The sequence below is a fragment of the Bufo gargarizans genome, chromosome 2 (genome assembly GCF_014858855.1).
Source record: "Bufo gargarizans isolate SCDJY-AF-19 chromosome 2, ASM1485885v1, whole genome shotgun sequence".
Taxonomy (NCBI): Eukaryota; Metazoa; Chordata; class Amphibia; order Anura; family Bufonidae; genus Bufo; species Bufo gargarizans.
The window spans coordinates 313,277,871-313,349,959 of NC_058081.1; the positions used below are offsets into that span (position 1 = coordinate 313,277,871).

Sequence of the window (72,089 nt, forward strand, 5' to 3'; positions counted from 1 at the left end):
ACTCTTTGAATGAGAAGGTGTGTCCAAACTTTTGGTCTGTACTGTATATTGATGTATAGTTGCTTAAGCATTTTTAGTCATTATTGAATTTTACTGTATAGACTGTGTATAGATTGTGTTTAGATTGTATGTGAGTTCATGCTGAAATTGAAGGTATAAACTTGACCATCCAGAATAGTTTAAAATCAAACATAAATTCTGGAGTAGTCTTGAACCTGGATTAGAAGAAATACCATCCAGAATAGTTTTAAATCAACCATAAATCCAGAAGTAGTCATGAGCCTGGATTAGAAGAAATAGGATGAAAAACATATAAACTGATAAGCATATGGTTTGTCAGTAACTATTTGCGCTAAACACAAACATAATCATCCTTAGATAAACCTTCAAATCCAGCTGATCTCTCTGTATATTTAGCTTAGTAAAATGGGCAATTCTGATGGTAAGAAGGATCCCAAAAATGAACTGAATTTTAAATTTAGAACGGAAAATCAAGTTCTTAAGTCTGCTGCAAATCACTCTATTGTAAAACTGTCTCCTAAAAATGAATTGGGGGAAAGTCCAAAAATGTCTGTGAAGGTTCTGATTTATCCAGGTCATGGTATATATCTGTAAAGAATAAATCAAGGCAACTGGACGTACTGTAGATTTCTTGAAAACGTTTCACTCGTTCTTCCAACGAGCTTTCTCAATTCTGAGTGATTGTACAAAAAATTCTGGGAATAAATATGTAACTGAATCCACATCTGGTAATTAGACCCTGCTGGGTCTAATTACCAGATGTGGATTCAGTTACATATTTATTCCCAGAATTTTTTGTACAATCACTCATAATTGAGAAAGCTTGTTGGAAGAACGAGTAGTATTGAACCTGGATTAGAAGAAATACCATCCATGACCCCTGTGCATAAATCGATGGTAGATGTGCACACGTACCTAAGACTATAACACACTGAAACAAACCCTCAGCTGTAGGGAAGAGGGAAATAGACACATAGCTACTTCAACAACCGATGGCGTCACCCTAGAGGCCTAGTAAAAACAAACACTGAAGGAAAAAGGGAAAAGGACTTATCTAGAGATGTGTTGAAGCAGACGATCCACCAAACTTCCAGAGCTCACACAAGGCAGAACTATAACCCACAAAGGCTATAGGGAGAGGGAGGAATAAATAGCCTCACGAATTACCAAAAGAACAACACCTGGGATGAGGTGGGATTCTGTTCAAACCCACAACAAAACAAACTGTCATATCGAGTCACGTTCAGCAACTCTGACAGATCTCCTCAGAACACCTACAGGACAGGGTGTAGCAAGGGGTTTTTCACCGGCAAAAATGGATTACTGTAAACCATTAATGTAACAGATGAATTTTAGAAATGTAGGTCCCTGTCACCTATGCAGAGCAGGGGTTTGTATACAGCAAAAATGGTAAAATGTCACCCGAGTATGTAACAGTTGATTTTTAGAAATTAAGGTCCCTGTCACCTATGCAGAGCAGGAGTTTATTCACAGCAAAACTGGGATCATGTCACCCACCAATGGAACAGACGATTTTACAAAATTTAGGTCCCTGTCACCTATGCAGAGCAGAAGTTTGTATACGGCAAAACTGGGATCATGTCACCCACCAATGGAACAGACGATTTTACAAAATATAGGTCCATGTCACCAATGCAGAGCAGAAGTTTGTATACGGCAAAAATTGTAAACTGTCACCTGACAATGTAACAGACGATTTTTTTAAATCTAGGTCCATATCTCCTATGCAGAGCAGGGGTTTATACACGACAAAAATTGTAAAATGTCACTCAAGAATGTAACAGACGCTTTTGCACCCTGCTCTCTCTTGCTGTGCTGGTGCCTCTGTGCGACCACCGCCTCTTCCTCCAAACTGCACACATCACTTGCATGACCTTGATTCCATGTGGGGTCTAGTATCTCATCATCCTCCACATCATCTTACACTCACTCATTACCCCTGCCCTCCTTGGCGGTCTGCAGACTGCAGAAAGACGCAGCAGTTGGCACTAGAGTTTAGTGGACACCTGGATATTCAAGTCCAACGGATTCGGCAGAACTTCACAAAAAAGTTTGAGTTCGGGACCCAAACTTGACCCTGAACCCGAACCCCATTGAAGTCAATGGGGACCTGAACTTTGGAGCACTAAAATGGTTCTAAAAAAGTTATAGAAAGGGCTAGAGGGCTGCAAATGGCAGCAAAATGTGGTTAAGAGCACGGTAAGTGCTCTGCAAACAAATGTGGATAGGGAAATCACTTAAAATAACATAAAATACGTAAAAATAAAAAAATAAGAATCTTGATCTAGGAGGAGGAGGTCCATATGGAGTAGGAGGTTGAGGAGGCAGGGGTTGTGGCGGTGTAGGTGGAAGCGGCAGTGGAGGAGGTAGCCAACACAGTTTTTTGTTTTTGTTTTTATTTTATTATTTTTTGTTTAAATTTGGGTAGACCCCAAAACAATGGGAAATATAACCTGTGATAACCCCCTCCTGCCGTGCTAAACAAACGTTGAGGCTATACACTGGCTGCAGGGCAGGCCAGCACCTCCAAGGCGTAAACGGCAAGCTCAGGCGATGTGCCTAATATGGAGACCCAGAAATTGAACGGGGCAGACCCATCAGTCAGTACGTGTAGGCGTGTGCACAAATGTATTATCTTGCCACAAAATGTGTGTGTATTTTAATACCTGAATATAACAGCAGTATCTAACGCTTGTATTTGACTGTCACAAATTCAGCAAAGGACCCAAAAAGTATTATCTTGCAAAAAATGGGTGTTTTTTTAAACCCAGAATATAACTGCAGTATTTAAAGTTTGTATTTGACTGTCACAAATGCAACAAAGGCCGCAAATGTATTATCTTGCCTAAAATAGGTGTTTTTCTTTAAACCGAGACTATAACTGCAGTATTTAAAGCTTGTATTACAGTGTCACAAATGCAGCAAAGGCCTCAGATGTAGTGTCTTGCAAAAAATGGGTATTTTTTTTAAACCCAGAATACAACTGTGATAAAGTTTGTATTTGACTGTCTCAAATTCAGCAAAAGACCCAAAATGTCTTATCTTGCAAAACATGGGTGTTTTTTTTAAACCCAGAATATAATTGCAGAATTTAAAGCTTGTATTTAACTGTTACAAATGCAGCAAAGGCCCCAAATGTATTATCTTTTCCAAGATGGGTGTTTTTTTAAAAACAGAATATAACAGCAGTATCTAACGCTTGTACTGGAGTGTCAGAAATGCAGCAAAGGCTGCAAATGTATTATATTGCCACAATATGCATGTTTATTTTAAATACCAGAATTTAACTGTCACGGCCTATGATGTATGCCATGACACTGTTGCCACGCTTGCTGTTGCTGGTGGCAATGTGTTGCTGTTTTGGCATGTTCTGGCAGTGTCACGGGATTTGCTGTGTGGCCGTGACTTGCTTGCCACGCATGCTGTTTCCTGCAGCAACCTGTTGCCTTTTGCTTTTGTGTACAATTCCCCTTCAGTTGCTACTTCCTTGTGTTTGGTTCACTTGGGGCTAATGTGTGTTCTTGCTGTGGGTGTGGTCGCTTTGGGCTATTTAGCTTCTGCTTGATGCCTGTAGTTCTGTGTTCCTCCAGGCTTGGTGTGTGCTGGTGGTTCACTGCTCCTGGCCTTACCATCTGTCCAGTGAGGGCCACCCTTGTGGTCATACTGTCACAGTGTGGAGTGGGGGAAACTCCCCACCGTATAGTGGGAATTGTTACTAGGCCAGACTACAGTGAAGGGAGCAGGCCACAACCTACAGCCGCCCTAATCCTGACTCTGATCTACTGACCGCATGAGCGAACCCTAAAGGTGGAAGGGCTCATGCACTGGAACCTGGATCCTGCTGACGGTCCCTGGCATAGGGGTCAGGAATAGGAGAAAACCGGTTCCTCAGAAACTCAGATGAACCGGAGTCTCCAGCTGCCTGGTAACAGGTGGAAGGGAAGAAACAATATGCAGCAACTGGATCAGCAGGTAAGAACACCAGAATACTCACTTACCTGCCGCTGCCACCACAACTGGAATCCGTGCATAATAACACCAAACAGGGCACAACACAAACAAAGCATACAGGAAACCAGCATACCAGTAACTGCCTGGACCCCCTTGCAGCAAGGTGCACGGCAGCCCTAGGAGGTGCTGCATACAGGCTTATGGTTCACCCCTTTGGGAAACCAGTCCCCGCACTGAGGTACAACATACAACAGGGGAATATCTAGCAGACATCCTGGAAACAACATAAACAGACCAGACAGTCACAACACACTAGACATAAATACACCCAAGACAAAACCCACACCAATTAACAAAGTGTAGGATGGGAAGAAGAAACTGGAAAGACCTTGATGACCACAAGGGTGGCCCTCACTGGACAGATGGTAAGGCCAGGAGCAGTGAACCACCAGCACACACCAAGCCTAGAGGAGCACAGAGCTACAGGCATCAAGCAGAAGCTAAATAGCCCAAAGTGACCACACCCACACCAAGAAAACACATTAACCCCAAGTGAACCAAACACAAGGAAGTAGCAACTAAAGGGGAATCGCACACACAAGCAAAAGGCAACAGGTTGCCGCAGGCAACAGCCTGCGTGGCAAGCAAGTCACGGCGCACACACCAAAACCTATGACACTGCCACAACATGCCAAAACAGCAACACGTTGCCACCAGCAACAACAAGAGTGGGGCCATGACAATAATGCTTGTATTGGACTGTCAAAAATGCAGCAACAGACCCAAAATGTATTATCTTGCAAAAAAATGGGTGTTTTTTTAAACCCAGAATATAACTGCAGTATTTAAAGTTTGACTGTAAAATATTCAGCAAAGGACCCAAAATGTATTATCTTGCAAAAAAATTGGTGTTTTTTAAACCCAGAATATTATTGCAGTATTTAAAACTTGTATTTCACTGTGACAAATGCAGCAAAGGCCCCAGATGTAGGGTCTTGCAAAAAATTGGTGCTTTTTTAAACCCAGAATATAACTACAGTATTTAAAGTCTGTATTTGACTATCACAAATTCAGCAACGGACCCAAAATGTATTATCTTACAAAAAATGGGTGTTTTTTAAACCTAGAATATAATTGCAGTATTTAAAGCTTGTATTTCACTGTGACAAATGCAGCAAAAGCCCCAGATGTAGGGTCTTGCAAAAAATTTGTTTTTTTAAACCCAGAATATAACTGCAGTATTTAAAGTTTGTATTTGAATGTCAGAAATTTATCAAAGGACCCAAAATTTATTGTCTTACAAAAAATGTGTGTTTTTTTTAAACCCTGAATATAAATGCAGTATTTAAACCTTGTATTTGACTGTCACAAATGCACATATGCTGGGCTGGTGCACTGAACTTGCACAAAATGGCCGCCGATGCCCACCTAAAAGTTATTTTTCTGTGTCACTGGGCTTAGGGCAGGGTAAAAAAAATGGTGCACTGCACCCACAAAACAAAATCACTGTAGATCAAGCACTTCTGATAACAGATTCTTTCCTATTCTCTCCCTCACAGCAGCATCATCCTATCCCTACACTAGTAAGAGCAGAGTGACGTGCAGCGCTACGTGACTCCAGCTTATATAGAGGCTGGGTCACATGCTGCACTGGCAAATCACAGCCATGCCATTAGTAGGCATGGCTGCGATGGCTTCTAAGGGCAAATGAGTTAAACACTTGTTGCTTGGCTGCTCTGCAGCCTTTCAAAAATCGCCATTAACTCGTCGAACACCGAACTCAAACCCAAAATTTTACAGAAAATTTTGGGTTCGGGTCCGTGGTCCAAAATTCTTAAAGTTCGTTACGAACCCGAACTTTACAGTTCGGGTTTGCTCATCCCTAAACTAAACACGTTTCGGCAAACAGACTCTTTTAGTAGACATGTTGCCATCAGTAGAGTCACATATTTATTGGTAAGTGAAGCAGGTACACACAGGTGTCAATAACATTTAAAGTAGGTGGTAACAAATTAACTCATGAATACAAATGCAAAACATATTTGGGTTCTATTAATGAATATAAAGAATACTCTGATGTTCATTTGGGTAATCAGCGCAGGTAAGAAGTCTAAAAGAATTAAAATAAAATGCAAATTAGTCTCTACAGACGTACAATGTCATAGTCTCGATTTAACCCCTTGGGAAGTATCGTGTCCAATGTATGGATCCAATACACCTCTCTGTCACCTCTCGAGTAAAAGTTTCTTGACATCTCCTCCCCTCCTTGGTCTAGTGATTTGCTCTGGAACCTAAAACCTCAATTGTGAAATTTAATGTTTATGTTTGTCAAAATGGTTTGGGAATGGTTGGATTCTCTGGAATTGAGATTTAGGAATTGCTCTTTTAAGGGAGGGGGTGGGTGGGCACTGGTATAGTGCAATATGTTATTCCTGTCTGTAACTTTCCTAAATAGGTCTGTGGAGAGACAACCATCGTCATCTTTTATCACTGTGGTATGTAGAAAATTCACCAACCATTTATCAGAGGGCATTGTAAACTTTAAACCAGTACAAACAGGGTTTAAATGAACCAAGAAGGAGACTAGGGACGTGTGTGGCCCAGCCCTTATGCAATAAATGTTGTATATAAATCTTTTCCACACCAGGATATGTTCCCGGTAGACCTCAGTATGATAAATTAATGTTTCCTCAAAGAAAGACATAAAAGCATTAGCATAGGGTGGGGCTACATTCAAACCCATCACGGTCCCCCGTCACTGTAAATATTAGGGATCCTCAGACATAAAGTAGTTCTCAAATGCAAATGAAACATTTGTAAAAATAATTCCTGTTGGATCTCTGAAAAATCACTGGTGCGTAAAAAGTCAGCTGCAACCTGTATTCCCTTCTCATGATCTATAAACGTATAAACTTACTATGACTATGTGTTGAGGTAGCATCAGCATGAGGAGACTACAAAGTGGTGAGGTGGCAGCAGCATTACGAGACCACACTCTGGCCCAGTGAAATAGTGTTGAGGTGGCAGAAGCATGAGGAGACCACAGAGTGGCCCAGTAACATAGTGGTGAGGTGGCAGCGTCATGAGGAGACCACAGAGTGGTAATGTGATAGCAGCATAAGGAGACAAAAGTGGCCTAGTGACATAGTGATGAGGTAGAAGCAGCATGATGAGACAATAGAGTAGCCCAGTGACGTAGTGTGAGGTGAAAGCAGCATAAGGAGACCACAGAGTGGTGAGGTGGCATCAGCATGAGGAGACCACACAGTGGCCTAGTGACTTAGTGTTAAGGTGGCAGCAGCATGAGGAGACAACAGATTGGCCCATTGAAATAGTGTTAAGATGGCAGCAGCATGAGGAGTTCACAGATTGTCCTGGTGACATAGTGGTGAGGTGGCATCATCATGAGGAGACCACAGAGTGGTGATATGGTAGCAGCATGAGGAGACCACAGTGGCCCAATGACATAGTGTTGAGGAGACAAGAAAGAAGCCCAGTGACATAGTGTTGAGGTGAAAGCAGAATAAGGAGATGACAGAGTGGTGAGGTGGCAGCAGCATGAGGAGACCACACAGTGGCCTAGTGACCTAGTGTTAAGGTGGCAGCAGCATGATGAGACCACAGAGTGGCCCAGTGACATAGTGTTGACCACAGAGTGGTGAGGTGGCAGCAGCTTGAGGAGACCACACTCTGGCCCAGTGACATAGTGGTGAGGTGGCAGCAGCAAGAAGAGACAATAGAGTAGCCCAGTGATGTAGTGTTGAGGTGAAAGCAGCATAAGAAGACGACAGAGTGGTGAGGTGGCAGCAGCATGAGTAGACCACACAGTGGCCTATTGAAATAGTGTTAAGGTGGCAGCAGCATGATAAGACCTCAGAGTGACCCAGTAACATAGTGTTGAACACAGAGTGATGAGGTGGTAATAGCTTGAGGAGACCACACTCTGGCCCAGTGAAATAGTGGTGAGGTGGCAGCAGCAGGAGTAGACCACAGAGTGGTGATGTGTTAGCAGCATGAGGAAACCAAAGTGGCCCAGTGACATAGTGGTGAGGTGGAAGCAGCATGAGGACACAATAGAATAGCCCATTGAAATAGTGTTGAGATGAAAGCAGCATGAGGAGACCACAGAGTGTCCTAGTGACATAGTGGTGGGGTGGCAGCATCATGAGGAGACCACAGAGTGGTGATGTTGTAGCAGCATGAGTAGACCAAAGTGGTCCAGTGGCATAGTGGTGAGGTGACAGCAGCATAAGAAGTCAATAGCGAAGCCCTATGATGTAGTGTTAAGGTGAAAGCAGCATAAGGAGACCGCAGAGTGGTGAGGTGGCAGCAGCATAATAAGACCACAGAGTGGCACAGTGAAATAGTGGTAAGGTGGCAGCAGCATTAGAAAACCACAGAGTGGCCCAGTGACATAGTGTTAAGATGGCAGCAGAATGAGGAGATCACAGAGTGGTGTTGTGGCAGCAGCATAAGGAAACCACACAGTAGCCCAGTGAAAAATTGTTGATGTGGAAGGAGCCTGAGGAGACCACAGAGTGGCCCACTGACATAGTGCTAAGTTGGCAGCGGCAAGAGACCACACTCTGGCCCAGTGAAATAGTGTTGAGATGGCAGCAGCATGAGGAGACCACAGAGTGGCCCACTGAAATAGTGGTGAGATGGCAGCAGCATGAGGAGACCACAGAGTGTCCTGGTGACATATGGTGAGATGGCAGCATCATGAGGAGACCACAAAGTGGTGGTGTGGTAGCAGCATGAGGAGACCACAGTAGGCAGCAGCATTTGGAGACAATAGAAAATCCCAGTGACATAGTGTTGAGGTGAAAGAAGCATAAGGAGACCACAGAGTGGTGAGGTGCAGCAGAAAGAGGAGACCACACAGTGGCTTAGTGACCTAGTGATAAGGTGGCATCAGCGTGATGAGACCACAAAGTGACCCAGTGAAATAGTAATGAGGTGGCAGCAGCATAAGGAAACCACAGAGTGGCCCAGTGACACAGTGTTGAGGTAGCATCATCATGAGAAAACCACTTAGTGGTGAGGTTGGCAGCAGCCTAATGAGACCGCACAGTGGCCCAGTGACATTTTGTTAAGATGGCAGCAGAATGAGGAGACCACAGAGTGGTGTTGTGGCAGCAGCATAAGGAAACCACATAGTGGCACAATGAAAAAGTGTTGATGTGGAGGCAGCCTAAAGAGACCACAGAGTGGCACAGTGACATAGTGCTGAGGTGGCAGCAGCAGGAGGAGACCTCACTCTGGGCCAGTAAAGGAAAGGAGATGACAAACTGAAACCAAAACAAAGAACATCATGCAAGAGGTAGAGAAGGATGTCTGCCAGACCTTCTCACGGAAATGGCGGTGACAGGTGAGGTGGCAGCTGCATAAGGAGGCCAAACAGTGGCCTAGTGACCTACTGTTAAGTTGGCAGCAGCATGAGGAGACCACAGTGTGACCCAGTGAAATAGTGGTGAGATGGCAGCTGCATGAGGAGACCACAGTGTCCCAGTGACATAGTGGTGAGGTGGCAGCAGCATGAGGAGACAATAGAGAAGCCCAGTGACCTAGTGTTGATGTGAAAGCAGCATAAGAGGACCACAGGGTGGTGAGGTGGCAGCAGCATGAGGAGAACACAGTGGCTTAGTGACCTAATGTTAAGGTGGCAGCAGCATGATGAGACCACAGAGTGGCCCAGTGAAGTAGTAATGAGGTGGAAGAAGTATAAGGAAGCCACAGAGTGGCCCAATGACATAGTGTTGAGGTAGCATCAGCATGAGGAGATCACACAGTGGCCCAGTGAAATAGTGTTGATGTGGAAGCAGCACGAGGAGACCACAGAGTGGCTAAGTGATATAGTGCTGAGGTAGGAGCTGCAGGAGGAGACCACAATCTGGCCCAGTGAAATAGTGTTGAGGTGGCAGCAGCACGAGGAGACCACAGAGTGATCCAGTGACATAGTGGTGAGGTGGCAGCATCATGAGGAGACCACAGAGTGGTAATGTGGTAGCAGCATGAGTTGACCAATGTGGCCCAGTGACTTAGTGGTGAGGTGGCAGTAGCATGAGGAGACAATAGACTAGCCCAGTGACGTAGTGTTTTGGTGAAATCAGAATAAGGAGACCACAGAGTGGTGAGGTGGCAGCAGCATGAGGTGACCACACAGTGGCCCACTGACATAATGCTAAGATGGCAGCAGAATGATGAGACCACAGAGGGGTGTTGTGGCAGCAGCATAATGAGACCATACAGTAGCCCAGTGAAATAGTGTTGATGTGGAAGCAGCCTGAGGAGACCACAGAGTGTCCCAGTGACATAGTGCTGAGGTGGCAGCAGCAGGAGGAGACCACACTCTGGACCATTGAAATAGTGGTGAGGTGGCAGCATCATGATGAGACCACAGAGTGGTGATGTAGTAGCAGCATTAGGAGACCAAAGGGGCCCAGTGCAATAGTGTTGATTTTGGAGCAGCATGAGGAGACAATGGAGTAGCCCAGTGACGTAGTGTTGAGGTGAAAGCAGCGTAAGAAGACCACAGAGTGGTGAGGTGGCAGCAGCATGAGGTGACCACACAGTGGCCTTGTGACCTAGTGTTAAGGTGGCAGCAGCATGAGGAGACAACAGAGTGGCACAGTGAAATAGTGGTGAGATGGCAGCAGCATGAGGAGACCACAGAGTGTTCCAGTGACAAAATGGTGAGGTGGCAGCATCATGAGGAGACCACACAGTGGTGATGTGGTAGAAGCAAGAGCAGACCACAGTGGCCCAGTGACATAGTGGTGAGGTGGCAGCATCATGAGGAGACAATAGAGATGCCCAGTGTCGTAGTGTTGAGTTGAAAGCAGCAAAATGAGACCACAGAGTGGTGAGGTTACAGCAGCATGAAGCATACAGTGGCTTAGTTTAGTGTTGATCACGAATATTCGAATTGCGAATTTTAATCGCAAATATAGGTACTTCGAAAATTCTCAAATATTTAGAATATAGTGATATATATTCGTAATTTCGAATATTTGAGATTCTTTTTTTAATCAATACACATGATCCCTCCCTGCTTCTAGCTTGTGGGCCAATGAGAAGGCTGCAGTATCTTTGACTTTAGGAGTAGTGTTGATTGCAGATTTTCGTAATGCAAATTTTCGTAATGCAAATTTTTATCGGGAAATTTTCCATTGCCGAGTCAAAACATGATTCCTCCCTGCTTCTTGTTTGTTGGCCAATTACTCATTGGCCCACAAGCAAGAAGCAGAGAGGAATCATGACTTTAGATGGTAAAAATGATGTATATTCTAAAAAAAACGAATATATAGCACTATATAGAATATATTAGTTTTTTTGAATGTTGTAATATTCTAATATATAGCAATATAGCGAATATTCAAAAAAAACTAATATAGAGCAATTTAGCTAATATAGTGCTATAATCTTCTTTGTCTAATAGTTGTAATTTTTTTCTCATCTGAAGTTCAGATTGGAAAAAAAATTCAACTATTAAAAAAAGATTATAGCACTATATTAGCTAAATTGCTCTATATTCGTTTTTGTATATTCACTATATTGCTATATATTCTTGTTTTAGAATATTAAGAATATTCAAAAAATAATATATTAGTTTTTTTTATATTCTTAATTTTTTAAAACAAGAATATATAGCAATATGGCAATTAAATAAAAAAAGAATATAGAGCAATTTAGCTAATATAGTGCTATAATCTTCTTTGTCTAATAGTTGTAATTTTTTTTCTCATCTGAAAAAATTACAACTATTAATTAAAAAGATTATAGCACTATATTAGCTAAATTGCTCTACATTAGTTTTTTCGAATATTCGCTATATTGCTATATATTCTTGCTTTAGAATATTAAGAATATTCGAAAAAACAAATATATTCGATATAGTGCTATAGTGACTCATGGGCCCACAATCAAGAAGCAGGGAGTAATCATGTTTTTAATCGGCAATTGAAAAATTTGCGATAAAAATTTGCATTATGGAAATTTGCATATTACGCAATCATTACCTTGCCGATTTTTCGAGTAAAAAAAAAAATCTGAGAATATAGCAAATATTTGAATTTCCGAATATTCTACAAATATTCTACAAAATATTTGCGAAATATCGCAAATTCGAATATCACCCCTGCGGCTAATCACTAATTAAGATCATTATGAGTAAAGATTTGTCGTTATTAGGGAATTAATGTAATCTTACTTTCTTTTATAGTAGGAATAAAAGAAGAAGAATCACAAGGATAAAACGTAAGACAAAAATAGCTGGAGATTATAAAATGGTTTTACTGATTTTATTAAGACCATGAGGATTAAGGGTGAGATCCAAAAAACCTCCCTTTTCTGCAAGTTTTCAAAGTGGTTGAAATGGTTGTCAGGTATAAAATTAATTGGGGTGATTTTCAGAGGATGTTTCGCTTTAGGCCTCATGCACATGACCGTTGTGTGCATCCGTGGCCGTTGTGCCGGTTTCCGTTTTTTTTTCGCGGACCCATTGACTTTCAATGGGTCCGTGGAAAGATCGTAAAATGCACCGTTTTGCAGCCGAGGCCGTGATCCGTGTATCCTGTCCGTCAAAAAAATATGACCTGTCCTATTTTTTTGACGGACAACGGTTCACGGACCCATTCAAGTCAATGGGTCCGTGAAAGAACATGGATGCACACAAGATTGGCATCCGTGTCCGTGATCCGTGGCCGTAGGTTGCTTTCATACAGACGGATCCGAAGATCCGTCTGCATAAAAGCTTTTTCAGATCTAAGTTTTCACTTCGTGAAATCTCATATCCGACAGTATATTCTAACACAGAAGCGTTCTCATGGTGATGGGGACGCTTCTAGTTAGAATACACTACAAACTGTGTACAAGACTGCCCCCTGCTGCCTGGCAGCACCCGATCTCTTACAGGGGGCCGTGATCAGCACAATTAACCCCTTCAGGGGCGGCACCTGAAGGGGTTAATTGTACTATCATATCCCCCTGTAAGAGCTCAGGGCTGCCAGGCAGCAGGGGGCAGACCCCCCCCTTCCCCCAGTTTGAATATCATTGGTGGCCAGTGCGGCCCCCCCCCCTCCCTCTATTGTAATAAATCGTTGGTGACACAGTGTGCACCCACCATCGTCCCCCCCCTCCCACCCTCTATTGTAATAAATCGTTGGTGGCACAGTGTGCGCCCCCCATCGCCCCCCCTCCCTCTATAGCAGTAACAACATTGGTGGCCAGTGTACGGCCTCCCATCTCCCCCCCCCCCCGATCATTGGTGGCAGCGGAGTTCCAATCGGAGTCCCAGTTTAATCGCTGGGGCTCCGATCGGTAACCATGGCAACCAGGACGCTACTGCAGTCCTGGTTGCCATGGTTACTTAGCAATAGTACAATAGTAGAAGATTCATAGTTACCTGCTTGCTGCTGCGATGTTCGTGTCCGGCCGGGAGCTCCACCTACTGGTAAGTGACAGGTCTGTGCGGCGCATTGCTAAAGAACTGTCACTTACCAGTAGGAGGAGCTCTCGGCCGGTCACAGACATCGCAGCAGCAAGCAGGTAAGTATGAATCTTCTACTATTGTACTATTGCTAAGTAACCATGGCAACCAGGGCTGCAGTAGCTTCCTGGTTGCCATGGTTACTGATCGGAGCCCCAGCGATTAAACTGGGACTCCGATCGGAACTACGCTGCCACAAATGATCGGGGGGGGGGGGGAGATGGGAGGCCGCACACTGCCACCAATGTTGTTACTGCTATAGAGGGAGGGGGGGCCGATGGTGGGCGCACACTGTGCCACTAACGATTTATTACAATAGAGGGAGGGAGGGGGGGCGATGGTGGGGGCGCACTGTGCCACCAACGATTTATTACAATAGAGGGAGGGAGGGGGGGGCGATGGTGGGCGCACACTGTGCCACCAACGATTTATTACAATAGAGGGAGGGAGGGGGGGCGATGGGGGGCGCACACTGTGCCACCAACGATTTATTACAATAGAGGGAGGGAGGGGGGGGGCGCACTGGCCACCAATGATATTCAAACGGGGGGGGGGGTCTGCCCCCTGCTGCCTGGCAGCCCTGATCTCTTACAGGGGGATATGATAGTACAATTAACCCCTTCAGGTGTGGCACCTGAGGAGTTAATTGTGCTGATCACGGCCCCCTGTAAGAGATCGGGTGCTGACAGGCAGCAGGGGGCAGTCATGTACACGGTTTTTCAGTATATTCTAACCTGAAGCGTCCCCATCACCTTGGGAACGCCTCTGTGTTAGAATATACTGTCGGATCTGAGTTTCACGATGTAGCTCATATCCGACAGTATATTCTAACATAGAGGCGTTCCCATGGTGATGGGGACGCTTCAAGTTATGTTCGGGTGTCCGCCTGGCCGTGCGGAGGCAAGCGGATCCGTCCAGACTTACAATGTAAGTCAATGGGGACGGATCCGTTTGAAGATGACACACTGTGGCTCAATTTTCAAACGGATCCGTCCCCCATTGACTTTCAATGTAAAGTCTGGACGGATCCGTCTGAGGCTACTTTCTCACTTAGAAATGTTTTAACAATATAATGCAGACGGATCCGCTCTGAACAGAGCCACCGTCTGCATTATATGAACGCAAGTGTGAAAGTAAAGGGACTCCTGACTTTACATTGAAAGTCAATGGGGACGGATCCGTTTGCAATTGCACCATATTGTGTCAACGTCAAACGGATCCGTCCCCATTGACTTGCATTGTAATTCAGGACGGATCCGTTTGGCTCCGCACGGCCAGGCGGACACCAAAACGACTTTTTTTATGTCCGTGGATCCTCCAAAAATCAAGGAAGACCCACGGACGAAAAAACGGTCACGGATCACGGACCCCGTTTTGTGCATGAGGCCTTATCCAGTGTGGAGGCACAATGTCTAAATAGACTGTACTTCAAATATTGTTTCTCAATGTTGTGTCTATGTTGGTTAACCACCTACAAATTGCTTAGAAAAAGCTCCCACGCAAAAAACTATTATCATCAATAATTTCTTTATTAGACATCCATTAAGGTATATCATAAAACATATACAGGAAGACAGTAGTTCTGGTAGAACCAAAGTATTACAAACATATATATATATATATATATATATATATATAGAGAGAGAGAGAGAGAGAGCTTCAGACCCACCACAGGGACTAGTATCCCCCCGCCACGTACAACAATAGCAATTCCAGTTGAGTGAGGCCCATATGCAATGCACATAGAGCATATATTTAGCAAAACACAATAGCCAGTACGGCGATGTGAGCCTGTGTGCCACCTCACACAATCAAAATGCAGGGGGGAGAGAAAGAAAGTATTGATGCATATAAAATAGCAAAATCAATTCATTACTGACCCAGGTCCGGAGCAGCCGCCCTACAATCTTTTCGCTTAACGCTTCCTCTTGGGGCAGAGTAAGAGGAAGCGTGAAGCGAAACGATCGTCGGGCGGCTGCTCCAGACCTGGGTCAGTAATGAATTGATTTTTCTATTTTATATGCATCAATACTTTCTTTCTCTCCCCCCTGCATTTTGATTGTGTGAGGTGGCACACAGGCTCACATCGCCGTACTGGCTATTGTGTTTTGCTATATACTGTATATGCTCTGTGTGCATTGCATATGGGCCTCACTCAACTGGAATTGCTATTGTTGTAGGTGGGGGGGATACTAGTCCCTGTGGTGGGTCTGAAGCTCTCTCTGTTTTTATATATATATATATATATATATATATATTTGTAATACTTTGGTTCTACCAGAACTACTGTCTTCCTGTATATGTTTTATGATATACCTTAATGGATGTCTAATAAAGAAATTATTGATGATAATAGTTTTTTGCGTGGGAGCTTTTTCTAAGCAATTTGTAGGTGGTATACGAATAACTCCATGCAAGATATTTATTTTGGTGTTCTATGTTGGTTAACGCGGCAATGTAATTCTTGCGCAGTATGTCCAATGTCCCTCAGCGGTGTGACCCCATTTCTCAGTGGTTAATCCCTCTCTTTCTCATGTATATGATCCTGATGATAATGTCTATATCTCTGTAATGGTTCTGATGCTTTTCTTCAGCTAGATAACTGGTTCTTCAGGGGACAAAGTATGGCGCCTCAGCATCAGGATGTAACATTATTATTTTTAGCTTCCTTTTTTATGTTTTGCCCCCTTTAGAACCGCTTACATGACTTTATTTTTACTGTGGCCCTATAAACTTTTTTTTTGTTTGCTTTCACCTATATTAGTAAGTACTATTAAGGTTAAGTTTTACTTATGGATGTTTTTCTGTGATATTATCCACAACCCAGCAAACATGTCACAAGCTAGTGAACCATCTAGATTGTAATATTACTGGGCTTAGTGCTAAACTGGAATGGTGTTTTAGCAACTCCTTGTCTTCACCCTTTACTCTCATTTTAAATGTATAGACTGATATACCTCCCTGAGCACTTTTCTATATTAGGCAAAGTAAAGAAATAAGAGAACTGAAGTTTTATGTAGCAAACAGGTCAGTGCAGAAATTATTTTCAAATGTAAGGTAACATGAGAATCAGAAATACAGAACCAGAGGGGACATCAAGACAAAACAAAAGAAGGTCTTCAAAACATGCAAATGGATACAGAACTGTAGGCTGAAGAGTAAGAATCAATATACAGGAAATCAGAATTATAAAACTTACCTTCTAGAGTCCAGGCACAAAACTCATATAGGTGTGCAAAATTGAGTTGAGCTAGAATATGTACCTACCATGGACCATGGAACATAAAATATAATAGCCATCAAGATAAGCAACTCTGCTGCATGCTGGTTATTACTATCTTCCAAGATTCTTTGTCCCTCCACTAGCCTTAGTAATAAATTATTATATCTAATATTTATTGCAAAATTCAAATAGCCTATCAAGAGCCTATGAAAATTACAAATTAACCTATAAAGAACATATTCATAACATACGCCCAAAATTATTGCTTGTATCTAGATATATGGCATGTTAAAAATTAACATTAAAATGTTTCATTGCCAAGTCATTATAATAAATAACACACATAAGCATTTAAACCAGAGTTTAATGGGTTTCATTGTAACAACTGGGAGTAATGCATAAAATAAAAAGATTTCATCCACAGTGTTCAATCACAGTGTTTAATTACATTTGTCTTGTGCATTAAACTTTAAAGATTGTGGTAAAAAATGAGTTCAATATAGAAAGAAAATAGAGGTAGTAAAATACCGTACCACAAAGACAAAACAAACATAAATGCAACACAGATTATGTATGTCCTCAGTGACTTTCCCATAGATTTAACACATAAAATCTTGAAATAAATAGCCTACAAAAATTACCTTTAACTTATGGGAAAATTATGCTTCTGTTTGATATAAAATAGAAGACATTCAAAAACACCAATTGACTTAAATATTGCCCGACAGAAATATTAAAATATAAACAGCCTTTTCACATTTAATTTGCCATTTGCATTTCACATATTAGCAAAAAAATAGTCCATAAGTGAAATAGACCAGTTGGCATTCAACTGAAATGTATTTCTTCCATGAGGAAGGCAACAAGTACGGTACGTATGTTTCATTGGCTCAGTGTCTCAGTAGTCCAGACACTTATGCTTTTAATAATTAGCCATTCATTTTGATTCTTAGTCACTAAAATTCGAATGCAGTCAATATTAAAAAGAACTTTGCGCTCTATATTGTCCATTTCAAAGTTCCCATTTATGAAATCACCTAACCTAAGATAAGTTGTACATTTTTTGTTCTTCTTAGTCCCAACCAATCTTTCTCCAACCTCTAGGGTACCATGGTGTAGAACATCATTTTGGCGATCTTCTGTTCCTGTGCTGACTTTGATTTTGCTTATTTTTATAGGTTTCTCAAAGACAATGTGATAAAAATCTCCACTAGACGGAGGCTTGGCCCAGAAATATTCTTCAGCACTACTATAAGCCCTATTAACCTCATAATTTTCAAATGTGTTCATATTTGTGCTGAGAATTGCCGATGGGTTATCAGGTATATCAAGTGAATCTTCTTCAAAGTCATCATCTTTCAGTTTGTTCTCAGCACCTTTGTAGGAAGAATAATATCCCATATGCTGAAAAATAGATGGCTTAAATCGAATTGCTTCTTTTTGGGCTAACAGGCCTCTAAAATGAATCAGCAGCCAATCACAAGGCATTTCCTGGTAGAACATAAGTAGAAAATGAGCCAGTCGTGGTAGATCATGTGTATTATATAATTTACCGATATATCCTAGTTTTGAAAACTCCAAGGTTACCCAATTTGATCCTTTCCTGGAATTTATCACCTTTTTAATTGTTGTCAAGAAATTCTTGGCACATCTAACATCATCTTCAAGCATTAAATAATAATCTGACAGATTAGCACAAAAATTTAGTAGGAAAGCATAGTCAACATTTTGTTTAGATCTAAATTTCACCCGGGCATCAGGGTCATTATAATTTCTTTTCAAGCCTTCTAATACAGGATAGTACTGTACAGGAGTATGAATAATTGCCAGTCTTCCTGCAATAATATGATGTGAGAATTTTCTTGATATATCTTGTACAATGCTTTCACACCAGGCTAGGTCAAAATCTGCTAAATGAACAACTACAGCTATCTCCTTCAGTTCTTCATAGCTTGACTGTTCAAATACAGACTTAATAGTTTCAAGCAAATAATTTCCTTTTTTCCTTTTCACAGATGATAGGCCAATTGTTAGAAATCCTATGCAAAAAGAAAGGATAATGAGTATTCATATTGTTCTTTTTATTTTATTTTTTTATATAACAAAGTAAAGCACTATACCTCACTTGTAGAAATGCTTTTTTTTAGAGCTGAGGTCGTGTTCTAAAGATTTAGCCTCTTGAATATGACATAAAGCAGTGCTTTAATTTAATAATCTAGTACTTACTATCATAAGAGGACAATTAGTGTTGCTGTAATCAGACCTGGCAACCACTAGATTTCAATATTGTTTAATTACAAATTATTTAGCATAAGTTTTTTTTTTTTTTTGGTATCTTAGGACATTGGTCAAAGAGGAATTGTTCTATAAAGTGTCCTATACGTGTGCGAAATAATGTTTCTTTTTTATGTAACTTTTCAGTTTATTTAATGCCACATTCACACTTCATTCAGTTTATGTCACTCTTTTGTATTTTGTACTTATGTTTTCAATATAGTGAAACGGTATTCAAGTAAAAAACACTCTTTATATTCTTTGGACCATTACCTCTATGGAAATATTCATGGTATTCTTCAGGAACATTTCCTAAAGAATACACGTACAAAAATAGGTTTTCAGCATACATTTATTTTTAAAATGTTGCTGCATTATCCTGACACTGTTCAAGTCCTGCTGAGCCTCTTTGCAACTCCTTTGCCTTCATTTCATTGGCCTTTCAGCCTTGAGTAATCTGGAATGTGTTTCTTTATATTTGAAAAGAATATGGTTGTCAGGCAGTATATCACCAGACTTTTAGTTGCTTTTGGACTGTGTGAGAGGAAACTGGAATCCACGCAAACATGAGTTGAATTTGCCAACTCAATGCAAATGTCAAATTTAAAACCTACACTCCAATGGTTATCCAATGTTCCTTCAAACTTCTCACTTGTATGGAACCATAATTCAGCAACCACTCAAGTCTATGGGATCATACTGGCATACCGTATGTCTGTATGCCTCCAGTATCATATCAAGGAATATAGGAGTTCTTGATGTCCAATTCTACATAGATTCAATGGGGGAGTGGGGAGTATATTCCACTGGAAGCTATATTGTAATTTCTTTTAGTTGAAATATATACATAATACTATACTATATGGAAACACCATAAAATGTCACAAGAAGTACCTATAGGTCCATGTCTATGTGTTGCCATACAGATTCCGTGCAGATGCTCTGTCATGTGCATGAGGTCATACTCTACTGTAGTTGGAATTATTAACAAGCCAATATACAGGTGTGAAAACACAGACCTCAATAGACCTGGTAGTTATGTAATAACCACCATATGTAATAACTCAAAATAGAGGGGAAATAATGTGACAAGTCACAAAGTGACAACTCGTCTTTAAAAAATCCCTGATTAGAGCTGCCTTGTTACTTGGTTGAATAGGCATTTGTCCTTTTGAAATTGAGTAATATAAATACAGCATGTGCTTTTAAAATAATGCAATGATGACTATCATTAAATTTTTTTTTACACTTGTGCTTGGAATGGAAATTGTAATTGTAATTGTAAATTGAAACCACATTTGACATAAAATGTACCAGACACTGGCAAAGTAATATACTATACATGTGATTGACTTGAATATCCAGCTAATAAGCATGGGCATTTAACTGGTAAAACACATGTATTACTGAAGTGCATGCACTAGTTGACTATCTGATGATGCCTTTCTGCAGTACAGTGAGGAACTACATGTCTTGTACTCAATGATTTTTTTCTGGCGGAACGCACCGGAACAGCGTTCCGCCACCTTTTGACATCGCAGCCTGCCATGCTCCAGCATCGCAGGCTGCGATGTATCAGCGGGGAGGGACTGGGAGAAGGAGCTGGGGGCTGGTGCGTTCACTGTGCTCCGGCCCCGCTGCTCCAGTACAGTTATAAAATGAGAATCTAATATATGTTTGTAATAGGGATCTATAGTTAGTGGACCTCCTATTTGTAATCTCAGTGGTCTCAAAATAGAATTACGGAACTGAGGATGCCTTAATATATTTAAATTAATATATAACTTTTATTTTGTCATATAAAATAAGTGAGACAGTTAGGTGTAGTCGTACCTTACGACTACACCTAACTGTCTCACTTATTTTATATGACAAAATAAAAGTTATATATTAATTTAAATATATTAAGGAATCCTCAGTTCCGTAATTCTATACAGTTATAAAATGTGTAATTCAATTAATAATGATTCATGCTGCCCCCTCTGTAGTATAACATTCAATATATCCTACTCACAGGGCTACTGTTATATCGTGATGCAGGCTGGCCGGGCAGATGAGCGGCAGCGTCACTGACTAACGTCACGTGCCTGCCTGGCCTACTTTATGAATGAAGCAGGCGGCGCAGGCACGTGACGTCAGTCAGTCACGCTGCCACTCGTCTGCCCGGCCAGCCTGCATTACGATATAACAGTAGCCCTGTGAGTAGGATATATTGAATGTTATACTACAGATGGGGCAGCATGAATCATTATTAATTGAATTACACATTTTATAACTGTACTGGAGCTGCAATGGGGGGTCTGTGGATGACACTGTTAAGGGGTGGGGGGGTCTGTGGATGGCACTGTTATGGGGTAGGGGGTCTGTGGATGGCACTGTTAAGGGGGGGTCTGTGGATGGCACTGTTATAGGATGGGGGGATCTGTGGATGGCACTGTTATAGGATGGGGGATCTGTGGATGGCACTGTTATGGGGTGGGGGGTCTGTGGATGGCACTGTTAAGGGGGGTCTGTGGATGGCACTGTTATGGGGTGGGGGGTCTGTGCATGGCACTGTTATAGGATGGGGGGTCTGTGGATGGCACTGTTATAGGATGGGGGATCTGTGGATGGCACTGTTATGGGGCGGAGGGTCTATGGATGGCACTGTTATGGGGTGGGGGGGTCTGTGGATGGCACTGTTAAGGGGGAGTCTGTGGATGGCACTGTTATAGGATGGGGGGTTCTGTGGATGGCACTGTTGTAGGATGGGGGATCTGTGTATGCCATCCACAGATCCCCCATAACAGTGCCATCCACAGATCCCCCATTAACAGTGCCATCCCCAGATCCCCCATTAACAGTGCCATCCCCAGATCCCCCATTAACAGTGCCATCCCCAGATCCCCCATAAACAGTGCCATCCCCATCTGGGGGGTTTATTTGCTAGGCTGGACTTTTATAGCGCCCCAAAAATTTTACTTGCATCCCTGTTCTCTAAAGGGGCGGTTTTAGGGGTCGGTCCTAGGGGTGGGTAGGGGCGTGGCCAGGGGAGGGGGAGTGAGTTCCACCACTTTTTCTCTGAGAAAAAAAGCCCTGCTTGTACTACTTTGTACCTGTGCCAGGATGAGCCATTCCTTTGGATACCAGGTGAAGGGCTCTCTGTTTTTTCTGATACATGTGTATGCTGTAAAGGAACCTGAAGAAGATTCTGTCATTCCCATAAAAATTGATTTACAGTTTGATAGACAGATATTCTGACTTTTATCCATATTAGTTATCTGGATGAGACATTAGCAGGATATGTGGATCACCACAAAATGTGGCAACTTGGAGCAAAAGGTGTCAAATGGGCATGGGGGCAGGACCAGAATCCCAGCAAAGCAATTGCGTAAAACAAAGAGTTGACAACACCTACATTTTACATTGTAGCACTACAGATTTCTTGTAGAAGTATTTAAGTACAAAACAAATTTGTCTAGTGGGTATGAAATTATTAAATAAACCAAACTAGCTTTTACTCACCTCACTGATCCTCTAGTGCTGCTAGTCCATGGGTCTCAACACTGCAGGAATGCCACTAAGCCATTCACAGACAGCATCAATGGCCCGCTAGCCCGAGTGGCATTCCCAGCCATTTCCTGCTTTGTCGAGACATGGTGCTGGGCATTATATAAAGAAGACCGGCACTCTCTGATATCAATGCAATTTTTTCTTTATTGTATCTTTATTGTATCACACGGAGGATGTGATACATCAAAGAAAAAAATCGCATTGATATCAGTGAGTGCAGGTCTTCTTTATATGGATTCGTGTGGGACGCCGACCCTGGACACGTGCACCGCTCACTAAAACTATGGAGTGCCGGCTGATCTACTGGGGATTGACAAGGTGAGTATTAGCTAGTTTCCATTTTTTTATTATTCCATTGTAAGCTGACATATTTCCTTTTCTACTGGAACACCCCATTAAGCATAAAATGCACTTGAATCACTCAAATCCTGGTCAGAACTATTACTTACGTTTTCTTGCTATTGGTATGCCAGCTAATATCTGATAGGTAACATTTATGGATGTCGAGAAGTTAGAGAACTCCCTGACTGTATTGCCATATGAATCTGAGTTTAATGGGTGAGTAGACACATATCTAAGTCTTTTATCTTCTTCCTACATCAACATGAGAAAGAAAATATATTAGAAGTAGTGCAGTCTAAACAAAAGGGTTTATACAATGCACAAATACTCTAGTAAATTCACACATTTACAATTACAATTGAAGCTGTTATCGCACAAAGAAATATGACATTTCACTATTATATCATTACATTTTTTGATTCATTATAAGAAGCTAGATATAGATAGAGATTGAACAATACAGCTTCTGATCACCATATTTATTGTAGAAATCCATGTTCACACAACAAATTCTGCTGCCAGAACTGGAGGAAATAGCATGGCTACAAGATGCTTCTGTCTCACCTTACATGCTAGCTAGGGATACATATGAAGCTAATCCCTATGCTGAACAGTGCGCGGAGCACTCGCTCTGATAAGGGTGGCACCTAGATCTGTTACAGAAACCAATCCCTACAGTGGCTGATGTGCCCTACAAGCTCATGCTCTCAACTCTATGCATTTTGCCAGTACTATTGATCTGGGGAAGATCGGGGGAAAGCCTGGCAGCATAGCTGTCTAGGTCAGAGATTAATGGCAGTGGTTTGTGGCATCAGTTGTATTTTTCAGTGGTACTGTTTTGGGGTACATACTATATAACTTATTCATTAACTTTCATTACCTCTTTTTAGGAGGACGTAAAAAAAATGGTGCCATTCATAGTGCAGCATAACTAATGTGTCACTTTTATTCTACAGGTCGGTGGGATTACAGCAATACTAAATATGTATAGCTTTTTTATGTTTTACTACTTTTGCAGATTACTCGCACTTCATGTTTAAAAAAAACCCTCATTTTTTGTCACTACATTCCAAGAGCTATAACATTTTAATTGTTCTGATGATGTAGCCGTATGGGGGCTTGTTTTTTTTACATTTTTAATGACACAAATTTAGAATACATATAACTTATTGATTAACTTTTTATTAGGTGCAGTATTGGGAAAAAAACAATTCAACCATAGTTTTTTGCCCTTTAAGTTTACATTCAACGTGCAGCATAACCAGCATGGTACTTTTATTCTGTGGGTTAGTACAGTATAAATTATTTAAATTTTGTTTCTTTTTTTATTTTATTACTTTTGCGCAATAATAGTATGTCTCATGCAAAAAAATAATACCGGTAATCTTTGTGTCGTCTCATTTCAAGAGCCATGACTTGATTGTGAAACAATATGTGTCTTTTTTGAGGGGGTGGGAAAAACTAATCTTTTGTTATTTTATTTATTTATTTTTTACCAAGCAGTTGAAATAACATGTTATTTTTATTATACAGGTTGTGATGTGGCCATACTATATTATAATTTTTATTTTTTTTATTTATTACTTTAACAAAATAAAACCACTTTTGATGGAAATAGATTTTATTAACCTTTAATCATTATTCTTTTTCGTCCCACTAAGGAATATCACAATGCAATACTTTGACTGCCTTTATAATGCATTGACATACTTTGTATACCAGAGCATTATAGTTAGGGATGAGCGAACTCGAACTGTATAGTTCGGGTTCGTACCGAATTTTGGGGTGTCCGTGACACGGACCCGAACCCGGACATTTTCGTAAAAGTCCGGGTTCGGGTTCGGTGTTCGTCGCTTTCTTCGCGCTTTTGTGACGCTTTCTTGGCGCTTTTTGAAAGGCTGCAAAGCAGCCAATCAACAAGCGTCATACTACTTGCCCCAAGAGGCCATCACAGCCATGCCTACTATTGGCATGGCTGTGATTGGCCAGAGCACCATGTGACCCAGCCTCTATTTAAGCTGGAGTCACATAGCGCCGCCCGTCACTCTGCTCTGATTAGCGTAGGGAGAGGTTGCGGCTGCGACAGTAGGGCGAGATTAGGCAGATTAACTCCTCCAAAGGACTTGATTAACTGATCGATCTGCAGCTGTGGATCATTGAGCTGCTGATCCTCAATTGCTCACTGTTTTTAGGCTGCACAGACCGTTTGTCAGTCTCATTTTTCTGGGGTGATCGGCGGCCATTTTGTGTCTTGTGGTGCGCCAGCACAAGCTGCGACCAAGTGCATTTAACCCTCAATGGTGTGGTTGTTTTTTGGCTAAAGCCTACATCAGGGTGAAGCTGTCACACCAAGTGCATTTAACCAGCAATAGTCTGTTCATTTTTTGGCCATATACAAAATCAGGGGCAAGCTGCGCCTGTCACCAAGTGCATTTAACCCTCAATGGTGTGGTTGTTTTTTGGCTAAAGCCTACATCAGGGTGAAGCTGTCACACCAAGTGCATTTAACCAGCAATAGTCTGTTCATTTTTTGGCCATATACAAAATCAGGGGCAAGCTGCGCCTGTCACCAAGTGCATTTAACCCTCAATGGTGTGGTTGTTTTTTGGCTAAAGCCTACATCAGGGTGAAGCTGTCACACCAAGTGCATTTAACCAGCAATAGTCTGTTCATTTTTTGGCCATATACAAAATCAGGGGCAAGCTGCGCCTGTCACCAAGTGCATTTAACCCTCAATGGTGTGGTTGTTTTTTGGCTAAAGCCTACATCAGGGTGAAGCTGTCACACCAAGTGCATTTAACCAGCAATAGTCTGTTCATTTTTTGGCCATATCCCAGTCTAATTCTGTCACTAAATCCATACCGGTCACCCAGCGCCTAAATACTAGGCCTCAAATTTATATCCAGCTAAATCTGTCCCTAGTGCTGTAGCTGGGCGAGTTATTTAGTGTCCGTTCAAGCACATTTCTTGTTCTGGGTTGAAATACAATTCCCAATTTAGCAATTTCATAATTTAGTGGTTCCTGCTATATCAGAGCTCTTTGAAATCTATCCCAAAAAGGGTATATAATATTGAAGGTGCACATAGGGTCATTCAGAGTAACTTCACACACACCCGCTACTGTGTATTTCCAAGTCTAATTCTGTCACTAAATCCATACCGGTGACCCAGCGCCTAAATACTAGGCCTCAAATTTAATTCCCTCTAAATCTCTCGTTACCCACCGCTGTACTGTTGTTGCTGGGCAAGATATTTAGTGTCCGTCAAAGCACATTTTTTGTTCTGGGTTGAAGTACAATTCCCAATTTAGCAATTTCATAATTTAGTGGTTTCTGCTATATCAGAGCTATTTGAAATCTATCCCAAAAAGGGTATATAATATTGAAGGTGCACATAGGGTCATTCAGAATAACTTCACACACACCCGCTACTGTGTATTTCCAAGTCTAATTCTGTCACTAAACCCATACCTGTCACCCAGCGCCTAAATACTAGGCCTCAAATTTAAATCCCTCTAAATCTCTCGTTACCGTTGTCCTGTTGTAGCTGGGAAAGTTATTTAGTGCCCGTCAAAGCACATTTTTTGTTCTGGGTTGAAGTACAATTCCCAATTTAGCAATTTCATAATTTAGTGGTTCCTGCTATATCAGAGCTATTTGAAATCTATCCCAAAAAGGGTATATAATATTGAAGGTGCACATAGGGTCATTCAGAATAACTTCACACACACGCTTCTGTGCATTTCCAAGTCTAATTCTGTCACTAAATCCATACCGGTGACCCAGCGCCTAAATACTAGGCCTCAAATTTAATTCCCTCTAAATCTCTCGTTACCCACCGCTGTACTGTTGTTGCTGGGCAAGATATTTAGTGTCCGTCAAAGCACATTTTTTGTTCTGGGTTGAAGTACAATTCCCAATTTAGCAATTTCATAATTTAGTGGTTTCTGCTATATCAGAGCTATTTGAAATCTATCCCTAAAAGGGTATATAATATTGAAGGTGCACATAGGGTCATTCAGAATAACTTCACACACACCCGCTACTGTGTATTTCCAAGTCTAATTCTGTCACTAAATCCATACCGGTGACCCAGCGCCTAAATACTAGGCCTCAAATTTAATTCCCTCTAAATCTCTCGTTACCCACCGGTGTACTGTTGTTGCTGGGCAAGATATTTAGTGTCCGTCAAAGCACATTTTTTGTTCTGGGTTGAAGTACAATTCCCAATTTAGCAATTTCATAATTTAGTGGTTTCTGCTATATCAGAGCTATTTGAAATCTATCCCTAAAAGGGTATATAATATTGAAGGTGCACATAGGGTCATTCAGAATAACTTCACACACACCCGCTACTGTGTATTTCCAAGTCTAATTCTGTCACTAAACCCATACCTGTCACCCAGCGCCTAAATACTAGGCCTCAAATTTAAATCCCTCTAAATCTCTCGTTACCGTTGTCCTGTTGTAGCTGGGAAAGTTATTTAGTGCCCGTCAAAGCACATTTTTTGTTCTGGGTTGAAGTACAATTCCCAATTTAGCAATTTCATAATTTAGTGGTTCCTGCTATATCAGAGCTATTTGAAATCTATCCCAAAAAGGGTATATAATATTGAAGGTGCACATTGGGTCATTCAGAATAACTTCACACACACGCTTCTGTGCATTTCCAAGTCTAATTCTGTCACTAAATCCATACCGGTGACCCAGCGCCTAAATACTAGGCCTCAAATTTAATTCCCTCTAAATCTCTCGTTACCCACCGCTGTACTGTTGTTGCTGGGCAAGATATTTAGTGTCCGTCAAAGCACATTTTTTGTTCTGGGTTGAAGTACAATTCCCAATTTAGCAATTTCATAATTTAGTGGTTTCTGCTATATCAGAGCTATTTGAAATCTATCCCTAAAAGGGTATATAATATTGAAGGTGCACATAGGGTCATTCAGAATAACTTCACACACACCCGCTACTGTGTATTTCCAAGTCTAATTCTGTCACTAAATCCATACCGGTGACCCAGCGCCTAAATACTAGGCCTCAAATTTAATTCCCTCTAAATCTCTCGTTACCCACCGCTGTACTGTTGTTGCTGGGCAAGATATTTAGTGTCCGTCAAAGCACATTTTTTGTTCTGGGTTGAAGTACAATTCCCAATTTAGCAATTTCATAATTTAGTGGTTTCTGCTATATCAGAGCTATTTGAAATCTATCCCTAAAAGGGTATATAATATTCAAGGTGCACATTGGGTCATTCAGAATAACTTCACACACACACGCTTCTGTGCATTTCCAAGTCTAATTCTGTCACTAAATCCATACCGGTCACCCAGCGCCTAAATACTAGGCCTCAAACGCAGCCGCCTGTCTACAGCCAATGTGGACAAGCTGACGTTCATAAAAATGAACCAGGCATGGATCCCACAGGATCTGTCCGTCCCTTGTCCAGATTAGACATTAACTACCTCCCCTTAACCATATATTATTGGACTCCAGGGCACTTCCTCATTCAATCCTATTTTTATTTTCATTTTACCATTATATTGCGAGGCTACCCAAAGTTGAATGAACCTCTCCTCTGTCTGGGTGCCGGGGCCTAAATATATGCCAATGGACTGTTCCAATGTTGGGTGATGTGAAGCCTGATTCTCTGCTATGACATGCAGACTGATTCTCTGCTGACATGAAGCCAGATCCTCTGTTACGGGACCTCTCTCCTCTGTCTGTGTGCTGGGCCTAAATTTATGAAAATGGACTCTTACAGTGGTGGGTGACGTGAAGCCTGATTCTCTGCTATGATATGAAGACTGATTCTCTGCTGACATGAAGCCAGATTGTCTGTTACGGGACCTCTCTCCTCTGCCTGGGTGCTGGGCCTAAATATATGCCAATGGACTGTTGCAGTGGTGGCTGACGTGAAGCCTCATTCTCTGCTATGACATGCAGACTGATTCTCTGCTGACATGAAGCCAGATTGTCTGTTACGGGACCTCTCTCCTCTGCCTGGGTGCTGGGTAGTGTTGAGCGCGAATATTCGAAAAGCAAATTTTTTTCGCGAATATCGCAACTTCGCGATTTCGCGAATATTTCGAATATAGTGCTATATATTCGTAAAAACGAATATTCGTTTTTTGTTTTTTCCCCCCCCCACAAAATTACAGTACACATATAATTGATTGTTTCCCAAAGGTCCAACAGCTCAGATCTTACTCACATTGCCTAGAAAGTGATTGAGGCGCGAATCTTCGTAAGGCGATTTTATTAGCGCACATGCGAATATCGGCACGTCCCAGAACAGAGGCAAAGGGCTTTGCATTCATACATTAGTGAATTGAGTTGCGAATCTTCGTAAGGCGATTTTATTAGCGCACATGCGAATATCGGCACGTCCCAGAACAGAGGCAAAGGGCTTTGCATTCATACATTAGTGAATTGAGTTGCGAATCTTCGTAAGGCGATTTTATTAGCGCACATGCGAATATCGGCACGTCCCAGAACAGAGGCAAAGGGCTTTGCATTCATACATTAGTGATTGAATTGAGCTGCGAATCTTCGTAAGGCGATTTTATTAACGCAAATGCAAATATCTACACTTGTCCCCAGAACAGAGAGGCAAAGGCCTGTGCATTCATATAGTATAGCACCATATTCGCGAATACGTAGAACTTCGTAAAATTCGATTTACGAATATTCGTATTTTTTATTTTACTTTCCACCTTACAGATTACATTGATCTGTACTCTGTCAACTACTGTCATCACCCCCCACTGTATCTCGATTGATTCCCAAAAGTCTCACATTCCCTAGAAAGTGATTGAGTTGCGAATCTTCGTAAGGCGATTTTATTAGCGCACATGCGAATATCTACACTTGTCCCAGAACAGAGGCAAAGGGCTTTGCATTCATACATTAGTGATTGAATTGAGCTGCGAATCTTCGTAAGGCGATTTTATTAACGCAAATGCAAATATCTACACTTGTCCCCAGAACAGAGAGGCAAAGGCCTGTGCATTCATATAGTATAGCACCATATTCGCGAATACGTAGAACTTCGTAAAATTTGATTAACGAAAATTCGTATTTTTTATTTTACTTTCCACCTTACAGATTACATTGATCTGTACTCTGTCAACTACTGTCATCACCCCCCACTGTATCTCGATTGATTCCCAAAAGTCTCACATTCCCTAGAAAGTGATTGAGGTGCGAATCTTCGTAAGGCGATTTTATTAGCGCACATGCGAATATCTACACTTGTCCCAGAACAGAGGCAAAGGGCATTGCATTCATACATTAGTGATTGAATTGAGTTGCGAATCTTCGTAAGGCGATTTCATTAGCGCACATGTGAATTTTGCATAGCATATGTATTATGCGATGCGAAAATTCGAATTATCGCATATGCGAAATAATAACGAATTTGAATAATCGCGAATATTTTACGAATATTCTTTCGAATATTCACAAAATTTCGCGAATTCGAATATGGGACATGCCGCTCAACACTAGTGCTGGGCCTAAATTTATGACAATGGACTGTTGCAGTGGTGGGTGACGTGAAGCCTGATTCTCTGCTATGACATGCAGACTGATTCTCTGCTGACATGAAGCCAGATTGTCTGTTACGGGACCTCTCTCCTCTGCCTGGGTGCTGGGCCTAAATATATGCCAATGGACTGTTGCAGTGGTGGCTGACGTGAAGCCTCATTCTCTGCTATGACATGCAGACTAATTCTCTGCTGACATGAAGACAGATTCTCTGTTACGGGACCTCTCTCCTCTGCCTGGGTGCCGGGGCCTAAATATCTGAGAATGGACTGTTCCAGTGGTGGGTGACGGGAAGCCAGATTCTCTGCTATGGAACCTCTCTCCAATTGATTTTGGTTAATTTTTATTTATTTAATTTTTATTTTTATTCATTTCCCTATCCACATTTGTTTGCAGGGGATTTACCTACATGTTGCTGCCTTTTGCAGCCCTCTAGCTCTTTCCTGGGCTGTTTTACAGCCTTTTTAGTGCCGAAAAGTTCGGGTCCCCATTGACTTCAATGGGGTTCGGGTTCGGGACGAAGTTCGGATCGGGTTCGGATCCCGAACCCGAACATTTCCGGGATGTTCGGCCGAACTTCTCGAACCCGAACATCCAGGTTTTCGCTCAACTCTAATTATAGTCTATGATGGTAACAATAACAGTCTAATAGGCATATAGTCATGGCAGGCCTGGGGGCCTTTGTTAGGCTTCCAGCTGCAATAACTTCCTAATGAAATAGCACCCCTTGGGTGGGATTTATAGGGACAGAGGAATACCCTTCCTCTATCTAACTGCTTAGATGCTGCAGTCATTATTGATAGCAGCATATAGGTGATTAAATAGCTGTGAGCAGAGTTATCTTAATGCAAGTCTATGCATGCAGATATGTCACAGTGTGTCAACCGATCAATATCCTCTATGATAACACTGTAGGGAAATGTAAACGCCTAGTTTACCTCCCCACAGATTACAGATAATTGCTCAAGATCCCACCAAGGGAGCACTTTGGGATAAGCTAATTGGTCAGGCATGTTTCTAACAAGTAAAGATTGTTAAAAGTTGTAAACCCTTTAATCAGACTATTTGCAAAGTTGCTTTATCTTTTATCTAAGATGCATTAGAGCAAATATAATTGATTGCAAAGATAGACATAATCTTTTACCCAAAATGGTAACATAGTAACATAGTGTATAAGCCTGAAAAAAGTCTTATGTCCATCCAGTTCGGCCTGTTATCCTGCAAGTTGATCCAGAGGAAGGCTTGGAAATCTGAATTGCAAGCATGTTCAAACTGATAGCACTTACACAGATCAAAACATCAATAATTGCACCTCTTCTTACCACAACATATTCATCCTCAATGTACAAGTTCATGAACAGCAGGCAAAAGATTAGAACCCCAAGGACTGGTAATGCTGAGCGTTTTCGAAAACATCTCATTTTATCCAGATATTTAAATTCAGTCGTTGTATGAATAAATGCATATATTTCCTAATGAAAGACATGGAAAATACAAATTTAGTGAGTTAATTGCCTGCTTCACCTGTTATGCTAGTAAAATATCTAATCATTAAAGTGTTTGTCTAGTTTTCTCATATTGATGACCTATCCTCAAGATCATCAATATCTGATGGGCAAGGCTATGACCAATCAGTTGTTTGAAGAAAATGTAACGCTCCTGCATGCTCTCCATTCTCTTTACTGCTTACCTGCTCGATGTCGACACTGCAGCTGAGAAGCAGTGGAATTATAGCTCCACCATTACATCCACTTGAGAAGAATAAGCAACTGTAATTACACTGCTCCATCACTGCAATGTTAAGTAGGTAAACGAGTTCTGCTTTCCCTTCAAACAGCTGGCGGGAATGCTGCCAGTAGTCAGACTCAGGTCGATCTGATATTGATGAAGATAGGTAATCAAGATGAGAAAACCAGACAACCTGAGCAAAGAGTGCATGAAACTCTTAAAACTTAACTTTTAAAACATACCTATAAAAACCATCAATGTGGAAAATACCTTAGACCCAATGCAAATGCAAACAATAACTATCAGAACAAATCAATAGGTAGTGGAGTAACCTGCAGTCAGGATGAGATATCTTTCCCTATAGGGACCCTCAACACAGAGAAGCACCCTAATGGTGGATGCACTCTGTTCATGATCCTACCCCTGAATCACCCTAGTACATCCTACCCCCTCCTGACGTGTTTCCCCCTGCTGGGTTCATCAGGTAATGAAAAATAATTGGTTATGCACCAGATGTCAACAAATATGGATCACTGCTATAAGTAGATGAGCAAATTGAAGTTGACGCAGTGGAATTCAATCTGAATTTAAGGAAATATTTGATTCGCACCAAATCCGAATTTCCTCACGCTTCTTAGTAACAAGTTGCATTTTTTCCTAAAATGGCTACTGCACATGTTAGGACATGGAGCAAGAAACTCTGGGAACAAGGCATCACCCACAATGCCATGCATGCAGCCAATCAGCAGCCAGCCAGCCCTGTGATGTCACAGCCCTATAAATAGCCTCAGCCATCTTGGATTTAGCCATTTTCCAGTGTACTTAGTGCAGGGAGAAACATCAGCAGGCGCTAGAGACAGTGGTAGAAAAGACTTTCAAACTTTTTTTGGGCTGTATAGAAGTTCAGGGAAAGGATAGGGAGGAATAATTTCACTGTATTGAAGCAGAACAGGGTTCAGTAGGGGAGGTTACAGCCTGGGCAATAGGAACAATCCTTGCTGCTCTGACTGGGGATCCAAATTGCCATTATACAGCTCTGTAATTCCACCAAACCGTTCTTGTTATTGGGGTGCAAGTGCTGTTTGATACAGCCATTAACAGGGTTTATTACAAGGAAATATTTCTACTTCCTATTTTCCCTTGTGCGGTGCAGTTATATGTTCTAAAGCATTTTTTGGCTTGTATTAGTGGGAAAAAAGGGCCTATTAGCCATTGTGTGGTGAAGTGAGAAACTTACAGCCCTTTTTTGGCATGTATTAGTGGCAAAAAATATATATTATTTGCCCTTCAGCGGTGCAGTTATATGTTATAAAGCCCTTTTTGGCGTGTATTAGTGGCACAAAAAATATTTTTGCCGTTGTGTGGTGAAGTGAGAAAATTGCGGCCCTTTTCGGCGTGTATTAATGGCAAAAAAATATATATATTTGCCGTTCAGAGGTGCAGTTATATTCTCTAAAGCCCTTTTAGGCGTTTATTAGTGGCAAAAAAATATTTATTATTTGCCGTTCTGCGGTGCAGTAATATGTTTTAAAGCTTTTTGTGGGATGTATAAGTGGAAAAAAGTAAGGGCCTATTTGCTGTTCTGTGGTGCAGTTATATGTTCTAAATCCTTTTGCGGGGTGTATATGTGAAAAATAGGAGGGGCCTATTTGCCATTCAGCATGTTCTAAAACCTTCTTCGGCTTGTATTACTGGTAAAAAAAAAAAAAGGGCTCATCCCAAGTGACATCAGACACCCCTAGCCAAGAGTCGGTGGGTTTGTCAGACACAACCCTTAGTTGGCATGGCCTGGGAGCAGGCCCTGTGCCCTCATTTGTCTTTAACCTGCCTCTGTCTTTTTCTGTTCCCTCAGCCAGTCAAGTTTTATATGCTGCGTGCTCAGCTCCACTATACAGCGAGGACAAGCTACTAGAGGACATTCAGCAGCTACTGGCCAGCCAAGATTTGGAGGAGACCTCCGCAGCTTCCTCCTGTAGGTAGGCAAGTAGTGATGAGGAGAGTGGCGTGGGAGCTGGTGTTGAGAGCGGTCAGAAGGAGGACATCAGTGACGTGCAGACAGTATTCGATGATGATGTAGCTAATCGCACTTGGCAGCTGGGTGAATTAGGGGCTTTATCATCATCAGGAGAAGATGGTGGCAGCTTGTCTGTAAGGCAGCGTCGGAGCCAGCAAGTCGCTGGAGTGGCCGTAAGTCAGCAGGGTGGCAGCAGTGGGAGGATGCTCTGTGTCAACATATGCAGCGTCACCATAAAGTGGCCTGGGAGAACTGTGGCTCCGATGTGGTGGTCCAGCCTGCCGCAGCAACTGCTTCATCACCCAGTGGCACCCACCCGATTTCAGGCAGTTAAGGCTCCACCACCTCAGCCGCAGGAAGCTGTCTGTCTTTCCCATCATCTTCTGTTACTGATGCTCCTACTCCTCATCAGTCATTCTGTCAGAAATCTATCACCGAAGTGATTGCCAAGAGACAACAGTATGTGTGCACTCATCTAACGGCGCAGAAGCTGAATGTGCTCCTGGCCACGTTGCTAGTGCTGCAGTCACTCACTTTCCAAGTGGTGGACTCTGCACCTTTCAGAGAACTGATGGCTTGTGCCAAGCCAAGGTGGAGAGTCCCAAGCCATAATTTTTTTTGCCAAAAAGGCAGTACCAGCCCTGCACACGTATGTACAACAGAAGGTGGGTCAGTCCTTGAGCCTGTTGGTGTCTGCCAAAGTGCACGGCATGTGGATCTGTAACTACGGTCAGCGACAATACATGTCCTTTATGGCCCACTGGGTGAATGTGGTTCCTGCACAGCAACACCAGCAACTTGGCCAGGAGAAGCCGCTTCTGCCTCCATTTTCTCACAATGTTGGTTTCTGCGACAATGTCCGCCTCTGCCTCCTCATCCTCCACCATGTCCTCAGCCTCCACTGCAGGCACAATTCACAGTGCCTTACCAGCATAGCACATGTGCAGGGCACGGCGGTGTCACGCTGTTCTGCACCTAGTTATGCACCCTTACTTAGTGTTCACCAATGCCCCCAACTCCTTCAGTATAACCAAATATAATTTTTAATATTATTTTTATCAACATTAAAATTAATTTGCTGCTTAAAGAGTTTGTTCCATAACAAAATATTGCAGTTTCTGTGAGAAAATATAAAACATTTATGAACAATTTTTCCATTGTAATGACTTGAAAAAAAAAGAAAAAAAAAAAGTGTGTGTGGATACTGCTGTTGCATACTTGCTAACCATCCCAGTTATAGCTTTTCTAGCCACATTATAGAGCTGATCGTGGTCGGCTAGAACCCAAGAGCTTGAATCATGACCTGCATTTATCAATCAGTAAGCAACATCATAAGATTAAAAAACATTAAGCAGTTCAAAATAATGCTATTTGTATTCTGTAAGTATCTCTAGCCTAGCTGTATATAGTGTTCATAAATTGTTAGACTTCATCTAAGCGAACTGAAACATGCATGCTGTACAAATGACAAAGAGAAGTCTAAACACTAGAGGGCAGAATACTCAAGCTATGTAAAAGTCTGACTCCTAATCTAGTCATGTCATCAGACACAAGCAAGCATGATCCATCTTAAAGAGGACCTTTTACCACTTCTGACATGCCTGTTTTAATAGCTTCATGCACTCCCCATTGCTAATTTCTAGCAGTCAGCAGTAAGGGTACAGAGGGGCGTTAACCAGTTGGGGGGTGTACCTGCACAGTCTGACTCTTTTCAATCAGTGATGCGATTGTCAGAATGTGCAGATACACACCTCCAACTGGCTAACACCCCTCTGTACCCTTACTACAGACTGCTAGCAATTCACTCATAAATTCTAACAGGAATAATAAAATAATACAGACATAAGAATAGATGCTCTAGAATTGTTATTACACTGGGAATGCATGTAGCTTTTAAAACAGGCATGTCAGGAGTGATGACATGTCATCTTTAAGGCTTCATGTACATGGCCATATCTGTGTTTCAGCCTGCAAACATTGGATCTGCAAAATACTAATACCTGTGTCCACATTTTTCTTACTCTATTACTGCCGCATTATTCCAGGCATAATAGAACATGATTTTGTATGTAATATTAAAGCCCTAAAGAAAAATATGATGAAAAAATCTAAACCCGGTGCACACAATAATCAACATCAACTGTAAATAATCTGCAATCCAATTATTTTCTATAACAAAGGTAATATTTTCATGCCTGAGCTAATAAAAAAAGAACTAAAAACATCAAAATGTTTATATACAGTATTGTCCTGTCAAAAATAGCATGTATCAATGGATCCAATGAATAAAAGAAACGTGACCAGGTGACTCACAACCAGAAGATCACTCTACGACTAGTCAACTCTCTTTTAGAATGTTCCAGGATGTAGACATCATGTGGTATCTGAGGGCATTTTGTCAATATACAATGTGTCATCTCTGTATAATTTAGGCAAGTACCAGGGACTGGATCTCTCCCTATGGTAAATGAATTTCCCTGCCTAAAAGTGGAGTAATTGCCCTCAAAGGGATGACCCCACTTCTTGGTCGTTGTCTCTACAAGGCCAAATTACCTTAAGGGCTTTTGCACACAAACATATTTTCTTTCTGTGTCCGTTCTGTTTATTTTTTTTGATAAAGTTACTGAAGTTACTCTGTGTGCATTCTGTTTCCATTTGTCCGTATTTCCGTTCTGAAAAAAAATAAAACATGTCCTATTATTGTCCGCATTACGGACAAGGATAGTACTGTTATATTAGGGGCCAGCTGCTCTGTTCCACAAAATACGGAATGCACACAGATTTGCATTTTTTGCGGATCCAGTTTTTTGCGGACCCCAAAATACGTACGGCTGTGTGCATTAGCACTAACAATCATCCTGACATGTTTCATCTGTATCATCATATGTTTGTGAGGGTACTTTCACTCATCACGTTTAAGGCACAGCCTGGTCTCTAATACCTAGACAAAGGGAGCTAAGTAGTGAAACAGAGAAGGTCAGGCCAAATTGACCTTATCTGTGTGTCACTACCTCTCTCTGTCTCAACGCTTAGATGCTGCTGTTACTATTGACTGCAACATTTGAGAGGTTAAGCTGCTGGGATCAGAGTTATATCTGATCCTGGCACATTAGAGTTGAGTCACTTGCTGTATTATACAACTGTCACCACAAGTAATGGCATGGGAACAGCTCCTGGGCCTACATTATCGGCATGACATACTATTACAGCACTGAACGTTTACTTCTGCTCAGTGTCATAATAGTGATAGTGACTGCTCAGTATATCACTGAACATTAATGGGTTAATAGAAGTTGCCATATATCTAAGTTTAGAAAGAGAGTATTTAAAGACTCCTGAGACCAATAGACTGTAAGTAATAGCATTTTAAACCCCAAGTTAGATACCTAGCAGCAATTTTGCTAAAAGTGCAGCACTCCCACCAAGGCATGTGAGGTGGAGCATAGCATTGCAAAATACACATATGATAAAGAAGTGTGGGAAAATGATTAGATGATGGGTATGTTAGATTTTTGAATTGTGAACAGGGAACTACATATTTCAGACATCGGCCAAACCGTACATACAGTAAATAGAAGTTTCACCCGTTCTGCTCCCTGGTCTTTTCACAGTGATGCATTTCTACCCTCTACCATTCAATTGCAATTTATTTAGTTTACTCATTTATATGGCACTATCATATTCTGCAGCTCTCTAGATTGTCATCACTTTCATTGGTATTAGTGTTGAGCGAACTGAATTAGGAAAGTAAGAAAGACGAATGACGAATGACGTAACCACGCCGGCTGGTGAGATGAGGTCATCACCGGCCGTGCGTGATTTTGCGCCAGATCTTCAAGCAAGATGGTAGCGGCTGCCCTGGCGTGACTCGTGAGCAAACGGATCAGGTAAGTATGATTTTTCTTTTACACTGAATACAGCATCTGAGGGGTACAATTATGGGGAGTGGTGCAATTGCTCTCCCTTCCATTGCACCCACTACATATAAAGAAATGCGCTTTTTGACAAATTAATTTGTCATAAAATGATTTTTTTTGTAAAATTCAACGAAGCAGCTGAAGCAAACTTTTCAATAATTTGATCATCACTAATTGATACCTATACCCATAGGGCCTCACAATCTAAATTCCAAATGAATCAGTATGTGTTTTTTTATTTATTTTTTATTTTTTAGGAAACCACCACACAAACATATGTTTCCCTTCGTCATATACAAACTCTGGACCCCAGTGCGTCAAGGTAACAGTTGGAGGTGTAATTCATAGACTGTAAGCTCTTGTGAGCAGGGCCCTCATTCCTCTTGTTCTAATTATGGACTTGTCTGTTTCTATGTTATTTGTGACTGTTTGTACATGAACCCTCTGAATTGTAAAGCGCTGCGGAATAATAATAATAATTATTTGAAGATCATGGGCCCCAGTGCAAAATCTGCAAAAGGGCCCTCACCTACCATATACTTTCTATAATACTGGTACCTTCATCCTGCTACCTCTGCACCCCCTACAGTTATGCCCCTGACAAGGGATAGGAATGATGTCAAGGAAATAAATATATATTAGGGAGCATAATGTGTTCATTTATGCATCAAAGGTTCAAGAGCTTCCATTGCAGATTATGTCTCACTTGACAGAAAATATTTTATTTTAGTCCATCACAAAGACGTACACCTCGATGGATAAGTATTAGTCAGTGTGGTCCACTGAGCACCACATGTACAGTGCTAGGGCTCTGGGACAGTGTCACAGCCTCAGTTTTAAAAATAGTCTGCAGTGCTGATGTGAACAGAGCCTTATATAAAGAGAATGGTAGGGTGTCCAATAAATATACTTTTTTTTTAAACAATTTATAGAACATCTATGAACCATTGAATTATTTGGGAAGAATACAGCCATGTTGACTTCCTTATAGAGGTCACTGAAACTTGAAAAAAATACATGATACATATTTTTTTTTCAATCTCCATATTAGCACTCTAGCAGCATAAGTAATAATATGTGATAAATTACCCTTCTAAATAGCAATAAAACTATTCAGGAATCAGTGGATTGGATGCCGTGGCTTGATTTGGCTGATTTTTGGATTTCTGTTTAATGATAAGTTTTAATCTACTCGATTTACTACTATTCTGCTCTATTCTGGATCCATACTAATCATATATAGTCATCTACAAAGTATGCATTATAGAGAGAAAGGGAACATATACAATGTTCTTATAGTTATATCCTTATCTAGTTTTAGGAAATTAATGTAACTAATACAGTTGCAATGAATCCTATATTCTGTAACATAACACAAGAATATCATGCTTGGATGATTAATGAATGCTTCTATGGACCCCTGTGACATTTGTGGATACTGATTTCTATGAGATAGCTTTTCTGCATGCAGGAAATAATTATAACTATAGCTCCCTATGGATGAAACAAACCTTATCATAACTTTTTTATTACAGGCACAGGAAAGGTTTTAATGCCTTTATTTACAGATATTTAGTATACGTTGTAATCAAATGTATAGAAAAACTGTGTTCACTGTTTGATCATTTGTTTTCCACAGCTTGCTGCTACCGTTCTTCATGTTAATATATTTATTGGAAGCCAGAGAGGATGGCCAGTAGAATCATGGAGAAAAACCTTTTCTATCCTGCACATAATTGCAATAGCTAGTGTTCATAGTCAGTGTTGAGCGCAAATATTCGAAAAGCTAATTTTTAGCTCAAATATCGCAACTTCGAGAATTTGCTAATATTTAGAATATAGTGCTATATATTTGTTTTTCTAATATTTGTCATTTTTTCCATCTGAACACATGATTCCTCTCTGCTTTTTGCTTGTGGGCCAATAGGTCATTGGCTCACAAGCAACTTAAGCAGGGAGGAATCATGACTTCAGATGGAAAAAAATGACAAATATTCTAAAAAACTAATATATAGCACTATATTTTATAGTGCTGTATATTATTTTTTGACCCACGTCTGTCTTGATCGCATAACATTCACATATTACGCGATCATTACCTTGCCGATTTTTTAGTAAAAAAAAAGTTATATATAACGAATATTCGAATTTGCGAATATTCCACTAATATTCTGCAAAATATTTGCGAAATGTCACATTTCAAATATTGCCCCTGCCGCTCATCACTATTCATAGTGTGTATCCTTTACTGTTGTGGATAAGGGCAAAGTTATCGAGGCCTTCTTGAATAAAAACAGGTACAGTAATTCGCTTTCCTTGGTCATCTTAGTATTACTATTTACCATAAAGCAATAGCTTTGGCAGTGGCATTTATGAATACATTTTTCAATTCCTTAGGATGAATAGTAAAATTTGAAATATATATATTTTAGAAGCCTCTTATTTCAGATGAACTTACCTCTCATTTTATTATTTTGATTAAGTCTTACTTATTAGTGAAAAGGACATGTTCTCCTTTGGGGAACCAAGAATAAGGATACTCATGCAATTAGACGTAAAACAATTTTCTATTAAACCTATTCCTCCAAAAGTGCTTATAGGCAAAAGTGATCTAATAATATAGCAGAGAAGCCACAGAGAATTAAAAATCCCTATTGAGTCCATGCAGCTCGTAGGCAAATAGCGGATTGTTTCACAACATCCTCCATCCTTCCTGCCATGCTGCTGTAATTAGTGGCATAAATTGTAAGTACTAAATTCACAAGTACTGTACTTAATTGTCCTCAGGCTCAAACTAGCCTACAGGGGAACAGGTGAGTCCCCTGGGGGGCCCCTGATAAAGGTGGACCCTCAGTCCTCCATCACAGCATCTCAACCAGCTTATACCCATATAGAAAACTGAGTTGATTATTTAAGAAACTACCCTGTTAATTATTATAGATGCATCAGGTGGCAGAGATTGTTGTAGGTCAGGGATGGCCAACCTGCGGCTCTCTAGCTGTTGCAAAACTACAACTCCCAGCATTCCCAGTCTGCCTACAGTTATCAGCCTACAGCAGGACATGGTGGGAGTTGTAGTTTTACAACAGCTGGAGAGAGACACAGGTTGGCCAGCCCTGCTGTAGGTATTGAGGCAGTATCTTTTTGCCCCAGCGACCTGCTTTCTTGAAGAATTTGCAAGGACCCCCAGAATCAATCATCTTGAGCCTCTTACTGCTGCCTACTGCTATGTGAATAAGTAGTATTTGCATGTAAAGTCACTGTATAATGGGCTCCCAGACTTAATTTTACTGGTGGGCCTAGGCACCCTAATCCAACACTGATTGACTTTGAGTGAAAAAAAATCTGTATTTGTATTAGACATTTATTTGGTGCTTATAATATAAACTGTATTAATACCTTACAGATTATCAATAGTATAGTAACTGATTTTTCCAAAACTGGATAGCCATAGAAACTGAAATAATTACATACATGTTTGTGTTGTTGTGAAATGCCCGCATATTTTATTAAAAGTATACAAATAATTGGGCAATTTAAGTGAATCAGATAAAGTGCTAGGAAAAAAAAAACCTAATCTGAATTCATTCATACCTTAAAATCCCACGGCCGTCTGACATATAGCATGAAAGAGGTACTCAAGCCCTTACTAAGGATCATTTTGTCCGTCCCATGAGTGAAATTTATGGCTCCCCGCTAAAGGTTGGCAGAAGGAAACAGACATAGATATAACAGGAGAAATGGCTTTTTCTGATCACGCTTAAGGAAAAAAGTTTGTTTGTTATAGTTTCTTAATAAGTGCACATTCTTAGTCAAAGGTTATAGAATTAGTAAATGCACTGTCGAAGCGGCAGCAGCTTACTCTGTCCACAGGTGTTTCACCTAACTTCATTGAGTTTGGCAGCAATGAGGATGGTTTTTCCTATTTACAGGCAATGGTAGTACCCCTCATAGAGCACACCACAATTTCTGCAGTGGCATCAGTTCAGGTGCCACTAATGCTCATTCTGAAAAAAACTTTGCACTTTCTCTCGGTAAACACAGTATCACTGTGGCAGGCTGGTCTTTGTGGTCCTGACCTGGCTTTTAAACAGGTTACACCCCTGTTTCAAGCTATCCCTCTTTACTGTTCAGCTCAAGTGGTATGTGGTCTTGACTGTTACTTCACACCTTCACTTGCTAGCTGACAAAAATACAGGAGTATAGCTGTATCTTTCTCCAATAGCAGCTTCTTTCCAGAACACACATATTGCCTGCATACTAATTACATGAGATGTGCAGGGCATTTGCTATTTATCATCTCAGAGGTACATGGTCTCCCTTTCAATTGAGGACCTGGATTATTAGATCATTTGAACAAACTGGCAATGTGCACATAACACATATTATCAAATAGCAAAAACAAAATTGGTAACTAGGTGGCAGCATAACTATGTGCACATATGAACTGCCTACTTACCTCTTAAATGAAGAACTATGACTCCTCAGTCCCAAAACATAATTTTGCTGTCACAGGCTACCTATGGTGACAGCACAAGGCAATTTATATCTCTTTATTATGTCCAAGCACGTTTCATGGCTAGCACATTTTACACACAACAGTGCACTTACACGTTAACCTTTCATTGCTAGCATCTTACAGTAGCATAATGATAGTGAGAGCCCTATACTTGTAATGTTACTGTGGAAACATTAGTTATTACAGAAAAAAATTGCGCCTATTTAGTGTATTTATGGCTGGAGGAATGCAATGTGCTTCATAAGATTTCTACAAGGGTACTTGTATACTGTTACCAGGGGTATAACTGCCATAGTGACAGACCATGTGACTGCTATGGGGCCCATGGCAAGGGGGGGCCCAGTCTTAGTTGAGATTATCTCCTCTTGTACTGGAGCTGACAACTTGGTCAGGATTCTACCCTCTAAAATAACAACTTTTAACAAATGAAGCAGTGGGAAAATGGCCCAATTTTCATTAAAAATGGTTTAGGCAGAAACCCTTCTGTCCTGTGTGGGAAGGCCTGGTTTGATCCTTGCTATGGGGCCTTTACTTCTCTATGTATGCCACTGACTGTTACTGTATATAACCAGTAAAACATGACATTGCAGCATGTTTTAAAGATTGAACAGACCTCTATCACGCATATTCACAATATATTGTAGCAACATTGTTACTGCTTCTTGGGACTTTTCACCTTTTTTCTATTTATCTATTAAATGCAATGATCATTTAAGCAGGTATTTATGACCTGGGAACCTACAGTATAATGAGGAAAGGTGTCTAGCAAAATTTTGAATGCTTCAAAATGTAAAATGAAGGAACCCTTCAAAAATTAGCTATGAAAACTCCACTTTTCTAGTTTCAAGTCATTATTTATAAGAGTATTATATACTGTACACCGATCATCTCTGGGACTCTCACCTCTCAGAGTCCCGTGATAGTGGTTTGGCAATCCTATACCACGCAAAACTGTTAGAGACACTCTTATGGCTCTCATTTTAAGTCTTTTTGAAGAGACAAACATACATGCAAAGCCACTTCTCCTACATGTGGCAGTGATAGTGGGAAAAGTGGGGTCTGGTTTGTAGAGGTAAGAAATGGGTTCTCGCCAAATTTTAGTCCTTCGCTAACCTTGATCTGGCCCTGTGTATTGGCCACCTTATTTTAAACTACTCTCTAAAGGGACATGTTTTATTACACATTTGGATTTGTTTGAGTCTAAGAAAGTTATTTTTATTTCAGATATTAAAATTTATTTTTAATGTTGCAGAATTAAATTTGTTGTTAATGCAACCATGAAATCCATTATGTACAAACCTTCTATATACCAATATACAGTACTCATAAAAGATGTCACAATGTGATATTATGGGACAAGGAATCATAGTTTTCAATTTGCTCTGATACTAAAACTAGAGACATAATGCTGATATAAATGTTATGCCTTTCAGCAACTAAGCGTCTTACTAAATTTCGATAATGTTGAAACTAGAGACTGTATATTTGTTTTAAATTGGGAATATTGTATTTATTCTGAGTATAAGGGATTCTCATTCAGTTTATCCTGGGGGAGATGCAAACTGTCCAAGCTGTTTTCTAAAAGACATGTTACATCTATGATATAACATTAATCAATTTTCTTGTCTTATGGTACCTTAAAAAAGACAGTTTAAAACAGTTTATATTGCAGAAAAAATACTGAAGGTTTTTACAATTTCCCTCTAAATTTATTTTTACTTGAATTAATTGCTTTATTGATCAAGACACTGTAGCTGTAAAGCTCAATGGCAAACTTTGATGAAAAACTCATTTTAGAAAGAGATTAATAATGTGGCTAGTAAAAACCAATTTTCTCACATTTAATCTCCTAATCTATTTTACATTATTTCCCTGGGGTATTCTGAACTTCATAGATACATGGCTCTGTGCAAATAATCAATTATACTGGAAGAAGCTCGTAAAGGTGTTTCTTTATATATATGAAACCTCGAGCCTTCTCAATAGATTTTCCACAGCTCTGAAATACATTATAGCAAATACATGGAATAAAAATGTAGATTTTTTTTTATGAAAAGAAAACCTCAGAACATATTGTAGAATATAGAACATGTATAGGTGTAATTGCATTCTTACTTTTGTTAAAACCACAATTTGGTAATTGTGTTCTTTTTTTTTTTTTTTCAGTTTTGAATTTCCCATAAAAATATGGTAAATGCATCAGATTATTATTATTTTTTTATTTATTAAAGCAGTATTCCAATTATAGCAAATAGCTTATTATTTGTATAAAGAAAAGTTACTTATAATCTAATTACTGGCTAGCTTATTTCTTATCAACTCTTTCTGAGAGAGAGATGTGAATAAACAGCAATACTGCCACTGAGTTTTTACATTATAAATTTTGTGCTGATTGTTTTTTAAAATAACATATCTTTATTATCACTATAGTAATATCAAATACATACAGTTTTTTTCACTACTTTTGTACAATAAAACCCCTTCTTTTAAAAAGAAGAAAATCTTTTAGCATAGCCACATACCAAGATCCATAACTTCTATGGAGTTGTATGAGGGCTTACTTTTTGTAGGACGACAGGCTACTTTCACACTGGTTTCCGTCTGTTCAGGGATCTCACAAGCGGTACAAAATGGTTCAGTTTTGCCCTTAATGCATTCTGAATGTAAAAGGATCCGCTCAGAATGCATCAGTTTGGCTCAGTTCTGCCTCCATTCCGCTTACAGCGTTTTGGTGTCAGTCTGACGAAACTGAGCCAAACGGATCCGTCCTGACACACAATGTAAGTCAATAGGGACCGATCCGTTTTCACTGACACAATATGGCACAATGGAAACTGATCTGCCCCCCATTGACTTTAAATGGTGTTCAAGACGGATCCATTTTTTAGTTATGTTAAAGATAATACAAACGGATCCGTTCTGAACGGATGCATGCAGTTGTATTATCTGAACGGATGTGTTTGTGAAGATCCATGACGGATCCGCACCAAAAATTGCAGTTATAAACTGCTTAATTAATACATTCTATTAGTGCAATATACCATGCAATTCAAATACACTTTACTGGGCCAGGAAAAAAGAACTGGCCAGGATTCTGAATCTGATCAAGTCTGTTATCTTTATTTGTGGCAGCCAGACTGCATTCGCAAGCAGTACATTGTCTTTGTCATCATCCTCAGCTTCTTCTCCTTCTCAGACTCCTCCTCCCCTTCTTTATCCTCTTCTCCATCATGAGACATGCATAATGCAATCTGCTGCCATGAGAAAACTATTTGCCACCAACAATTAGCTTTTGTGCAAGTTGAACTCCTACCTGGTCAAGTTGCTGGCGGTGTAGATGCTACCGTTCCACTTAATTGTGGTAAATGTGGTGCTGTTCCATGCCTTACACAAAATTACATTTTTCTCTAAAGTTACTGTTGCACGAACTTGTCTTTTCAAGTTCAGCGTACAAGGTTCGGGTTTGGGTTATCTAAGTATCCCTTTATAGATTCCACTACCATGGACCATAACACAATTCTATGATGGCAAGCACATGGAAGCCTATAAGAGGCATTCCGTATTGCATTCTGTCATAATAAAAGTCTATGTGTCACCCTCACCTGTCTTTTGCGCATGTCCCTGAGCTCTCTCAACATGCGCTCCCACCTGTCTGTCATCATTGGTAGTTGCACACCTAAAGTAGTCCACAGTGGACCTCTCCTCCGAGTCTGTGCTGGCCTGTAACTGCTGACTGTCCTCACAAAGGTCATTGTCAGTGAAAAGCAGAGGAGAGCTGGCGGTAAAGATTACTTGGCTAACAGATGGAGCAGCAAAAGCAAGGGGCAGGTTCAGGACAGGTGAGGCCATAAAGGCAGTTCCAGGGCCATGCCAACAAAGTCTGTTGTCAGAGGAACTCACCGATTCCTGGCTATATCTTTTGTAACTAAAGATAATTGTGAAGAGCATCAATCATTCCAGTACAGCTGGATTTCTGGCCAAAACATTACCGCTGAAAGACAATGTAACGTCTGACCTGTTGAGCGGCTGCTACTATCACCACTCCTTCTTCTGCTGCAACTTATGTCAGCCATAGCATCATTTGTGCCACTGCCCATTCCTTTGTAGGACCCAGGCAACTGTTTGTTGGCTATAGTGTATAATAACTGAATCGATAACAGAACTGATTAGCTAGGATGATCTTTGATCCACTTCACATTTATGTACAAGGAGATGTATTATACCTGCCTGTATTACTGATGTTCAACAACTCTACAGCAAACAGAATGGATTAGCTAGGATGATTTCTGATCCACTGAACACTTATGTGCAGGGCGATGTATTACACCCAGTAATTCTACAGATAATAGTATGGATTAGCTAGGATGATTTTAGCTATGAAGAATATTGGTGCACTGCACATTTATGTACACTGCGATAAATTGTAGCAGAGTCTGCAGTTCAGAAGTCTCCTATGCTCTCCCTCGACTCTCCCAGCACTCTGTCCTGCACTCTCTGTTAACAGTTTGCACTGTCAGCTACAACTACACTGCCCCTAGTGAGTGAGCGTCTTGTCACATCTCTCCCTATGCTCAGGTAACAAGAAATGCAGGTGAATGTGAGGGATCAGTGTTTATTGGGCTCTGTTTAGCTGTGATATCACAGGGGGATGGCTGGCTGCACAGCATTATGAGTGAATTTGCGATCCCGGGCTTATCTCCTCTACGCTTATTTTCACTTTCTAACACATGTGTATAAGGATGAGGGGGCACACTCATAAGAAGAACACTTATAGGGTGATGTACACTAAATTTAATAAGCAATAAAAACAAACCCCTAAAATACACATAAAACATACATCAAAAATTGAGATAAATTTTGAATATGCGATATGCAGCAATCAAATGCAATATGTGGCAACAGGATGACGCCAATGTCCCACTGGTAGATGTAATTGCTGTCGTGTTGTTAGTACACGATATGGTGATGATGTGACCTATAATGTTCCATTTGGGAATTTGTGGCGTCAAACTTGTTGATAATGAATGTCCCTCACTATAGATGTGGCACTCTAGCCCCTTTGGGGTGATGTTGTAGAGCCCGCACCGTGCTATGTCTCAGGACACTGTTCCAACTGGAGATTAGGTATCTCAGAATTAAAGTCCTGTGCCTTTGAATACGTGTGGCACTCCGTTCACTTAAGATGTTAATAGTGACCCGGATCAGGTGTCAAAGTCCAATGTGTGAATAATACAGAGATGCGTGTGTGCCCTCCAAGTTACTTACTGGTTCTTCGCCGCTGTGTCTTTCTATTCTTACCCCTTCCTGCTGCGTAGCTGCAGCGCTGATCTCCCAGGTAGCCGTACACGGCCGTGGCGTCCCACGTGACCTGGTCTCTGGAGTTCAGGGTAGACGCTTGTGTATGACGTCACTAGTCTGCGGCAGTAACTTTAGTAGTGGAGGTCAATCACTTTCGTTTTGAGATCGCTGATGTTTTTCGATCTTTGTTGATGTCCAGCTTCTTTTATATGTTGTTAGGAATCCGCGCTCACTCTGATATGCCAGACGCGTTTCAAGGTATTACACCTCTTCCTCAGTGGCCACCGAGTGAGTGGATTCTCACTCCTTATATATCCTATTGTTCCACCCACCAATTAGTTGTGCCTATTCTAATATATGGGGTGGATTTGATCGCCGTTTTTCTTCCATAAAATAAATAACATTCACAGTTACAAATAGCTAAAAATATAAATAACAATATTCCCATATATCTTAAAACATGCTCGAGATGATCTAGAGGTAACCTATATGGTCAGGACTTAATTTTTACAAAAACCGCATTGAAACCGCATCAATGTGAATTATGTCACATGCGGTTTTTGCATTTTTGTATCTAGTAAAATCCAATAGATCCTATCTAGGTCAATGGACTCAAAAACGCATATATTTATATTATTATTTAATGCGTTTTTGTGTTTCTTTGCTCTTGTTTCCTTGATGTACTCATTTTTTGAAGGGTAGTCACTAGGGAAGGCTGTCTGGTGGGGAGGGGGGACCGCAGCCGCCATAATTGGCAAAACTGCGGTGTCCCATCCCCACCAAACAGCCCGCCCCCCACTCACAGGAATCCGAATACTTCCATCTCCGCATTCAGCCCCTTTGGGACGATGGTATCATATTCAAAAATTCTGCGGGATTCCTGTCTCGACATGTGTGCAATGTGGTTTCCTCCCCTCCACATTTTTTTGACCCTTTCTATAGCTGTAAATTTGAGGCTGGTTGGGTCACAATTGTGCTGGATCTTAAAATGTTTCGACAGGGAATGTGTTTCTAGACCCTTCTTTATATTTGCCACATGTTCAGCTACCCTTTTTTTGAGTGTCCTTTTTGTTCTCCCTATGTATTGCTTCCTACATCCACATTCCAGCAGGTATATCACATCTGTGGAATCGCAGGTCAAAACTTCTTGTATTTCTATACTGAAAGAATTTACTGTAGATGTTACCCTAGTTGTTTTCTTAGGGAAGCTGGTGATTTTGCAATTGGTGCATCTTCCACATTTAAAGAATCCATTGATTGTCAACCAGTTTTTTCTTTGATTTTGTTGTTGTTGATTCTCCATTTAAATTTTCACAGTTGGGGCTACTTTACCTGCTAAATTGTTGGCCTTTGTGTAGGTTATTTTTGGTGCATCACTTAATAGTGGGCCAATTATTTTATCATTTAGTAGGTGTTCCCAATGTTTTCGGATGCTTCTTTCTATCATTTTATATTGGGAACTAAATGGAAGAATGATTCGTATTTTTTCATCGTGTGGTTGTGATGGGCCTACTTCAAAGAAACTTTTCCGTTCCATCTTTTTTACTTTCTCTAGTGCTTTCTCTATAGTCTGGATTGGGTAGTCTCTTTCTACAAATTGTTGTTTCAAGCCAGCGGCCTCTTCATCAAATTTGCTATCCATCGTGCAGTTTCGCTTCAGTCTGCGAAACTGACTGGTTGGTATATTCATCAGCCATCGTGGGAGATGGCAACTAGCAAATCTGATGAAGCTATTTTTGGCCACTGGCTTGAAAAAGGTATTGCATTGTAGCTGGTTGTCTTTGATCCATATTTCCAAATCTACAAATCTTCCAAATCTAGAAATTCAACTTTCTCTTTGCTAATTTGGAAATATGGATCAAAGACAACCAGCTACAATGCAATACCTTTTTCAAGCCAGTGGCCAAAAATAGCTTCATCAGATTTGCTAGTTGCCATCTCCCACGATGGCTGATGAATATACCAACCAGTCAGTTTTGCAGACTGAAGCGAAACTGCACGAAACTACACGATGGATAGCAAATTTGATGAAGAGGCCGCTGGCTTGAAACAACAATTTGTAGAAAGAGACTACCCAATCCAGACTATAGAGAAAGCACTAGAGAAAGTAAAAAAGATGGAACGGAAAAGTTTCTTTGAAGTAGGCCCATCACAACCACACGATGAAAAAATACGAATCATTCTTCCATTTAGTTCCCAATATAAAATGATAGAAAGAAGCATCCGAAAACATTGGGAACACCTACTAAATGATAAAATAATTGGCCCACTATTAAGTGATGCACCAAAAATAACCTACACAAGGGCCAACAATTTAGCAGGTAAAGTAGCCCCAACTGTGAAAATTAAAATGGAGAATCAACAACAACAAAATCAAAGAAAAAACTGGTTGACAATCAATGGATTCTTTAAATGTGGAAGATGCACCAATTGCAAAATCACCAGCTTCCCTAAGAAAACAACTAGGGTAACATCTACAGTAAATTCTTTCAGTATAGAAATACAAGAAGTTTTGACCTGCGATTCCACAGATGTGATATACCTGCTGGAATGTGGATGTAGGAAGCAATACATAGGGAGAACAAAAAGGACACTCAAAAAAAGGGTAGCTGAACATGTGGCAAATATAAAGAAGGGTCTAGAAACACATTCCCTGTCGAAACATTTTAAGATCCAGCACAATTGTGACCCAACCAGCCTCAAATTTACAGCTATAGAAAGGGTCAAAAAAATGTGGAGGGGAGGAAACCACATTGCACACATGTCGAGACAGGAATCCCGCAGAATTTTTGAATATGATACTATCGTCCCAAAGGGGCTGAATGCGGAGATGGAAGTATTCGGATTCCTGTGAGTGGGGGGCGGGCTGTTTGGTGGGGATGGGACACCGCAGTTTTGCCAATTATGGCGGCTGCGGTCCCCCCTCCCCACCAGACAGCCTTCCCTAGTGACTACCCTTCAAAAAATGAGTACATCAAGGAAACAAGAGCAAAGAAACACAAAAACGCATTAAATAATAATATAAATATATGCGTTTTTGAGTCCATTGACCTAGATAGGATCTATTGGATTTTACTAGATACAAAAATGCAAAAACCGCATGTGACATAATTCACATTGATGCGGTTTCAATGCGGTTTTTGTAAAAATTAAGTCCTGACCATATAGGTTACCTATAGATCATCTCGAGCATGTTTTAAGATATATGGGAATATTGTTATTTATATTTTTAGCTATTTGTAACTGTGAATGTTATTTATTTTATGGAAGAAAAACGGCGATCAAATCCACCCCATATATTAGAATAGGCACAACTAATTGGTGGGTGGAACAATAGGATATATAAGGAGTGAGAATCCACTCACTCGGTGGCCACTGAGGAAGAGGTGTAATACCTTGAAACGCGTCTGGCATATCAGAGTGAGCGTGGATTCCTAACAACATATAAAAGAAGCTGGACATCAACAAAGATCGAAAAACATCAGCGATCTCAAAACGAAAGTGATTGACCTCCACTACTAAAGTTACTGCCGCAGACTAGTGACGTCATACACAAGCGTCTACCCTGAACTCCAGAGACCAGGTCACGTGGGACGCCACGGCCGTGTACGGCTACCTGGGAGATCAGCGCTGCAGCTACGCAGCAGGAAGGGGTAAGAATAGAAAGACACAGCGGCGAAGAACCAGTAAGTAACTTGGAGGGCACACACGCATCTCTGTATTACTCACACATTGGACTTTGACACCTGATCCGGGTCACTATTAACATCTTAAGTGAACGGAGTGCCACACGTATTCAAAGGCACAGGACTTTAATTCTGAGATACCTAATCTCCAGTTGGAACAGTGTCCTGAGACATAGCACGGTGCGGGTTCTACAACATCACCCCAAAGGGGCTAGAGTGCCACATCTATAGTGAGGGACATTCATTATCAACAAGTTTGACGCCACAAATTCCCAAATGGAACATTATAGGTCACATCATCACCATATCGTGTACTAACAACACGACAGCAATTACATCTACCAGTGGGACATTGGCGTCATCCTGTTGCCACATATTGCATTTGATTGCTGCATATCGCATATTCAAAATTTATCTCAATTTTTGATGTATGTTTTATGTGTATTTTAGGGGTTTGTTTTTATTGCTTATTAAATTTAGTGTACATCACCCTATAAGTGTTCTTCTTATGAGTGTGCCCCCTCATCCTTATACACATTATACCACTTTCTTTGGTCCTGAGGGTAGGACCTGAGGGTGAGCACCTTTCCATACAAATTATTAGTGAGCCGCTGTATTCTTTTTACTGTATTCACTTTCTAACACATGCAGCCGCTTTTATAGGAAAACTTAAGTAGAGGAAAACATAAGAGGAACCATAAATTACAGTTTAACAAATATAATACAAATCAAGTAAATTAATTCTCATTCATAATCTCTATAGGAATACAAAAGCTACTGAGTTTTATGATATGTTTTATATTCTATTAATTTAGTGAGTATAATAAATTTTATATCAACTGACCCTGGTTGATGGTGCTTCACTATCTGTGCAACCCTCTTTGGTTTCCACAGAGTTGCTGACTTAGGCCTCATGCACACAACCGTATTTTGTTTCAGTGTCCGTTCCGTATTTTTGGCGGATAGGATGCGGACCCATTCATTTCAATGGCTCCCCAAAAAACGTGGACAGCACACCGTGTGCTGTCCGCATCAGTATGTCAGTTCCGTTGCTCCGCAAAAAAATAGTGCAGACAAGGATAGGCATTATTACAATGGATCAGCAAAAAAAACGGATGCCATAAGGAAAGTCATCAGTTTTTTTTTGCGGACCGCAAAACATATACGGTCGTGTGCATGTAGCCTAAAGCCTCATTCACACGTCAGTGTTTTGGTCAGTGATTTCCATCAGTGATTGTGAGCCAAAACCAGGATTGGAGCCTCCACAGAGAGCAAGTATAAGGGAAATATCTGCACCTGTTCTGTGTTTAGAGCCGCACCTGGTTTTGGCTCAGAATCACTGATGGAAATCACTGACCGAACACTGATGTGTGAATGAGGCGTAAGGAGTAGGGCGATTTGTGTGAGGATTGATATTTTTCCTATGTTTTGAGCATATATGGCCTTAACCCAGGAGGGAGGTTTTTGGAGAGCTTAAAAGCAGCGTGGTCCTCCAACATATAAAGACAATGCCTCCTGTAGTTTGGAGGTTAGGTTACTGAACGTATTTTTTGCGGGGTAAAAATTTTCCACTAAAAACATAGTCTGAACCGCACACAACTGCTGAATAATACGATTGCACTATAATATACTTTCTACTGTATGTTAGAAAGTATATTATAAGTACAGTTGCAAGAAAAAGTATGTGAACCCTTGGAATGATATGGATTTCTTCACAAATTGGTTATAAAATGTGATCTGTCACAACAATAGACACTAACAGTCTGCTTAAACTAATAACACACAAAGAATTAAAAGTTACCATGTTTTTATTGAACACACCATGTAAACATTCACAGTGCAGGTGGAAAAAGTATGTGAACCCCTAGACTAATGACATCTCCAAGAGCTAATTGGAGTGAGGTGTCAGCCAACTGGAGTCCAATCAATGAGATGAGATTGGAGGTGTTGGTTACATCTGCCCTGCTCTATAAAAAACACACCCCAGTTCTGGGTTTGCTTTTCACAGGAAGCATTGCCTTATGAGAATGATGCCTCGCACAAAAGAGCTCTCAGAAGACCTACGATTAAGAATTGTTGACTTGCATAAAGCTGGAAAGGGTTATAAAAGTATCTCCAAAAGCCTTGCTGTTCATCAGTCTATGGTAAGACAAATTGTCTATAAATGGAGAAAGTTCAGCACTGCTGCTACTCTTCCTAGGAGTAGCTGTCCTGTAAAGATGACTGCAAGAGCACAGCGCAGACTGCTCAATGAGGTGAAGAAGAATCCTAGAGTATCATCCAAAGACTTACAAAAGTCTCTTGCATATGCCAACATCCCTGTTAGCGAGTCTACGATACGTAAAACCCTAAACAAGAATGGATTTCATGGGAGGATACCACAGAGGAAGCCACTGCTGTCCAAAAAAAACATTGCTGCATGTTTACAGTTTGCACAAGAGCACCTGGATGTTCCACAGCAGTACTGGCAAAATATTCTGTGGACAGATGAGACCAAAGTTGAGTTGTTTGGAAGAAACACACAACACTATGTATGGAGAAAAAGAGGCACAGCACACCAACATCAAAACCTCATCCCAACTGTGAAGTATGGTGGTGGGGGCATCATGGTTTGGGGCTGCTTTGCTGCCTTAGGGCCTGGACGGATTGCTATCATCGAAGGAAAACTGAATTCCCAAGTTTATCAAGACATTTTGCAGGAGAACTGAAGGCCATCTGTCCACCAGCTAAAGCTCAACAGAAGATGGGAGTTGCAACAGGACAACGACCCAAAGCATAGAAGTAAATCAACAACAGAATGGCTTAAACAGAAGAAAATGTGCCTTCTGGAGTGCCCTCTGGAGTCCTGACCTCAACCCAATTGAGATGCTGTGGCATGACCTCAAGAAAGCGATTCACACCAGACATCCCAAGAATATTGCTGAACTGAAACAGTTCTGTAAAGAGGAATGGTCAAGAATTACTCCTGACCGTTGTGCACATCTGATCTGCAACTACAGGAAATGTTTGGTTGAAGTTATTGCTGCCAAAGGAAGTTCAACCAGTTATTAAATCCAAGGGTTCACATACTTTTTCCACCTGCACTGTGAATGTTTACATGGTGTGTTTAATAAAAACATGGCTACATTTAATTATTTGTGTTTTATCAGTTTAAGCAGACTGTGATTATCTATTGTTGTGACTTAGATGAAGATCAGATCACATTTATTGACTAATTTGTGCAGAAATCCATATAATTCCAAAGGGTTCACATACTTTTTATTGCAACTGTATATTACACCCCTCAGTATGTCACACCTATCAATAGCAACCTATACCAGTCAAAAGACTGAATGTAAAATGGCGCCCAGATCAAGATTATTTATAAGGTAGGGGGTATGTCAATGTGCTGAAATGCTTCAATTGGCTGTCCTGTACCACCTGATGGATGTGTCATGGGTCAAAGTTCTGCCTGATGCTTTAGACTGGATCATCCATGGTGCCACACCTACACTTTGACAAAATAGACCTGTTTCTTCTGGCTACCTGCTTCAGCTACTATTATGATGCTGCCACCTGCCTGATGCTATACTTGCTGCCAGGTGCTCCTTCTGTCAGCCACCATCTTAAGCTGGTACTGGTATTGTCCCCCCCACCTACCCACTCTGTAACTGGGCCACTCTGTGGTCTCCTCATACTGCTGCCACCTCAGCAATCTGTGGTCTCCTCATGCTGCTGCCATATCATCACTCTGTGGTCTCCTCATACTGCTGTCACATCACCACTATGTCACTGAGCCACTCTGTGGTCTCCTCATACTGCGGACACCTCACCACTATGTCATTTGGCCACTCTGTGGTCTTATGCTGCTGCCACTACACCACTCTGTCGTCTCCTCATTCTGTTTCCACCTCAACACTATGTATCTGGGCCACTCTGTGGTCTCCTCATGTTGCTGCCACATGACTACTCCGTGGTCTCCTCATGCTGCTGCCACATCAACACTATGTCTCTGAGCCACTCTGTGGTTTTCTCATGCTGTTGCCACTTCACCACTCTGTGGTATACTCATGCTGCTGCCACATCACTACTCTGTGGTCTCCTCATGCTGATGCCTCCTCAACACTATGTCTCTGAGCCACTCCTCATGCTGCTGCCACTTCACCACTCTGTGGTCTCCTAATGCTGCTGCCACTTCACCACTCTGTAGTCTCCTCATGCTGCTGCTACATCACCACTCTGTGGACTCGTTATGCTGCTGCCACATCACCACTCTGTGGTCTACTCATGCTGCTGCCACATCACTACTCTGTGGTCTCCTCATGCTGATGCCTCCTCAACACTATGTCTCTGAGCCACTCCTCATGCTGCTGCCACTTCACCACTCTGTGGTCTCCACATGCTGCTGCTACCTCCTGATTTCTTGACTGGGCCCATATTTTGCCTTTTTGTCCTGGTTGACATCATCATTTATTTGACACGTCTTCTGATCTGTTAGAAGGAAGGAAAAATGAGATGCACAATGGATCCTGTCTTTGTAGAAGCTATAAGGCCTGTATGGTCCTAGCAGAATTGGCTTATGATTTGGTAGCCAAAAGCAGGAGTGGTTACAAAACACAAAAGACATGAAAATATTCTATTCACATGTCATCTCTGTTTTGGATCCACTCCTGTTCTTTTTGGCAGTTTTTCTTTCCCGTTTTTTTTTTTAGCAATACTGATGGATTACTGACAAAATACTGACTGAGTGAAGGTGAATGCATAACAGACAGGATCCATTTTTTGGGGGGTTATTGTTCTGACGGATCAGAGGATGGGCAATATAATCAGGGATGTCAACACAAACTTTCTGCTGACACCCTCTCCACTCTGTCAGGGCCCGCTACTTGTATAAGCGTTTAATAGAACAGGTTCTGTAGACATCGATGTGGAATCAGCTGACGAGTGTGTAAAAGGAGTTCACACTTGAGTTATTTGGTCAGTTTTGGCACCGGAACTGCCCAAATATGTGAAGTGTCATCTGCATGTCATACTGACTCGTAGTATTGTTTCACTACCACAGCAGACTCCCTATGAGTGTTACTGCAAGGCACAGTGTTCTACACCACTATACAGGCTCTCTTTAGCCAGGAAATAGATGTTTTTTTAACGTGACACCTTAAAATTTCCCTTTGTCTTTCTGTCTGTGTCCTCCTTTCAGTCCAGCAGCACCACCTTTACATAATTAACAAATGATTATCCTAGTGGCATAACTAGAAATTACTGGGCCTCATGGCAAATTTTTGAATAGGCATCCCCCCATCAACAACTTCTTTACTACACCCTCCTCCTGTTCAACCCCTACTCCTGTGGCTAGTCAAGATCGCTCTCCTGGATGAGGCCCAGCAGCCGCTCATTCCTCTAGTGTCTCTATATATAATCTCACTTTAAAATTTTGTTGAGGGGACCCTGACAATAAAATCTTTTAGTCCTTCTCCTTAGTATGCCCCTTTTGAGTTTCGGCCCAAAAGCTACCGCTTTCCCTTCTTCCCCTACAGCTACGCCTCTGGATCATTCATTGCTTATATATAAATGCATGATGCTCAGATACTATTTCATATGTACACTGTTTTTCTTATACTATGTGTCCTTTACCATGGATTATCTGCGGGCACTCACCTACTCTCTATCTTATTATATTTATGCACAGTATTTAAAGATTAGCTCTAGGACACATTCCTAGATCAGCTTCTACTGAAAGACATATGATTATGTGTGTAACAAAACCTTTTTTTCCACTTTTAGCATCAAGGTTCCAACATAATTATTTCAACTTACTTCTTTAGCATTATTATTTATCTCAGTCCTTGATCACTAATCTAACACAATATATAGAATGACGATAAGCACTACCTATTCATTCTGATTTCCACTAAATTAGTATTTTCCTTTGCAGCTCAGCATACAACTATTGATATAAAACCATCTAATCTTTTTCATTAATTATCACTTACAAAATGTAATAGTTACCTGCTTTATTTATGAGAATTACAGGAAGCCAGGGTATCTCTTCAAGTTGTCACTAACTACAGTAGGAATGGAAATCTTTATGGATGTCCAAAAATCCACTAAATGTCACTTACTAATGTCATGTCATAGACTTGTAATCCTATTATCAAGGGCTAATGAATTAATGAGCAATGAAAAAGCTTTATAATGACACAAAAGATGGGACGACACTGCCCAAGGTGAAGATTTTATAAAATAAAATGCTGCAACATGCGGATCTATTGCGGATGTGGATCTATTTCCACATAACCCCTACTCTATAATGTGGATTGGGTTGACTGGGGGCTCCCCCTGTGTATGTGATTGATCACTGTTTACAGTCATGGGACTTCTGTGGATCCCTCGAAACCTTCGATGTTGCTGTGGGTTGCTGTGGCAATATTGGGACGCCCTCTGTGAGGTCAGTAAGTTGCGCGTCGACGCCAGGATGATGTAATTGGGAGCGCTTGTCGCCATCCCATCACTCCCGTGATATACGTGTTGCCAAAGATTCATAAAAGGCTAGTGGATCCCCCTGGCCGGCCTATTGGGTCGGGCAGGGGTTCCATCTTTATCACAGTCTCCATCTTTCTGGATAAGATCTTGTGTGTCCATGCGACCTCGACCCCATCCTACATTAGGGACAAGGGTCACTTTCTGACCAAATTGAGTGAAATCAGATTACCTAAGGATTTTTTGCTAGTCGGCTTTGATGTTTTATCATTATATACATCTATTGACCATACATATGTGGCCCCAAACTACGCTAATATCTTCATGGCGGAGGTCGAGGATCGACTGGTATATCGCTCCAATTTCAATGAGAGAGTCCTGTGCTGGTGGCGCTACATCGATGACATTTTTATGATTTGGGGGGGGCAACACCTTGGAACTGGAGGAGTTTCACCAACACTTGAACTCTGGTGTCCGGGGACTTCAGTTCACTGTGACTGTTTCAGACAGTGAGCTGCAGTTTTTGGACGTCAGGGTGTATCTGCAGGATGGGGCACTTAAAAAAGATCTCTTTCAGAAACCCACTGATAAAAACACACAAGATGGTTGACTCGTTGCCATGGACCCAATCGTTGTGGGTACGCCGGATTGTGTCGGAAGATGATATTTTTTAAAACCTATTAATGAGATGTGTAGGAAGTTTACAAACAGGGGATATCCCAAGAAGTGGATTGGACGCACTAGGACGAGAGTTACAGACATTGAACGCAAGGGCACTCTAAACGTGAGCCCTCACAATAGAATTGAGACGAGGATCCCTTTTGTGTCCATCTATGGCAGGGGCGTCCCTAGGTTAAAACATTCGGGGCCTGAGCCCCGGATGTTTTGTCCCATGCCCCGAATGTCCTGCCTGCCTGCTAGATGCAACTGTATTGCCGTACACAGAACGGCAATACAATTGAATCTTACACTGGGAAGAGGCGAAGGACCTGTGGTGACATCACAGGTCATGTGATCAGCAAAACAGGCTGTGATAGGATGACCTGGATGATGTCACCATCCAGGTCATCCTATCACAGCCTGTTTTGCTGATCACATGACCTGTGATGTCACCAAAGGTCCTTCGCCTCTTCCCAGTTCAGGATTGGACCGGAGTCAAGAGGAGAAGGAGCCTAATGGTGATGTCTGTACAGGAGAGGTAAGTGAAGGGAGAGGCAGAGAAATGCTGGGAGTTGTAGTTATTTAACTGGGATGTATTTTAGGGCTGAAGGGAGGGATGTTATTGATATGGAACTGTGTGCTTGAGGTGGCTGGGGGAGGGAGAGATGTTATTTACATGGGACTGTATGTTGAAAGTGAATGGTGGGGGGGAATGATGTTTATGTACATGGGACTTAATGTTTAGGGGTTTAGGCTACGTTCACACTTGCGTTTGGTGATCCGCTTGTGAGATCCGTTTCAGGTCTCTCACAAGCAGCCCCAAATGCATCAGTTTAACCCCAATGCATTCTGAATGGATGCGGATCCATTCAGAATGCATTCGTTCGGCTCCGTGCGGTCCCCCGTTCCATTTTGGAGGCGGACCTCAAAATGCTGCAAGCAGCGTTTTTTGTGTCCGCATGGCCTTGCGGAGCCAAACGCATCCGTCCTGACAATGTAAGTCAATAGGGACGGATCCCTTTGCATTGACACAAAATGGTGCAATTGTAAATGGATCCATCCCCCATTGACTTTTAATGTAAGTCAGGACGGATCCGTATTGGGACTTAGAAATTAAAATCTAATACAAACGAATTGGTCCTGAACGGATGCATTTGTTTGTATTATATCGGTGCGGATCCGTCCTGTACAAATCCATGACAGATTCGCACGAACGCAAGTGTGAAAGTAGCCTTAGGGGGTGATGTTTACATGGGATTGTGCGTTGGAGGCGGCTGGGGAAGAGGTGATGTTATTTACATGGGACTGTATGGTGGAGGGAGGATTATAACTTCAGGGGGCACTGCAAATCCAGGGGACATTATAGGCGTTCTTATTACTAATGGGGGCTCTATAGGAGGGTCTTGTAGATCTGCCTTATTTCTACTAAGCGCATTATGGGGGCCTTATTACTACTGTGGGGTCTGTATTGCCACTGGGGGAACAATAGGGGGCCTTATTTCTACTAGGGACTCTGTGAGGGTATTATTAATATGGGAGGGCATTGTTGAGGAGCATTATCACGGTTGGGGCAGTGTTACTAATAAGGGCATTCTAGAAGGGAATTACTATTGGTGGGACTATGAGGAGCACTATTACTATGGGGGGCAGTAATGTTTCTTTAGGATAGTATTTAGGGGTATGAGGGGGGGGGTGTTGAGGTTTTGGCATAGCAAGCAGCAGGATAACACTGTGGGGACTCCAGTTGGGGGATAATGATAGAAAGTGAGGAAGCTAAGATGTCTGTGTGTCACACTCTGCAGAGACGAGGCGGCTGAGCGAAGTTGTCCAGACCGAGAAGATGATGACAGAGAGGAGACGTCACCTGGAGGCCCTGGATGTGACAGGTAAGTGCCGCTGTATAGCAAGTACAGCATGGGGGGGGGGCATATTTATTGGGGCTTGTGCCCCGGATCTTTTGAGACCCTAGCAACGCCCCTGATCTATGGGGAAGATAGTGGCAAAATTGCCACAATCCTTAGAGAAGAATGGCAGATCCTACATTGTGGCCTGCCCACCATTAATGAATTTGAATTACCTCCCATGATTGCATAAAAAAGGGGCCCCAATATTCGTGATCGAGTTGTGAAGGCAGATGTTGAAGGGAAAGATTTAGATAGACAACTACTCCTGGCCCTCCAAAAATATGGGAATTTCCCTTGTCTCTCATGCTGCAACTGCAGAGGCTTCATGAGAGGCGACAGCTTCCCACATCCATACAGTGGCAAAATATATAAGTTGAAAGGATATTACACATGTAGATCCAGAGATGTCATTTATATGATACAGTACCCATGCAGTTTTGTATATGTTGGTGAGACTACGATGGAATTTAGAGAGCGGATCAATAAGCATAAGAACACAATAAGGAAAGGGATGATTGATAAACCGGTAGCAAAGCACTTTATTGAATGTGGACATTCCGTAAATCAATTACGTTTTCGGGCAATAGATGGGGTAGGATATCTCAGAAGGGGAGGGGACAAGAATGAGATTCTGAGGGAAAAAGAACTTAAATGAATACACAATTTGAAGTCACTCCAACTTTATGGATTAAACATTGAGTTCAATGTTTCCACAATAGATTAAGTTTGAGTTGTGTGATTTCTTTGTGGGTGTACAATGTTGTCATTGTTTTTACATACAGTGGCCTTTTCCCTATCCAGGATTATCTGAGGGAGAGTATATGGTAATTCTATCTTGTGATAATGGTGAAGCAGGAGATGTTGGTGCCCACATGTGTTGTTAGGGGGACAGAATTAAGCGATGAGGAGTGTGTCTAGTGACATTAGGATATGGATTATGCCTCTGCAAATTAGAATATATATGGGTTGCCCTGATTGTACTCGTGTGTCTGACATTGCTGCAACAAGCAGATCTATTGCGGATGCGGATCTATTACCCCATAACCCCTACTCTATTGTGTGGATTGGGGTGAAAGCGGGGTCCCCCTGTGTATGTGATTGATCACAGTTTATAGTCATGGGACTTCTGTGAATCCCTGGATACCTTTGGTGTCGCTGTGGGTTGCCCTGGCAATATTGACCCTCTGTGAGGTCAGTAAGTTGCGCCTCAACGCCAGGATGATGTAATTGGGAGCGCTTGTCTAGACCGGATGATGTCGGCAGTGGAGAACGGAGCAACGTGACGCTAAGGGGCTGACCTGCGGACGCATTACGGGGACCATAAATGACGTGAGTGATTAGACAGCTGGGTATACATGTGCACTGAGCGGTAAGGAACGCCGAACATGACAATTGATGCTTTTCTCTATATTTAATACACTGCAATTACAGACATTGTGCGATGATGGGGTTAACCTTTAGGATGATTGGTGGACACTCAGGTGAGACATATAGGTGAATTAGGCCAAATAGTGGCTAAGTAAATGCGCCTTCTCATTGGTCAGTCTGTGCCATTAACTGCAATTGGATTGTCACAGCTGAGGATGGGGGAAATCCTCAGCCGTGCGATGAAGGAGGAAGTCCAGTCGCTACTCGGCCAGGACCACAGAATTAGGGAGCAGGTCACCTCCTATTGCGTCCCTAACGCTAACCCTGTCTCCTGTCTGTATGAGCCGACCTTGGTTGTAGGAGGGCTCATACGCTGGAACCTTATAGTCCCTACAAGCCCTCAAGTCGGCCCTGAACTAGAGAACAGAGTAAGACAACCCACTCCTCCTAGGCACGGAGGAGCAGGAGTCTCACTGGCCAAGCAGCATGAAGATGGGGAACATAAACAGGACTATGGATAAGACAGGTGAACCAAACAGTTCCACACAAACCTGTCTCAGCCTTGCTGACTGGAACCCGTGCTCAGAAAACGCTGTCCACACAACATAAGAGAAACAGCACACACATACGAACACTCAGGAACCAGGACATCCATAGCCGCACTAAAAAGCAAAGACATAGGACATCAACAACACATCACCGTAATAGAACTTATGACCGGAAGGGTGGCCCTTACAAGAAGATGGAAATCACAGGAGGCTGCTACAGCAAAGCATGACTGAAGCAACCTACTGAGCCATGCCAAAGTGAGAGGCTTTATAGGCCTGAGAGGCCACACCCAACGGTCAGACACACCCAGTGACTCACACACACTGGGAAGGGAAGGGAATAACCCTTCCAGCACCAGGGAAGGGAAACACCAACATAAAGAGAAAGTGTCCAACACTAGAACACACTGTGGCTGTTGCCGCTGGCAACGACATGGGTGGCAACCGTGTCCTGGGAGTCAGCCCAAAGGCCGGGACACTGCCACCACATGTACACATCACCAAACATTGCCACGGGCAACCACAGTGCAGGAAAGGTGTCAGTGCACACCACACAATACACAGAGTGCACACAGACAAACAACAGTGCATACATACACGCACACAAACTCCAAGGGAACCGCACACATACCTGTTGTCCGCGGCAACCGCACTTGAGGCAAACAACATCATGCCTCAAGCTGCGGTTGAAACAACAACCCAAACCGCGGGTAACTGTATGCGGCTCCCAAGGAGTCACGGCCATAACCGTGGCCGTGACATGGATAATCTGGATGGGGGTGGCACACTTGTTTTTACTATAAATTTATGTATGTAACACAATGTGAGAAGGCTTGACAAAGGCTGTGTATCAGCCAAAACGTTGCCATTTGTATTATTGCTTTGAAGTCCAATAAAAGTCAATGATGTGAGATGCTGCTGATACTGTCTGCACTTTTCTATATATTACGGTCACTGGATCCAAGGCCATCGGTGAGGCTGTTGCATCTATTTGGATACATCAACAAGGACCGAGTGGTGCTGCTTCTACACTTTGTTTATCACCCTCTCCACTCTGTCCGGGGACTCTACTTGTATAAGTGTTTAATTGAACAGGTTCTGTAGACATCTGTGTGGAATCAGCTGAAGACGGTGTAAAAGGAGTGCGCTTCTTCTTGACGCTAACATCTACCTGTAAGGCTGAGTTCACACTTGAGTTATTTGGTCAGTTTTGGCCCCGTAACCGCCCAAATAAGTGAAGTGTGCAGTGATTCTAAGAGTGACGCCTGTCATGTGCATGTTATACTGACTATTGTTTCACTACCACAGAAGACTTCCTATGTGTGTTACTGCAAGGCACAGTGTTGTACACCACTATACAGGCTCTCAGCAGCCAGGATATAGATGTTTTTTTTAACATGACACCTTAAAATTTCCCTTTGTCTCTCTGTCTGTGTCCTCCTTTCAGTCCAGCAGCACTGCCTTTACATAATTAACAAATGATTATCCTAGTGGCCTAACTAGAAATTACTGGGCCTCACGGCAAATTTTTGAATGGGCATCCCCCCATCAACAACTTCTTTGCTACACCCTCCTCCTGTTCAACCCCTACTCCTGTGGCTAGTCAAGATCGCTCTCCTGGATGAGGCCCAGCAGCGCTCATTCCTCCAGTGTCTCTATTTATAATCTCACTTTAAAATTTTGTTGAGTTGGCCCTGACAATAAAATCTTTTAGTCCTTCTCCTTAGTATGCCCCTTTTGAGTTTGGGCCCCAAAGCTGTCGCTTTCCCTGCTTCCCCTACAGCTACGCCTCTGGATTATTCATTGCTTATATATAAATGCATGATGCTCAGATACTATTTCATATGTACACTGTTTTTCTTATACTATGTGTCCTTTACCATGGATTATCTGCGGGCACTCACCTACTCTCTATCTTATTATATTTATGCACAGTATTTAAAGATTAGCTCTAGGACACATTCCTAGATCAGCTTCTACTGAAAGACATATGATTATGTGTGTAACAAAACCTTTTTTTCCACTTTTAGCATCAAGGTTCCCACATAATTATTTGAACATACTTCTTTAGCGTTATTATTTATCTCAGTCCTTGATCACTAATCTAACACAATATATAGAATGACGATAAGCACTACCTATTCATTCTGATTTCCACTAAATGAGTATTTTCCTTTGCGGCTCAGCATACAACTATTGATATAAAACCATCTAATCTTTTTCATTAATTATCACTTACAAAATGTAATAGTTACCTGCTTTATAGCTGAGAATTACAGGAAGCCAGGGTATCTCTTCAAGTTGTCACTAACTACAGTAGGAATGGAAATCTTTATGGATGTCCAAAAATCCACTAAATGTCACTTACAAATGTCATGTCATAGACTTGTAATCCTATTATCAAGGGCTAATGAATCAGCAATAAAAAAGCTTTATAATGACACAAAAGTTTGGACGACACTGCCTGAGGTGAAGATTTTATAAAATAAAATGAAATATTCACTAATTTATACTGGCAAATTGTAATAAAAGTGACAGTACAAGAATACATGCTGAGATTAATATCATAGCCTTGGACAGGGGACATTGTTGATGAATGAATAGAACTCAAATGGCTGCTGAAGATGAAATCAGTTTCCCTGTATATTGTGTAACTAAACAATGACAATGACATTTAGCTCACCTATTTTCATGATTCATTTATCAACCGACACTCAACAGATTTTAATGTGAAACTGAAACAATATAAGGCTTTTTGACTGTTGGGAAAAATAACCAGCATAAAAACATTTTTCTTTTCTTTCCTTTTTTTTTTCCCCTTGATACTGCAATTTGTTTAGTTCTTTAGGGTGGCTGCATATGGTGCAGATTTATGTGCAGAAAATTTGCAGGAAATCCACACTGAAACAACACAAAAAACACATATACATCCGGAATATTTATCATGTATGTTTTTTTTGTTCATTTTTATGCCGTTCTAGTATAGATTTGATGCAGATTTTCAGCAGATCTCACTCTTCCACTGAAATAGGTCAAATCCACACCAAAAAATAGCAACAATTGACATACTGCAGATTTCCAGATCCACATAGCATATCAATTTCACACATTAAAATATAGGCAAGGTAGTCATTAAATCTGGCAAATGTTTTTTATACTGTACTATGCTGTGTTTCTTCCCGCAAAAAATATAACTAAACGGTGCTGTGAATGTACCCTTAGGGCTCATTCAGACGCCGTAGTGCTTTGCGGATCCGCAATCTGCGGAACAGATGCGGACCCATTTATAATGCCCTTACTGTGACAAATATGTAATGCTCAGCTACAGGAGAAATCAGCAAGGTGGCACAATGTAAAACACAAAAAAATGCCACCACTAGTAATCACATGTACTAAAAAACTGGAAATGTGTCTGACCATAAGCAGGAAAAAATAGCCCCCTCTTGAACTAGTTTCCTATTTGCACAGTGATGATAAATATGTAACTAGAAGTTTTAAAGATAATCTACCAGCAGTTTTGCTGATGCAAAACTACTAACAGAAATACAGTAGGTAGGTTCAGGGGACAGAAGCTAATACATACCTCTGTCACAAATCACTGGGATTGGGCCCTCAGACTGCAATGACAAGAAGTCTGCTGCAGCCATCATTCACAACAGAGGGGAAGAGTTATGTGCCGGCATACATACATAATTCCTCTGGGTAGCCATCTTATATGCTTCTGGCCTATGTAAAAAGCTGTGAACTCTCATCTTTCTGAAGCCTGGGTCGCCTATGATATAGATGGACACTTTTATTACCACTACTCTGTAAGGCCAGCAATAAAAGGTCATAAAGGCTATACCAGGCCCAGCTCATCCTATAAGATAAGATCAGCTCGCTGTCAAGCCTGGCTGGAGCGTGACGTCATTAATTTCCAGGTCTGGTTTGAGGAGAGCTAATAGCCCTTAATTAGCTCTGGGCATAAAACCAGTCCACTTTCATATTTCATTTATGAATCAACTTATGCCCTTTCTGACACCAGATCCAGGCTCTACAGAGTATTGTGGTTAATTGGGTATCAAATATGACTAGAGGATGTGATTCTGTAGCTGACCTATGGGTGGTAGAAGAACTACAGGTCCCAGCATTACCGTGTGTGGTCTCATTCTGTAGGTAAATAAATAAGGATCGCAAATATGTATTCTGTATAAAAATATGCCGATGTATCAAGGAGATACGGACTTAAGTATAATCCTCATTGTAGGAACTGAACTTTGATGGGGTCATAAAACACTTGGGGGCCACTCCCTAGGATTGACAGTCACTCTGCTGCCATTGGCTGACAGGAGTAAGTCTCCTGCCCATGGGAGAGTTCATAAAAACCCATGCACAAGGACAGAGGAGAGAGACCCATGGAACATCACCAGACATTTAATTGGACATTGACGGCATATCCCTGTATCAGAAGAACTTTGAGGGTCTCCCCTGATACATACTGAAAAGGGGTTTGCAAGGATTCAAAAAGGACATATGAGCGACCATCTGAAACCCTCCAGAGAAACTAAGTATTCTTTCATCTTTTTCCCTTTCATTTGAACTGTCGTGATTATTTATATTGTTATTATTATTCTGTAGATTTATAGTCATTTTCATTAGACTTGTCTGCACTGCTTTTTACCGCTTATTAAAGATTATAAAATCTAAATAGCCAAGTCTTCCATATTCTAAGCTGCTGAACAATGTACCTTGCCTCTGAAGAGACGTTACCAGGTAGTTAGCTAAATTGCATTTAGGAATTGTAGCTGGGGGTGATTGACTGCGGTTGGTCAGTAAGTGATATCCGGTTCATCCACTAATCTGTGTGATAGTGAATGACCCGGATAGTCGGCTCGTGGACCGGGAACCCACGTGGTGGCAGTTACCGAAGTATAGTGGGGGGTGTTAGCCGAATGTAATACCCCGGTCACGTGAGGTCTCTGTGTGTGCGCAGACTTCGTCACAGACCACTACGTCAGAGCTGTGGGATTCGGAGCGATCGGATCCATAGTTCGTGACAGAGGGGAAGAGTTATAGTGTGGCTCAAACATTGAGCCTAAAGGACTTCCACCAGAAGACGTGCCCCCTGTGCACTTCTGATTATTAATAGTTATTTTTTTTAAACTTCGGGCTAGAGATAAGCTAAGTTTTCATAAATTTGATTCGGCCGGTTTGCAGAATTTTTCAGAAAAATTGGCTTCGATCCGAATTCATTTGCGGCGAATCGCTATAGTGGTGTAGAACACTGTGCCTTGCAGTTACACGCACAGGGAGTCAGCTTTGGTAGTGAAATAATACTGTGAGTTCGTATGACATGCAGATGACGACAGGCGTTGCTCTTAGAATCACTGCATACTTCACTTATTTGGGTGGTCATGGGGCCAAAACTGACCAAATAACTAAAGTATCAACTCAGTCTTACAGCCTTAGATGTCTACAGAACCTGTTCTATTAAACACTTATACAAGTAGAGCCCGCTAATAGAGTGGAGAGGGTGTCAGCAGTAAGTTTGTGTTGACGTCACTGATTCATTTTCCCCATTCTCTGATCCGTCAGAACAATTACCCAGCAAAAACGGATCCTGTCTGTGGAGCACACACCTTCACTCGCTTAGCATTTGCTCAATAATCCATCAGTATTGCTAAAGGCAAAAATAAAACCGGAGTGGATCTAAAACAGAGATGACACGTGAATGGAATATTTGCATGTCTTCTGTGTTTTCTACCCTCTCCTGCTTTTGGCTACCAAATCATAAGCCAATCCTGATGGGACCATGCAGGCCTTAAAGCTGCTACACAGACAGGATCCGTTGTGCGTCTCATTTTTCCTTCCTTCTGACAGATCAGAAGAAGTGTAAAATAAATGATGATGTCAGCCAGGCCGAAAGCCAATATAGTATACCAGTCATGAAGTGGGGAGGGTGGGAACAGCATGAGAAGTCCCCAGAGTAGACCTATGACATAGTGGTGAGGTGAAAGCAGCATGAAGAGACCACAGAGTGGCCCAATGACAGGGTCTGGAGTTAAAAGCAGTATGAGGAGGCCACCGAGTGGCACAATGACAGGATCTGGAGGTGGTGGCAGCAGCAGCAGCATCAGGAGTAGGCCACAGAGTGGCACAATGACAGAGTCTGGAGGTGGCAGCAGCATCAGTAGGCCACAGAGTGGCACAATGACCGAGCCCGGAGGTGGCGGCGGCAGCAGCAGCATCAGGAAGAGGCCACAGAGTTGCACAATGACAGAGTCTGGAGATGGCAGCAGCATGAGGAGACCAAAGAGCGGCACAATGACAGAGTCTGGAGGTGGCGGCAGTATCAGGTGGCAAAGTGACATACTGTGGAGGTTGGTGGTAATACCAGTACCTGCTGAAGATGGTGGGTGACAGAAGGAGCACTTGGCATCAGATGTGTGACATCAGGAGGGTAACAGCGTCAGAATAGTAGCTAAGGCAGGTATCCAGAAGAAACCGGTCTCTTTTGTCAAATTGTTGGTGTGGCACCATGGATGATTTAGTCTGATGCATCAGGCATTGGTGTGTGGAAATCCTGGCTGATTCACGCGTGATTCATCTTGATGCAGTGTCCCACTATGTGCTATATGCGGGCACTTTAAACTGTTGCTAAATGTCATATCAAATGTATTGTAGTATCATGCTGTAATTCTTTTTAACAGGCTGACAGTGTCATTTGTCATTTACCTTAATTCGCCCCTAGGTGGTGCTGGCGCCACTTATACCGTAGCTGGAGGGGGGGGGGGGGGGGTGTCAAGTCAGTGTGTTTGTTGAGGATTAGAATGAAGAGAGGAGGAAGTTAATGGAAAAGATGGAAATTTGTTTTTCCACCAAAATAATTCACAAAAGATTTTACCACATATAAGTGCAGTGCTTAACGCTGAATGAAATAAGTTTTTCCACCGAAAAAATTCACAAAAGATTTTACCACATATAACGGAGCACGGAGATGGAAAGGGTCTTTGGATTCCCCCCGCACTATACAGATGTCTCAGAAATGAACCACTGCTCCCGACAGCAGCTCATGGAGCGTCCCGGTCATCCGGAATCTATTCGCTCCGCTGAAGGATTATTTTGAAAGTGTGTGGGCCCCACGCTGCATATTTATCATGGAGACATCATGGAGATTTAACGCATAAAGCCACAGAGCTGACCGCTGAATAGATTTAGTTTTTCAACCAAAATACCTCAATAAAGATTTTACCACATATAACTGCCGCACTGACTGACTGCTACCGCCGCTACTTCCGTGAACCCCTGCACCACTATTTCACGGGTAGGTAGGCTGCTGAGAAGCAGGTGCTCTACCACGGGCACGTTTGGTTCTCGACCTCCCACTTCTGCCACCAGGCTGAATCCCAGCCATGCTTTCAACACATATAACCGCCAACGTAAACTGAGAATGTATTTTTCTGTTTGTACTGAAATAGGTCGCTAAACGCTTTCAACACATAAAACCAATGCCGACGTGAACTGAGAATGTAATTTTCTGTTTGTACTGAAATAGGCCGCTAAACGCTTTCAACACATAAAACCAATGCCGACGTGAACTGAGAATGTATTTTTCTTTTTGTACTTAAATAGGCCACTAAACGCTTTTAACACATATAACCGCCGTCGACGTGAACTGAAAATGTATTTTTATTTTTGTACTGTAATAGACCACTAAACGCTTTCAGCAGAAATAAATGCACCAGTGAAGTGCGTACATATTTTTCTTGCTGTACTGAAATAGGCCACTGAATGCTTTTGCCACAAATAAGTGCACCAGTGAAACGCGTATATATTTTTCTTTTTTTACTGTAATATGCCCCTATACGCTTTCACCAGAAGTAACTGCAACAGTGCAGTGCGTATATAGTTTTCTTTTTTTACTGTAATACTCCCCTATGCACTTTCACCAGAAATAACTGCAACAGTGCAGAGCGTATATCATTTTCTTTTTTTTTATCTGATATGCCCCTATACGCTTTCACCAGAAATAACTGCAACAGTGCAGTGCGTATATATTTTTCTTGTTGTACTGAAATACGCCCCTATACACTATCAACAGAAATAACTGCAGAAGTGACAGAGGTATGAGTTACTTCCTCTCCTCCACCTATGTCTGTCAGCAACTTTGCATCAACAAAGCTGCTTATGGATTTCCTTTATGTGTGAGTTTTAAAAATGCTGTCATGCTGCAGATAGCTTGTTAAACCATATAAAAACTTGATTACATCAAAATAAGGCATAAATATGTATTAGTTTATGACATGAAACTGAAAATATAATTAGAATTCAATGGATGCATTCTAATAAAATGTAGTTTGATTGTTATTGAAGTCACAGTTATACACAAACAATCATTATCTAACTAAAGTAATAACACACAAACAGTAATGTCAATCATGTATTTTATTGTGCACAATAAGAAAGCATCCACAAGAAAGGGAGAAAAACTAATTGAACCAATGGATTTAATAGCCCATATCTCCCCTTTTAACAGCAATCTCCTCCATTAAATGTTTCCTGTAGCTGCACATACACTTTGCACAAGACCATTCCCTCCTGCAAACAAGTTTCTGATTATCCATAGTTCTGCAGGGTCTTGTGTGCAGAGACCTCTTCAGGTTATGAACCAATGTCTAGATAAGGGTAAAGTCAGGACTTTTCCATTTCAAAACACAAGCCTTATTTTTATTCATTCTTTACTTGATTTACTTGTGTTATTTGGGTCATTGCCCTGTTAAATCATCGAACATTTATTCAGTCAAAGGTCATGGATTCTGCTGTTTCATTCACCTGTAGTGTTGATCAAGCACCAAAGTGCTTGGGTGCTCAAGTAGAACACCTTGGGATTCTCGGGTGCTCACCCAAGCACAAAAGAAGTCAATAGGAGAACCCAAGCATTAAACCAGGCACCCCCTGCTCTAAAGAGGGGAGGATGTCTGGTGTTGAGCGTGAATATTCAAATTGCGAATATTTATAGTGAATATCACTACTTTGAGAATTCGCGAATATTTTGAATATAGTGCTATATATTTGTTTTTTGAATATTCGGCATTTCATGCATGTTAAGCAACTTAAAAAGGGAGGAATAAGGACTTCAGATGAAAAAAAAATTATGAATATTCAAAAGAACTAATTCGATATAGTGCTATATATTAATTTTTTTGAATAGTCGTCATTTTTTTCCATCTAAAGTTATGATTCCTCCTTTCTTAAGTTGCTTGACATGCATGAAATGCCGAATATTAAAAAAACTAATATATAGCACTATATATTGCAAATTTGAATATGACCCCTGCCGCTCATCACTAGTGTCTGGTTCACTGGAAAATGTCATAAATTGATGGAAACACCACTGAAATGGTTTGTGAAGGATGTCTGGATGCATCTTGTCTGGTCGCTGCTGGGAACGATGTATGCTACTTTTACAGACTGACAATAAGACGCACAAAACCGGAGATAAAATCGATTTTAGAGGAAAAATTGTTTTAATTGCATATAAAGTGCAAGTGCTGCAAAAAATTACAATTGTTTTAATTGCATATAAAGTGC

The 72,089-nt window shown here is 41.4% G+C and overlaps 1 protein-coding gene across 1 annotated transcript; it reads right to left on the reverse strand.

The window, feature by feature from the left end:
• Window positions 1–17,588: 17,588 nt before the first annotated feature.
• On the reverse strand, window positions 17,589–31,884 carry MGAT4C (MGAT4 family member C). Its single transcript, XM_044277197.1, has 3 exons — window positions 31,741–31,884; window positions 22,982–23,126; window positions 17,589–18,745 (listed from the first exon to the last, which is right to left on the reverse strand). Exons 1-3 carry the CDS (start codon window positions 31,837–31,839, stop codon window positions 17,589–17,591), a joined length of 1,401 nt encoding a protein of 466 aa, XP_044133132.1. The 5' UTR covers window positions 31,840–31,884.
• Between the last annotated feature and the right edge of the window lie 40,205 nt (window positions 31,885–72,089).

Bases quoted from the DNA above. Each gene is read 5' to 3' on its own strand.
- MGAT4C (XM_044277197.1), bottom strand. From the start codon at position 31,839: ATGAGATGTTTTCGAAAACGCTCAGCATTACCAGTCCTTGGGGTTCTA. The intron at 23,127-31,740 runs GTAAGAAGAGGT...ATGTTGATGTAG, and splicing joins TTGAGGATGAATATGTTGTG to GAAGAAGATAAAAGACTTAG. The intron at 18,746-22,981 runs GTAAGTAATAGT...CTTTTTGCATAG, and splicing joins CATACCAATAGCAAGAAAAC to GATTTCTAACAATTGGCCTA.